This window comes from Dermacentor silvarum, chromosome 7, assembly GCF_013339745.2.
Source record: "Dermacentor silvarum isolate Dsil-2018 chromosome 7, BIME_Dsil_1.4, whole genome shotgun sequence".
Taxonomy (NCBI): Eukaryota; Metazoa; Arthropoda; class Arachnida; order Ixodida; family Ixodidae; genus Dermacentor; species Dermacentor silvarum.
Window position 1 is genome coordinate 121439810 of NC_051160.1, and position 72089 is coordinate 121511898.

At 47.2% G+C, this 72089-nt stretch overlaps 2 protein-coding genes, 1 long non-coding RNA gene and 2 pseudogenes across 3 annotated transcripts in view; 2 read left to right on the forward strand and 3 right to left on the reverse strand.

The window, feature by feature from the left end:
* The window catches only part of LOC119458394 (uncharacterized), a 16028-nt gene extending 2407 nt beyond the window's left edge, over positions 1-13621 (forward strand). The window contains exons 3-4 of the mRNA XM_037720236.2: positions 4632-4790; positions 8848-13621. Of these exons, the coding sequence (XP_037576164.1) occupies positions 4632-4790; positions 8848-9018 (330 nt within the window). The 3' untranslated portion in view covers positions 9019-13621. The remainder of the gene's footprint in view (positions 1-4631; positions 4791-8847) is intronic.
* Positions 13622-22777: 9156 nt separating this feature from the next.
* On the reverse strand, positions 22778-27143 carry LOC125947198 (uncharacterized; annotated as a pseudogene).
* A 455-nt stretch (positions 27144-27598) lies between these two features.
* LOC119458395 (DNA-directed RNA polymerase II subunit RPB4) lies at positions 27599-32263 on the reverse strand. Its single transcript, XM_037720237.2, has 2 exons — positions 31905-32263; positions 27599-27926 (listed from the first exon to the last, which is right to left on the reverse strand). The coding sequence occupies exons 1-2, from the start codon at positions 32085-32087 to the stop codon at positions 27675-27677; spliced, it is 435 nt and encodes a 144-aa protein (XP_037576165.1). The 5' UTR covers positions 32088-32263; the 3' UTR covers positions 27599-27674.
* Positions 32264-32587: 324 nt separating this feature from the next.
* On the forward strand, positions 32588-57372 carry LOC125946956 (uncharacterized). The gene is made up of 3 exons (XR_007468022.1): positions 32588-32825; positions 41121-41277; positions 57257-57372. It is a non-coding gene; the product is annotated as an uncharacterized LOC125946956 (long non-coding RNA).
* Positions 57373-71893: 14521 nt separating this feature from the next.
* Positions 71894-72089, reverse strand: part of LOC125946950 (uncharacterized) — a 1598-nt pseudogene continuing 1402 nt past the window's right edge.

Below are 72089 nucleotides of genomic sequence, written 5' to 3' on the forward strand. Positions count from 1 at the left end.
AAAAAATTATGGTGTTGAGTGAAATGTGGTGCACAACAGAATTAACAAATTGTTTGTGAGAGGTACCCAACAAATGCACGTCTTCGATATTGGTGTTGGAAACGTGCGCATTTCTCCTACGCTTCGCATTTTGACTACTCGTGTCCACTCGTCAGCCATTTTTGGGCACATTTCTCTGCTCTGTGTTGCCAACAAGCCTGTCATAGTAGAACTGAATAATTGAAATGAATGGTTGGTATTAAGTGAACAAAACAAGAGCATCACTTCAATTCATTTTACCTGCTGCGATGACTCGGCGGCTACGGCATAACACTGCTAACATGAACAAGGTTTGCGGCTGCCACATTCCAACACACATTGAATTCATAAAATGCCTTTGTGCCAAGCTTTAGGTTAATGATGCTGAACCGTATTTGGTCAAAATCACTCCAGTGCCCTCCATTGTGGCATCTCCCAAAGTCCTCTGCACTGCTTTGTGGCAATAAATTCCATTGACCCACTGTTTGTTTAAATTAACTGGCTTCGAAAGGCATTTGAAGAAAATTTGCGGCACATCCATCATTTGGAGATGATCAGCTACATCTTATGGAGGGGGTGTAATAGGATGAAATTTTTTATATGTTAATGATGATGATTCAAGGTCGATATATATTGTGGACAACGGCTCGATCCCGCAGTCCACGCCAGCAGGTCCCAGTCTTGGCCGGCCGCACCCAAGGGTGCCCCGCCACTGCTCGCGCGTCCGTCTTCTTCGTCCACAGTTCGCTCTGATGTCGCTAATCATGTCAGCATTCCCACAATATCTAGTATCCCAAGTTGCCGTGAAAGAGGTTCACTTAAGGACGGCAGATGCCCTGTGATCCAAGTTGGTCCGACAGTTGGTTTCGAACTCGGTTCCTTGACCACAGCACCCTGATGTTCTACCCATTCGACCAAGTTGGCATGAAAGAAGTTGGGTGTAGACAGACACGGACAGACATACTCCAAATTGGGTGAAGTTCCTAAAGAGTGCTAATCGCATTAATACTGTGCACCAATCGATACCTTTCAGATATGGATTTACCGGTGCAGGAATTGTAACGACTCAACTACTTAGCTGAGAAGGAAAAATATTCAGAAGGAAGAAACATTTTACCAGTATGACTACTTAGTGCAAGCTGCAACCTTTCCTATCGCCCTGAAGCAGGGTTGCCAGTTCCGCTGATAATGAGCGGATTTTGCTTTTTTCACCGAGTCACTTGTAGATTTTTATAGTCGCTTGTTGCGTTTTTTTTACTCGTTCACGTTTTCCTGCAAATATTGTTATTTTGGTACCTGTCAGGCGCGTTTCTCGTTAAATATATGCGATAGCAGCAGGAGTCGCAAAGTAGGAAACTGTCCCTATCCATTCATCAATGTTGTGACGCCTTGCCTGCAATCGTGGTCATCGTAGTGTTTCCAGTGTTCTGTGTGCAAAATGGCTTTGAAATGGTCGAAGTATGGCAAAATATATTGTAAAGAGTGGGGAGAAGGAAACGCAGCTCAAGGACTGGTTACACCCACTCACCGGAGACGATAAAGCAGCATGCAAGTATCACAAGTGTGAGATTCATGTACTGGTAAGCGTGCGATGAACAGGGTGCAGACTGCACTTGAGACTATTTTAAAAAGTAAATGAGTGCTTTGGTTCATTCTTGCGCATATTGACTTTGTACAAAATAATTCGAGTTATTTGTTTACCTTCCCTTCGTATTTGTGCGATTTTTTTCATACTATTAAACTATTTTCAAGAATGACAATTTGTTCAACTTCTGCTTCTTTTAGGCTTCTTCGCAAAACTCGCGCCGCTTTCTTGGGGCTTCTTTTGGGATGATTATTAACTTGTTTGCTCGGTGGCATCTGGCAACTCTGTCCTGAAGGTGCGGTGTCATCTGTTCCATGCTCCTACCTGTCGGTGTCTAGGCTGAAGCATGTGCACCTGTGCCATATAGAATGTGCACACATTCTTGTAGTCTTGCTGTGCCATTCTTCTCCATCCTGCACACACACACACACATACTAAATGCATGATGAGAAGATTTAATGTTTGGCGGTTGCCTGTATAGCATGAACGAGAAGGGGAAGTGAGGAGCCCAGTTTTTGTTAGGTATCACCATATGAAGCCAAGGAAAAAGCGTGGGACAAGGCGTTTAAAAAGGTGGCAAATAATTTTGCTCGTGGAATGTTTAGTCACCGCCTCTTGTTTTTTCAATGCCAGCCAGATGCGACCGATCCAACCGTTTACCACCCTCTTCGATCGCCCTTTCCTACTCTCCCCGATTGGTTAGCGTTTGCGTTTGCTTTACGGTCGTGGGGTAGAGTACCCTCTGGGTGGCGCCTCCCGACGGAAGTTGGAGGAAGTAACCCTGACAGACGCGTGAAGCGTCTACCGCATCTCCTCGGGAAGTGCAGCGACACGCGCTCAGTGGCTCAGACGCACATGTGACGCAAGCAGTCGTACCCTCTGGGTGTTGGGCTGCTGAGCACAAGGTCGCGGGATCGAATCCTGGCCACGGCGGCCGCATTTCGATGGGGGTGAAATGCGAAAACACCTGTGTACTTAGATTTAGGTGCACGTTAAAGAACCCCAGGTGGTCCAAATTTCCGGAGTCCCTCACTACGGTGTGCCTCATAATCAGATCGTGGTTTTGGCATGTAAAACCCCGTAATTTAATTTTTTTTAACCCTCTGGGTAGCGTCATATCGTGGCAACTCGCTGAACTAAGGCACACCAACGGCTCCTATTGCGGAGCGAGCGATATCACTGGCATTGAAAAAATATAGGAAGCGCTGGTTCAGTGCACAATTCCTTTCTTGTATTAGAGAGAATTGTCCTGTGCATCACAGTTGCTTATGATGTCAAGTGTTGATTTCAGAGTACTATAGAGGTTATGGAATACACCTTTCAAGCTCTCTAGTTGGCCGTACAAGACTGAGCACAAGCTAAAAATTTGATACATGCACGAGTTCTGCACTTACAACTGAACCTTAGGAAAACGTGAGCCTAGCGGGGCCCAAACCGCTCGGAGCTCGTAGGCGAGCAAGTGATTTCTCCCTTGCTTTTACAACCCTCACCATGGGTGCTCTCTCCTCTGCATCATACTTTTTTTTTTTTTAGGAGCCATGTGGGCACTATGTCCATACCAGATGTCAAAATCACACTTTTATTGTTTAAAAGCCCCATCAACTTCCAGTTATCAAGATTCGGCACGTTTTGGTGATATGCGTTTGCTGTTACACATGTAGTGTAAAATGTGCTGCACCAGGCTGAGTCAGCCGATTTTGGATGACAGCCAAGCGAGGCAACAGATCGCTTCAGCTAGCAAACATATCGGAACTGATGTCGTTCGCAGATTGACCAATCAACTGCTTTTGCCTGGGTGGCATCATGACATGTGAAGAAGAGACGAATAGTCTGGAGAGGGGCACAGCATTCTTTTTCTACCAGTGATTGATTGTGCTAGCAGTCTTGGAGATCATGTTATGCCAAGTGCTACCGGCATGTTTTAGCCTGCGGCCCAGATGGGAGAGTAACAATGCGCTCCGAAAAATAATGCTGAAAGAGTTTTTGCTGAATAAGTGAGTTTGCGGCGAGTCCACTGTCAGTGGTTTTGTAGGAAAATTAATAGCCATACTGGATTGTATATGTTAACTATGTTGTCTTTCTGTGCTACTGCGTTGCATTTTCTTTTACATCACTATGGAAATATAGTAACTTTCTTGTCACTTCATGCCAAATGGTTACCAATTACATAAACGGGACATGCTACACCATGGGAGCTGGTGTGACATTTACATCTGTGGCGGCATTCTTGGCTGACGCTTGTAATTTTGTAATTTTGGTGCTTGTGCAATTTTCAGAGCCCACCAAGGCTCGGTGCACAGGAAGAACACCTTGACCAAGAAATGTAAATTTTAGTGACCTCTATGAAGCAGTCCTTTGATAAGGGCCAGCAATTTTTTATGAAAGGTACCAAAAATGTAAGTTTAATAGTAAAAGTACAGTTTACAAATTGATAATAGTGGATCAAAAACATATATCACAGTTTTTTAAACTGCGTCTGTCAGAAGACGAAGTGGACAAATTTGATAAATTTACAGCTTACGCGAGATTGTTACATGCTTTATGGTAGCCTTGCAAAAGTTCTATTTACAAATTAATGGCATATTCCAGAACATTGTATAGTACTACATCGATTTCGTCTGCTCTAGATGTGTTAAGTGCAGCTTACAGAACTGTGATATTGTATTACATTGCTGAGCTAGAGTTATAAACTTGCTAATTGAGTTTTCTGGAGTTTTGCAGTTTTGAGGAATGTTTGTGAAACCATTGATGGCCTAATTTACATCTCTACTTCCTACAGGCGTAAGAGTGTAGCATTTTCTCTTATATGCAACAAACCTCATCAAAATCGGCGCAGTCATTACTGAGAAAACAATTTCTCCGTTCCCTTGTACTATTTAGATAGGAGTTCCGGGCTAATGCTGCCTCTTCTATATTGCAAGCAAGCCCATTTCTGCGCTGTGGAATTTCTCGCTCACTGAGGCACCACCGTACACTGGCGTCGCCGATGCTTCAGGTGTGCTTATTCCTCTTCGTGAACTGCGTGCAGATTCAGAAGCTCGAGGAATCAATCTGCATCGACAAGACCAAGTTGGCTGCTGCAGCCGCGTCGCAGGAGCCCGAGGAACCACCACTCGACGACCAGCATTGTGCCAGCTACCGCCAGGCTGCCGAACGACTCGTCCGGGCCAGCCAATGCCTGATCCAGGCAAGCAGTGTCAGATGTGCTTTCAGTGTTGTGTGCATTTGAAGGGATGCTGCAGAAGCAAAAATAAAAAAAATATATATATATAAAGGGCAACAAACATGGAGGAAGGAAAACAAGACTAGGAGGGAGCACCACGCTAAATTTTGATGTGCAGTCGTAAAAAGTACAACAATGGTAATTGGCGCCAGTTGATTGAACGTCAACATACTCGGGGAAACAGCGCAAACAGCAGGACGACGGGAGAACGGCAACACGGACTCAGACTATGAACTGGTGGTTTATATGAGGAGCGGAAAGATATACAAGAAACAGGCGGGAAGCACAGAAGATAGCCAATGTCAGAAAGAAACACAGCTAAAGCTGTGAGGTGTCTTGCCTTATGCGGTACCTGACGGCTCGCAGCTTTAGTTGTTTCTTGCATTGGATATCACTGGGAAAGTCCTGCAGTGGACGCATGTGCTTTTTTACAAATGAATCACTTACCGTATTTACCCGAATGTAACGTGACCACAAATGTAACGCGAGATGTAAGGAAAAAGAATGTTGCAGTTTCACCCCAAAGGCGAAGCATCAATTGTGATAGAAAATTAGTAGAGCTATACGGAGTAAGGACAGTAGTGTTATCAGCTGTATAAACTTGGACATGCAGCAGCACCAGCAACGTGCAGAACTGTTGTTGACGCCGTCGGCGTTTTACCCGCATTCGCACCGAACGCGCGCTGTGTTGGTGACGGTTGTCCGTGCCTCTGGGGGCGGCTCGGAGGTTTTCAACGAGATCAGAATGGGACACTCGTCGAGCAGCATCGGAAGTCTTTTCCACCTTCTCGCCTCGCAACGTTTTTATATAAATACGCATTTGGTGCCGCAGCTTAATGTCACCTCCCCTCCCTCCCATCTCCCCATGGCCTTTTGCGTGACGGAAGAAGTCGCGTTTGCTCTCTGCCGTGCATTTGCTCCCCGTGAAAGCGAGCATCCCTCGCGCGCTTTCACACGCACATACAGCATACAGCGCGCAGCAAAGATTTCATGGCCGTTGGACTCTATACGGAACCTCACGGTGACGGCGCCGTCGGCAGAAATCCGCTTGGAGTGTTTGTATAATTGCTATCGCAATAAAAAGAAATCGTACCTTTATTCAAAGAATTTAAATTCGGAAACGAGTTGCCTTCAATCATCGTCGTCTGAAGAGGACAGAGCTCTGTTGCTCTGTGTTGCACAGAGCACACAGACCTTAGGTGGTATTCTCGGGCGATCACCTTCGTAGATAGTTTCACTTTCATGAAATTTCACTTGAATCGGCACTGAAAGTATCCCTAACAAGTGTTTCTAGCGCTGCCCTAAGCTCAATATCGGCGCTAAGAGAGCTGTCGGCCGTATACTGGAAGGAGTTTGGTGCCAGGACGAGCCGAGTCTCGTGAAAGCAAAACTATCTCCAAAAGTGATTGCCCGAGAATCTAGTCATCGTGTGTGCCATCGAGCTTGTTTGAAATTTAAGTACTTGAAAGACCGCACAACCACTTCATTCAGGGTCAGTACCAGGACACTACAAGTTCCACAGAACATTTCTGAGTGGCCTCGCAATTAAAGAGGACCTGCCGCTCCTCCCACCATCCACAAATCGTCGACTCGTTGACGTCGAGACATTGATATGCAGTGGACTTTCCCAGCTCCTTGGCCATCAAAATTGCTTGCCTCTCGAAGCGGCCATCATGCCAAATGCGCTGTTACCATAATGTCGCGAATGAACAGAGTCGAACCTCAACAGGCCGTAGGGTATTGCAGCATCATAACCAGTTGCACGCACAGTGAAAACAGCTTCGATTCCAACCAAAAGCAAGTGCTGACTTCGATCGGCTTGTCTACGGATTAGATTGAAACCTACAGTTACAGGTAACCAATGTAACGCTAGTATCGCGGCATTTAGAATATTTGATTTCAATTGGTCGATTTTGCTGTTATTCGAATGTAACGTGAGGTTCAAGTTCAAGCAACGAAAATCGTGAAAAAAAAATTTGCTGTGGCTTCACTCAGTTATGCCTGGGGGTGCGTAGTGAGAGGTATGGTTAATCTTACTGTTTAGCTTTGTTCTCTCTGCGGTTACATCTTTATCATTTAGCTTCGTACGTCTGAGTGTTTGGGTTTGGTTGTTACCACTTGTTAAGTTATGGTTACATTAAAGACTAGACATTTTTAAAGTGTAACACATTTATTTTGAGTCTTCACCTTGTTTCTCAATTGCCACAAAGACGGCCCGGTCGGTGAGGCAGGAGGATAAGGGGTTGTCATCCTGTCATCCTGTGACTTGAACACATTTCTGGTGCTATCCTCATCTGAATCCACTCGCCTGCCCGCTTCGTACTTACGATGCTTCTCGAGATGTGCGGCTCGTTCTTCCTCCGTCTCCTTGGCTCGCTGCCTCCTCTTGGTTTCGTTCCCACGACGAAGCCTGGCTTCTTTCAGTCTCTCCGACTCACTTTAAATCTGCCGACGAATCCTACCGAGCCGCCCCTTCTGTATATACGATGCAATGCCGGCTCCTCCTCTGTTGCAACGCGGTTTCACCATCTCATCCTCTGACAGATAGATGCAAGCGGCGAACACTTGCAGCACAACTGTGGTGGCGGCAGCGCGTTGCCGTGCCGTGGTAACTCGAGCAGACGATGCCAAAAGCCCGGCAAGCGGCCCTGCCAGCTGCGGCGGTTGCTAGGCAATGGCTCGCGGTGCGACCACCGGCCACAGCGAAACAGCAAGAATGCGGCCAATGTAGCTCTCGCTACAAAACACTCACGTTACAATCGAGTAAATATGATAATCTGCCACATTTGGCGCATGACATCACCAGTCTCGCTTATGTGCTTTCCACAACATGTATATCAAATTAACAGTAAAAAAAAAAGGCTGCTGTTTGCTACACCAACATAGTTTTCATTCTGCGGAAACTGGGACTCTAAAATTCATATCGCACAATGCAGAACTGATCAGGATAACTAATTTGTTCCAAAAACCACATCTGACTAGGACAACCTTCCCCTCCCTGGATATTGCACGCTGCTACTAAGCCAGAGGTCTTGGGTTCGATTCCCAAGCAGTCTCAGCTACACTCTGACAGGTGAAGGATACAAATACTGTGGTGTACAGTGCTTTGGGAGCACATTAAAGCTGTATTCATGCGACAGGCTAAATGGCTGATTGTATTCACAAAGGGATGCGGTGTGTCTGTGATGGTGAATCGCACAGCACAGAAGAGCAAAGCAGGCTAGCTGCTTGTGGGGTGATTCGGCACGGCTGAGCAATGCAGCACTCATACCCTGAACGATGCAGTGATTTTATTTGCCATGTTAATCCAACTTTACGAACCCCAAAGTGGTCAATAATCTGCAGCCTTTTACTATGGTCTCTCTCCTAACCCAGCATGCAATTCTAGGAAGAGGAACAATGTAATTGTAACTTGAACTACCTTCCATGCAGTCATCTTTTGTAAATGCAGGCATTTGAAATATTTATAATGCCCTAACTATGATATAAAGCGCAAGGCTAAACGTATACAGGAACTGCAAAAAACACGGACCTACCGTTGTCACCTAATCCTTTCATTCTGGTGCTCTCATTGCACAGTCTTATATAAGTGATAAAATTAGTTGGAAGTCGGCACAGTCCGTGTTGTTTCTCGTTCCTGTCTACGTTTTAACCTTGAGTGTGAGCATATTTAGGATGACCCACCAGCCCGCCTAATCTATTACCTTGCTAACTTTAGTAATAATACTATTATTATCTATTTCAGACAGAAGATTACATGCAGTTCACAGCATTTTGAGTACAATACTTGTGCCATTGAATTGATGTTTGAGGCGAAATGTCCCCTTGCAGGACCTCGTTCCCGTGCATTGCAAAGGCAACGAACAGCAGGGAAGAACATTGCTTGTTTGAATTTCTAAACCCATTCTACCTGTAGTATCCTATAATTGAGCCTTGAACGTAACAAAAAGAAATAGAAACAGGCTGACCCCAATGACAGTGCTGTAGTATTAATTGAAATGTGCCACTGTTACCATTACAGGGGCAGCCTTCTCGTGTTCCCCCTCTGGTGTTGGACGACGAAGACAGGGAGGTCGTCCCAGCGGCCAGGACTTCCCTCGGGGCCCTGCAGCGCAACTTGTTGCATGCAACACTGCTCAATGCCCTCGAAGGCCATGCAAAGAACAGGCCACGAGGCACTCGGTTCAAGTAGAACTGAATTATATAGTATGTGTATTGCAATGAACTTTGTTCCACTTGAGGCTTGTATTAAATTCATGTTTTAGAACTTGTATAAATTATGTATTTTACTTTATTTTTAATGTAAAATTGTATAGGGGAGTATAGATTATAAATTACGAGTGGGGTTGCCATCTATAGGATTGCAGGATCTATAGGACATTGTCAAACTTCTTGTCCCTGCTGCCTGCATTTTCTGTCTACACTTGAAAATTTGAACAGTAAACTGAAACCAGGTCCTTTCGGAAACGGGCGGCCATCTGCGACACCCCGTGCTCTGTCGCTTTAAAGTTGAATTCAAACCAGATCTAATTTCCCGGTGCATGCCAGCAGTTGTCGCTTGCAGTTCATTCGAAGTGGAAGGACATGACAGAATTCAGCAGTGGTCAAATCTCCAGATCGAATCCCATAGTTCAATGCAATGTTTTGGTTGTTCGTTTTGAAAAGGAGTAGATCGAGGCAGCATTTACCATTTGTTTGTCCATTCTTCATATTTCTCATTCGTGTACATAAACATGACGTTATTTTTACGCATTTCACCTAAATTTTAACCTATCACTTCGTATGTACACGAAGTGTCTTATTTACACTTGTACACTGTTGTAAACAAATAAATCTATGCTTATAAACACGTTTTCACTGCTCTGGTGCTTAAAGGGCAACTCCGGCGATTTTTTTACCATGTCAACGTAATGGAATATTTAGGTTCCCGAGACCCTCCTGTGACGTGGCTGATAAAATTGTTCCACAAATTTGAACATAATTTTAAATAAGCAAAAAAGCACAAAACCGAAACCTGACCAAGCAGTCGAGCGAACCTCTTCGTGTGACGTCACGAGTGCACCCCCGGCGGGGAAGGCATGCGACGCATGCCGGTCTCGCCTGCGGGGCGAACGAAACCGGCGAAGAGCAGACGCTCGGCTTATATATGACCGCGCCGGACCTTCGGGTGACATTTTAAGCTGCACCACCTCTTCGGAACAGTGACACCTATGATTCTGACGAATTCAATAGCCACGAATCGCCGTTCGCATTCGACCCACCACCACAAGAGCCAGCGCCTATGTGCAACTTATCGCGCTGCAACGTGAAGACCAAGCGTAACCCTAACCACTGATTTTATACGTGCTGCTTGCTATTTTAGGTGTTTTACCCCTTCTGAGGAAAGCGCTTGGTATCCTAACTAAGTTGTGGAGGACGTCTTTCCGCACTTGTATCCCGCAAGCACGCAGCTGACAGTCCAAAACACCGATCCGGTGCATTTGTTTACATCGGCAGGTACATCGACCGCTCTTCGTTCGCTTTAGATATAATGCTAGCCACTCATCAGTGCCATCAAATAATTTCAGAACATGGCAAAACACGCCGATTTTGTGCATGTAAGCACCATTGCGCGTTGCTTCTGAGTTGCGCTGAGATGAGCGACCACACACCTTTGAAAACAGCGAGCGGGAGGCCGTAGTATGGGAGCGTTCTTATGCTGCCTACTTATCGTTCTTTGTATTCTCTTCATGCACACAATGTATCCCATAAGTAGATACAGACGAGCACTTTGCGCGTATCATCGTTCATTTAGAGAACACATCGTTTTGGAGCGGAAACGCCGATGTAACACCGTTGGCAGCTGTATGAGGCGGTTGTTTACGCTGCGGTATTGAAGGGTTCTCCGCTTGCTGCCAATTCAGGGTATACGAGGCAAACAGTGCACTTTGGAAGCTAAATAATGAGTCAGCACAACAATTATTACGTAAAAATAAACCCATGTTCGTAGTCAGATTTAATTTAGGGATGCGCCGGCGAGTGTGCGACTGGCCGCCTTCGAGAACGGCAACGTGTGGTTGTTGCTAGCATGTCGTGTTGTCGCTTCAAGCTTATTGCGTGTGCACTGTACGAAATGAGGAATAGTTTATTCTAAATCCGTATGGTCAAAACAACTACAGAAGCAGTTTTCATCCTAATGGCTTAATTAGCTTCAGGTCAGTCGCTCAGGTCTGCCAGCAATATAGGCGCACGTACTCGGCAACTGTGTTACAGGCTTAACCTCGGCTGAACGCGATCGGCATCGGCTCAAACTGTGTGCGGATGGTGAGGGCTGAATTCATGCAGCCAACAACGCGACCCCATTTACCGCCGCCCCCATCACTTGCCCGCGTCCACAGGAAACGCAACTTCTCGTGCCAAGCACTAGCTCACGATCGTCGACTCCTCCACGCTTTCGCCGCTGTCATCTGCATGATCCGGCATGCTCTGCGTGGAACATTCCTGATGTCACTCGCAATGTGGCCTGTAACTGAGGAGGAGGTAAGGTAGGGTGTTCGAGGCAGTTAAATAAATTCATTTGTAAAAAAAAATCTGTGCAACTCTCAAACCTGCTTTTTTGAGGACATGACAGAAGTGTGCGGAGTAACGTAGCCAGCGAATTTCGACATACACTGACATCGAAAAATCACCGGAGTTTCCCTTTAACAGGATCCAAGGCCACACCTGCCTTGGCAGAGATGTATGTATGGATATGCTGGGTGTCTCGCATAATTTGTGCCAAAACTAAAAAGTATGCAAGTGCCATGTAGTTGCACAGAACCTAGGTAACATTGCTTGCCATCACTTGCAGCAAGTAGGAAAACACTTTTATGTAGCATGTATGCAGCAACAACAAGCTGGATCTGTAATTTTTCAGGGTGGTCTCCAATTTTCTAATTGACACTTTTGCTCGGAATATATTTATGTGATTGGGCGAAGTACAAAAAATTGTCTGACTTGCTCCAAAGCAATGGCAAACAAATTACCTTGGTTCTGTCCAGCAACATGGCACTTGCATATTTTGATTTTGCTGGAAGTTAATGGGACACATGGTATGTTTATATGCATTCATGTATTTGTACATTTTTGTTTGGCCAGAAAATGAGTGCTTCTACTTATAAGTTATCGCTAATACTATGGCAAGCCCACAATTTCTCATTAGTTTTGACACGTGTTGTTTATCTGTTGAGGTGCATTGCAACAAGTGTGTACACCTAGTGCCAATTTTGTGGATATCGTAATAATTTTGTTGAGCACTACCTGTGTGTTTTGTAAGGTGATGGGAGGCTGATAGCTTTGCGTTCGCACAATGGCTGCCTAATTTGCATCTGTTGCACACCAGTCTCAGATGTTTGACTCGCAGGTTAGAGATTATGCAACTTAAGCAATGAGAGGTGGATTGATGGTGTGAATCCATAGCGGCGTGTGGGAACAGCAAACTAAGGATTACAGAAAAATTATTCACATCCCACACACAGTGGGAATCAATGCTATGCGAAGCATTTTGCAGCTAGCTGGCTCTCCAGCATCCTTTTGCGTTCTGCAATGCACTACCAGATGGACCAACGTGTTTGTGTAAGGCAAATTGCACATGTGACAGCAGCAAGATTGTACGAAGGTGATAGCATGGTGACCGTTTTTGTTTTTTAATCCAGGGAAGAAATGTTGCTTGCTGCATTACAACTGAAATCCCGAATCCACTACAATGTTGTAGAACACCTACGTAGCATTAGTCTGTATGATGAAAGGACTGGGGAATGTACATGGAAGGAGAAAAGAACTAGGATAGAGGCTTTCTGCAACACAATTGAAGCCAAACGAGTTGGCTCGACATGTGATCATCACTTCAGAGGGCATGGTAGGTTTTAGCGCTCCCGGTCCGTCCATGCTCTGCAGACACGGAAGCCGATTTAAAAGTGTGCATTGATGAAAAAATTGTGAAGCAACGCTCAAGTTGAGCGGTTACTTAAATGCTTTACAACTAAAGGCAATGCATACAATTTCGTTTATGTTCGTCCAAGGCAACGTGTAATCTCATGGAATGTATGTTCAAGCACCACAAAGGTCACGACTTGAATTTTGTGCAATTTTTTGTGTTCACGCACTGCACCTCCACGGGCTATTCCGAATCGGAAACGCCAAATCTGGTAGATGTGCAGATTTGACAGATTGTGTTTGTGCAGCAGGTGCCATGCCAGTTCTGCACTGGCAGGAACCAGTTCACAACATGCAGGGTGAATCAAATGGACCCTAAGTAAATCAAGTAACCCGTTAAATAAAGCATTGAAAGAGTTGGTGCACGCTCACGATTATGTTGCGCTGAGAGAACCTTTTCTCTTAACAAAAATAAAAAGTTGGTAGTTTAGCGCTTTGTTCGTCTGCGTCCTTGTTCCCTTCTTTGTAGTCTTTTACCCATGTAAAACTCAGTGCACTGTAATTGTGACAGTTAAATGTGATTCGCCATTTGATTAACCGATCGGTCTGCTTTAGGGATGCCTGCGAGCCAGCATTATATGTTCAGGTTTTATGTAGGAGGTGTTTTTGTTTCGGACAGAGGTGCGCACGCTTGGTCAGCATATAAATGTTAAATGAGCCACTTTGCGGGTATGTTCATGTAACCTCTGTGCATACCGCCATAAATATAACCGCCAAGATAGCAACCGAACCAGCAGCCCGGAAGCCACGTCAAACCAGGGTACGTAGGCAAAAAAGGCACCTCTGTAAAACCTTCTGCAACCAAACATTCGCAGCCAATGTGGTGAGACTCTGGGGGAGGGCAGCTGTATTGTACTATATAAGGAAATAAAAAAAAAAGTTATTCCATGCATTTTGGCAACTGATGTAATGCGAAATATTTTGCAGGTACCTGACTATCCAGCATTGTTTGTGGTTCCGTAAGGTGATACCAGGTAGACCGTGTTTGTGCAAATTGAGTATAGTTGCGTTTGTGGGTCGAGACCGTACGTGTGTGCAACAACAGCAGCATGATAATGACCACATTGAAGATGATCAAATTGCAGCAATGGTATGGTGGCTAGATGGGTAGGTGTGCCGACCGAGCGTAGTTCCCCACTTCTCCGCATCATGACGCAGAAGTGGCGCTGCGGACAGTATAACGGCTGGGCTGCCCGCAACGTCGGCTGCGCTGTGTAGACGAGCAGCGTGTTTGATAGTATCGCTGCCTTTGCTCTAGCTTTGAAGTACGCGTTATACAATGCCGTTTTGTGTAGTGTAAGCAAAGCCAGAATGGGGAATTCGTTACTGTCGTCTACGCAGAAGACACGATATGTTGAAGCAAATTTTCTTGCTTGGCGATTGGTCACATTTATTGGTACAAATGCGGCGCTCCAGCCCATTGCATTAAATACGTAGATGCATTTTTTCCATGCATAAAACAATACTACAGTGGTTTTATACGGTATATGGAAACATGTTTATGTGATATTTAGTAAGTTCTTATGTTTCAGTTTCGAGAAATCTAGCTATTGTGTTTATTGCTGCCTCAGTTAAGGCATTTAAGTTGTTTCGAGACGAATTGTGTTGGTAAGTGCACATGGTTCACTGTTTGGTTCCAACAAAATAAAGCAATACGTCTTGGGCTACATTCAAGAATATGTTTAAAATACAAGAAACGCTCTCATAACTTGAGTCAGCAGATGCACCGACATAAATACCCTAACGCCAGCAAGGTCGCAACGTTGGTCCACCACATCATAACATATTATTCACAGCACACGGCTCCGCTTCAGGTGATTCCTCTTCTCCCTGTTGCTTTCGCGTGCCATGTTCTTGTCCTTGACAAGAAAGTAAAGGAGCGTAATTGAATAGAACTTCACAACATTTTTTGTTAGCTCTTTCTTGTGCCGCTCACAGCCGATCATATTCGGAGGATTCAGCTGCAGAAAGGACGCAAAGTCGGCGATACTGTTCCTTTGTAACTCATTTAAACTGAAGCACAGCTTGAAGGCGTCTTCGAGTGATGCTACGTACCAGTTTTTTTAGTGCTTCAGAAGGGAGCAACAGCCCTGACCTACTCATTCTGTTGAATTCAGTAATGTCCCTGAGCAATCGCAGCACTTGGTTCTTTGCAGGAACTTTCTTGCTACATAGCCTGCTATATAGAATATAAAGTCACTTTTCTTTTCCCTGTAGCAGCGCAGCGCTGCTCGATGTCGCAGGCGCTGAGCACCTCATGTGCGGCTTGCAAATTTCCAATGTCGAGGAGCTCATCGACGTACGCTTTTCGGTGTACGGCTTGCTCATAAACGTCGCCGATACTGAGCAAGCTACTGAGCAGCCCGGGGCGAACATTTCCACTGTCAGACAGCGGAACATATCCGCTGTCTTTCTCACAAATTTAGAGCCCGACTTGCAGTTCGGAGCGAAGCAGTAAGTCTCCTTGGTGGTCTTCTTTGGTGGAGCAATGCCGCCGCTAATCTCGTCGGTCATTTTTCCGACCTGGAACATTCCACATCGCTTAGGAACTTGCAAACAGTACGAGAGACGCGGAGCTCTTCACCTTTGCAACTGACATGAACAGACGACATACAACTATTCCAATACGGGCTTTATTTTTTTTTTTGCTCGCCACCAGCGCCCTGTAGCAGACGACGCGCTCTGCGGAACCGTTCTACTGACTGCAGCGCCAATTTAGCGTCATGATGCGGAGAAGCGGTGAACTACGCTCCAGACGCGCCGGTCGGCACACCTACCCATCTAGCCACCGTAGCAATGGCATGATTTCTAGGCCGGCTGTTCGGCACGAGCTTACGACATGGCAATTGTTGGGTCCTACTTCGGTAGTGGACGAGCGTAAGCGAGAGAAACACGGATCGTGACGTCATTAACAACTATGTGTTATACAATCATCATGTATACCTGTGGCTATGTCATGTGGTGTATGTTAAAATGTTGATTGCATTGTAAAGGGGCGTACTGAACAGTTCAGATGGTAGCGTCTGTTCGCAATCGAAAAGGCAGGTGACGCAGAGCAGGAACAGCTGGTTGCACGAACGGCTCCCACTCGTGCTAAGCACTGGCGATCCGGCTGGCCTACTGGTTGCACTGCAGGCATTGAACAGTCGATCTGGCTGGCCTTGTCCGTGTGCTCTTCTTCTTCATTACAGCCTATGTACTTTGGAAAGAAATGTTAAAACACGATTAACACGGTCGATGCTCATATGAGTGGCCCACTCATAGAAATAGTGCAGCCCAACATGGCGCTCCAAAACACACAGTGTCTTAAGAAGATGAGAAAGTGGCATGGGGCGCAAGCATGGAATGTTTCGAAGAGCTGGCTGGCTTTGGAATCGTGGCCTAATGTGTGATCGTCGCCTAATGGGCTGCTGTGCTCGACAGCAGAGGTTCGATTCCACCATCGGTCACAGATTAATTTCTTTTCGTTAAAGCGAGGCGAGACAGGAACCTACCTACCTACTGCAAGGTGCGAAGAATGAGGCGAAGAATGCTTTGCATTAAAAGCGAGACAGCCAGTGACACCCTTGGAGCTGTTGTTAACTGCTCCAAGTGTCGAGTCGGTGAGCACACAGAGACGTAACCAAGACATTGGGAACAAGCTGCACATTCTCGACAACGGTTGCAGCAAACCAGTACAGCTCGTGTGCGTAATCAATGGTGACAACAGACCTGAGGTGTAGTCCGTATCATTCGTACTTACCTTGATATCAGTCATGTTGGCTTGATGTGATGTTCAGACAGCCGTAAAAGTTTGCAGACCTTGTGCTTGGAGCAAGAGCTGAGCATTTCCACAACCTCGGCATGCAGCCTGGTATTCAGATCTACAGCTTGTATATATAGAAACAACTACACTGTTGTACGTTTTTATATTGGCTGCAGTCACAAATGGCTCGGAAATTCAACGTTCTCTCTGATCCTGTGGTCCGCAAACTATTGAGGCCAACTGTACTAGTGCGTTCTCATTAAATGTTTTCAGAAAACATGTCGGTCTTGCGTGTGGGAAATTGTAACAAGTCCACTTAGTTCTTTAAAAAGCGATGGCTTATTACATCACCTGGGCCAACTTTTGGTGTTTCTTTCGTGGATAACCTTATGCTTATTGACGCGTTTCTCACGCAGAATTTATCTATAGAAAAGAACTGCCCCTACAATCGAGCAAGAAAAATAAGTTTGGATAGGGAGCATGATGCAACAGTTTTGAAGTGCTTTCATAACAGGTGTTAAGGAAGGCTCACGTAGGAAAAAAAGCCCTTACCACGTGTCTCCAGGCCAGAGAGTTTCTTGTTAAAATTACTAGACAGAATCCTGGCACTGCAATGGTTCAGCTATCGTGGGAAGGATTGGTAGCATATGCATTTGCCTAATATTTCTGCTTGTGGCGTTTATTTGTTATGCTTTTATCTTTCGAAATTTCCCCCAAAACATGGTTTTATGAATACAGCAAGGCAATAAGCGTCTGCACACATGCATAACCATTGCAAATTGTTGTATTTTCATTATACAGTATGTTGTTGAAAGTGACCAGTTTGCAAAGCCACCAAGTCGTCTGAAGCCAGAAGGACAGTGTTGGCAAGTCCATCATTCCCATAAGCTTGGCTGAACAACAATGCTTGCAGCTGCAACAGAAACCCATACAGATTTCGTTTGTAGCTGTGTGCTGTGGTTCAGCAACCAGAGAAATGATAGAGTACATGGACTTGCCTAAACCGTCCTTCTAGCTCCGAGTAACATTCTCGAAGCAAATTTTTCATCAGTACTCTGCAACGGTAGGTCTCGTTAACTCCCAATTTCTACCATTCAAGTGTTTTCAGGAGATTAAAAGCCAAAATACTTTTTTTCAATGTTATAAATGTTTAACCATGCTGAATGTTGATACTCGGGTGCCATTTTAACATAGCAATGCAGTGTACGTTGGAAATGTCAAGAAAAATTTGTGCTGAAATACGATAAAATGGCTTCACTTCGAACTTTATTTGCCTAACAGCTCTATAAAGAAATGTTGCGAGGCCAGCATGTAAGATAGTCTAACCAAGAGCAACAGGAGCTACAACGGGCGTATTCAATGAATCCATACCAAATTATTAAAAAATCATGCTCTCATCGGTCTATTCTCAAAAGTCAATGCTCTAAAAGGAGTAAAAAAGTGACAATGGTGTCCGAACAGGTTCGCTTACAACGTCTAGTTACCTGACATCTTGCTTGACATTGCCATCTGCACAGACAAAGAGTGCGTGCGATGTTTTGTTTGGATTTCCTGCTGTTATTGTGGTGTAGAATGGTTTAATAATCTGCAGAAATGATCAGTGTAGGATCAATACAACAAGGTTTTATATTTGCAAAGCTCAAACCTGGTGAGGGGCTCTTTGGAAGAAATCTAGGTTGTGAAAATTATTCCACAGCTTTCCACCTCCTGCGTCACCCTCAATGGGACGCCAATCCCGAAAGGCGATACACTACGAATACTGGGACTCCTCATTCACAAGGACAGACCCGCAGCGGCCAGCCTACCAAGACTACAACACACCCTTTCGCAATTCACGCACCTCGTCAAGAGGATAGCAAGCCAAAGAAGCGGCCTCAAGGAGCACGACACGCCAAGAATAATACAATAACTGCTCACCAGCCGCATCACATACGGCATGCCGTACCTGGAATGCAGAGATAGAAAAGATCAACATCATGATAAGGAAGGCAATCAAAGTCGCCCTGGGACTCCCCCCATGGCTTCTACTACACGTCTCCATAAGATGGGCGTCCACAACACGTGGCAAGAGCTCGCTGAAGCGCACAAGAACAGCCAACTGGAACGACTCAAGCTCACACCCACCGGGAGATCAGTACTCCGACACCTGAAATACAGCGAGACGTACGTCGCAGACACGGACAAGAAAGAACGAATCCCATCGGACGTTCGAGAGTCCCTCTGCATTGCACCCATCCCGTGCAACATGCATCCCATATACTACAAGAGTAGAAGGCAAGCTAGAGCCAACGCCATCAAACGAAAATTCAAGCAAGACCCAGACGCCCGCTACACTGACGCGCCCAAGTATCCGCATCGAAACTCGTACAGTCTCAGCGTCGTAGACTCCCGAGGCCGCGAGTTAGAATCGGCAACCGTCAAGGCACGCAACAAAAGCAGCAATCGCTCTTGCCACCACCACATGCACAGACTCAGTAGTCATTTTCACCGACTCTCAGGCCGCCTATAGAAATTTCTCGAGGGGCCACATCTCGGCTGATGCACTCAAGGTACTAAAACGACGTAGCACTCCGCTCCCGTACACCTGTGTAACATGGGTACCCGGACACGAGGGACGAGAGGGGAACGAAGCGGCCCACACCGCTGCCCACGAGCACGTCAGCCGGGCTCCCCTCGCCCCACACGTTCTCCGACCCGCGGCAGAAGAGGCGGAAGCTGTACCCAACTATTCGGCGATATTGCAACACTACAGGCTCGAGCGCCGCGTGTACGCTCCACCACACCCAAACCTCGGCAAAGAAGAAAGTGTAGTCCTCAGAGGCCTAAAAAGCAATACGTACACTCACGAAACTATAATGCACCGCCTCTACCCCACGCTCCACAGCTACCTCTGCCCACTCTGTAACGTTCCCGACACCCTGGGACACTTGCTCCTGGAATGCCTGTGGCATGGAGACAGCGAAATGCAGCCAGAAATGGATGCTAACTGAGCACCACAAGCAAACGAAGACCACCTATTAGAAACGTGGGAGGCCAAGCTCGCCCTCGGGGACCTGGAAGACCAACGACAACTCGTCGCCAGGGTCAAGAGGGCAGACGAAGCCAGAGGGTTCCTGGACTAAGGAACCTTCCCACCTCAGGGTGCTACCGGGCCTCGCTCGAGACACTGTTTCAACAATAAACGTTTCTTTCTCTCTCTCCACCTATTACCTCATAGCCTGTGGCTGCCTAGTTGCCTAAAATGCCACAAGTTATTGTTGAGTTGCTCGGGCACCCCCCTTGTCGACAGCATATTGTCTAATACGCCAGTCACACGAGGCACTTTTGGTCGTGGTCGAGCCTAATCAGGATCTACCATTGCGATTTGCTCCTTTGTGCAAGCTGCAGAAGGGAGGAGCCAATCGCGACCAAGAAATTCAATCACGATTGGGCTTGATCTCAACTGAAACTGCCCCTTGTCACTGGCATACCCGCAAACTCTCCCGAATTTTTCATAAAGTTTACCAATTTTGGCTATTTCTATAATTTTACTAATCTTGTGTCAAGCCCAACGAAAAATATTATCTGTCTGAGAAAATCTTTTAAAGGTCATTACAGGGCAGTGCAAAATGGAAAAGAAAAGGTGTGTAAAAAAGAAATTGTAATGGTAACCTGTGCTGCCCTCTTGCAGCAGCGCAAGGTGCACATAAACCAGAGGGTATTTGTGTTGAGCAAGGTTATTCAGAAAAGTTTCTTAAGCAGGCGAAATCCATGGACATACAAAATAATCTGGGAGAGAGTGAGCATTACATAACTCATTTAGCTTTTGAAAGCCAACTCTCTCTGAAGCCATCCCATTCACCTTCACTCTCAAAAAAAAAAAAAAAAAGTCGGTCCAACATGTGACCCGGTGCTCAACAAACTTGACCTAGTGTGCTCGGTTCACAGTAGGTTATAATCAATGTGCACCTGTTGGGGTGCTTTGCCAGCTTCTCTGTGCACATTTTCTCCTGACATGTTTGCGCAACTCTGGTCGTTTATTACAACGTAAACATTTGTCGTCTTCGTTGCAATGTGCGAATGCAGCAGCAGCACATTGGTGTCGCAGGTGTTGTCTTTTCAGAGAAGCGTCGCAGAGCACGGCGGAGGAAAGCACTAAATCTTAGTGCGACATGGTCAGGTGTTGGGACGACCTTCCTTGGCTCACGTTTTGCTATGTTGTGCTCCCTCCCAGTTCTTTCCTTCCTCCGTGGTGAAATCGGCAAAAGCATTGTTGCTGACATTAGTCACTCTAATCTAAAAAAAAGGCGGAAGCTTGCACTAGGTCACGCAAAGCTGAAGACACAGCGAAGCTGACTGATTGACTGCATCTCTTGGTTGTAGCAAGGTTATCTTTCTTTCTCTCCCAAAGGAAGTTGTGTTGCAATCGTCAGTACAATGCAATCATATGGTTCCCATAAATGCACGTTCTGCAAGCGTGGATGCACGCTTGCAGCGCAGTGGTTATGACGCTCGCCTTCGGACCGTGGATACCCGGGTTTGGAATCCTGCCTTGCCAATAATGCTCATCTTGTTTTATTTATGTATTTCTCTTGGGCGGCGAGCAGAGACGCACCAGGATGATGTCACGGCGCCATCCTGTAGCGCGCAGCTGGCGGGAGCTATCTGTGTGGCGTTGCCTGGTTGCCATGGCTACGGCGCGACAGTTTCATGCCACACGCACAAATTACGGCTGGCTTAATCAGCTTCGCTGTTAAAACAATGTGTCATTATCAGTAGTACCTGCTTTTTGAGGTTTCTTGCTGCCCGTGTGCCTTGTCTAAAGGTAAACAATCATTAATAAAGCGCCTATGTATACCACAAAGGAGTGTTAAAAAATGCATTCTATACCCTCATCCTCCCTGCTGTGCCATATTCACAGGATTTTTACGAATATTGAAGTTCACAGGTGTGGACTGGGGTACCGCTCTGCCTAGGACTCCTTCAGGTTCACAGAGGCTTAGGCTCGAAGACCACGACACGAGGCAACACAAAAACTGGCTCGAAGTGCGTGGGAAAGTTATCAGTCTTGCTTTTCTTCACCAGTCTTACAAAAAGATCCAGTGACCGCTTTTAATATGTTTAAAACCCCACAGCGATCACTACACAAACACTTGTTACAGGGTGATTCCATGTAAGATCGAACAAAGGATGGCCGGTCGACCTTTTAAATTTAGTTCAAAATTTTACATATTGTTGCCTGATGAGTGGAAAGAAGAGATCCGCAATTGGTTTTGCTGGCAAAAATTTTCTCGAAGCACCGCGAATCAGTAATGACGAAGAGGTGGAGTGCCGCGCTTACCTGCTCTGCTGTTTTGGCCAACTTTGGCTATGAATTACACAAAATATATTAAAGTTAGGTAGCTGAAATTTCTCTAAATAATTATATGCATCTTTTTGCTTGTGTTCAGTTATTTTTGGTTTTTGTGGATAGTGTAGATGTTTTTATAAAAAACCTCAATATCGGCCCAGGAAACGTTTGTTTGTCTACTTTGCAGGTGTTTATCTCAAAAAAGGCTTGTGGTAGAGCGGCAAGAATTCCGCATTGCGTTCTAAGCATACTTATTTACCAAACTGATAAAGCTTATATTTATATCACTTTTCAATAAAGAGATACTACAGGTCTAACTTCAAGAAAACACCGAACAATGGAAATTTCTGATGACAATTAAAAAAAAAACACCATTTTTGATATTACTTAAACTTTGCTCACTTATTCTCCTCTACATCAGCTTTAATAATCATTAAAAACATATTGCATAATTTTGTTCCATTCGTAGTTACAGCCCGTCGAATGGGACCCCTAGGCAAGGCTCAGCGCACCATGCAGGTCTGAAGATTCTATGACATTTATGATCGCATACGACCTTTAAATTTTGGCATGATATTGTATCCAGTCATTTATGCCTTAACGCTGCAAATTAGTTGTGGGACAAACTGTAGTGAATGATTCAGAATCAGTTTTGTACGCGTCGGGTTCCTGGTTGCGCTGCGGCATCGGAGACCACACAGACGTTTTGCGCAATTAACCTCTACGAAAACGCACTCCGAAATCGATACCCAGCTTTGATAACCCAAAAATAGGATAAAATTCAATAAGCAAGCAACTGTATTCCAAATAATCTTTAGCGTAATGAAAAAAATTGTGAAGGTAATGGAGAACCGCCTCATTAAAACAGGATTTGTTTCTGGGCTGCAATCGTTTATTCAAATGATTCGAGAACGCTGATTTCCTTCATTCCTGTACACATAGTTTCTTCCATGCAGACCCGGCTATGCGTGCCACGTACAATTCAGGAGATGCTTCCGTTGACCTGGATAGCTGCCAGGCATGCCAAGACTGAATGCCATGGAAGGCGGGCACTTTCATCCACTCATTCTTCTTTAAGTCGCGGAAGACATCAACTTCTTTTTCTTCAAGATGCATTAGATGCACACCTTTCAGTTTTTCTGTTAAAATTGTTACAAAGTCTTTGGCTGCCCGAATTGCACTTTCAGGGCTTGTTCTCAAGTTGTTGAGCATTGCTTGATGCTTGACGAGTCCTCCAACTCCGTCGCACGCGTTTTTCCCATGTCCAGTTGCTGAGAATATCCATTGGGTATTGGGACAATCGCTCTTTCCGAACTCGTAAAGGCGGTATCTATTTTTGAAATGACTGGCGGCTCCATCACTCACATTTGTCACCTTGGAGTACACCGGCAGGTTATCGTCCACCCATTTTGTCACTTTCTTTAGAGCCAAGCAGGCGTGAGCGGAGTCGTGGTTCAAGTCCTCACTAACAATAGCGAAACTCTCCGTAGATTTTTTCGTTGTTACCACGCATGTAAACACGGATACTTGCTGCTTTTGCCAGTGGTATGCCTGAACTTTGTCAGGAAGCACGACAGTCCAGTTTTCGGCAAAATCAAAGTGGAATACAATCCTCCCACGCTGTGTACATTGCTTTTCGTCGTAGATAGCTTTGCCTTGTGTCTTCCTGATGTGGTTGTGCACGATCCACTTTGCCACTAGAACCCGAAGATGATTCAAAAAAGTATCAGCATCTAAAACCTTTTCACAAGGTCGCCTGCCTCCCACGTCGCTAGCAATATTTCTTCGTCTGGGATATTAAGTTCCTCCACTGTCAGGGACCCGCCTTTTAGACACTGATTGCGTTCGCCTAAAAGGCACTGTGCTGATGACGGAATGCAAATGAATGCTGAGTGAAGGTCATCAGAATTGATTCTGTGGCCAATAATGTTCTCAAGAGCGGCAAGGCAAAGTTTATAGTTGGCGCAAGTGACACAAACGCACACATCATGCTGGGGATAACATTTTACCCAGCACGGTCGCAAGGTGTAGAATTTTGATAGGCCAATGCCAGAATCAGGATGGTCGTCTTTGTAAATGCGGAATGCCTCTCTAATAGATCTGGTCATGAAATGCTTTGTTACTAATACTTTTTCTCCATCGATCGTAACCGACAAGACATCCTTTCTGTTAGGGCTTTGTCTCGAGCATTCCAACTCGTCCTTCGTGTAGTACTCACGTGCCGCAGATACGCACTCAGGGCTCACCTTGTGCCTGGTGAAAGGATCCGGCCGGTACCACACACCGTGATTTTCTTTCAATTTCCTGGACTTGTTTATTTGATACATCGATGCTTCGGGAATAAGCTTCTTAATCTCATGTTTAGCTAGTGTTGATGGCAGGAGAGTCAGAAGTTGATAACGTTCCTGGGGTGTCGTCGACGCTGCATAGGCTTGCCAAAAGCTTTCTGTCCACTGCTCGCAGAAGGAGCACTTTCCTTCGGCTGAATTTCCAGATGCATCACATTGGTTGTAGGCCCGCCGTATCTTGTTGCGAACATTTTCCGCTACCGCCTTCTGCACCTCACTTTGTTTTCTTTTGATGTAAGTAGGCCTGTCCCGACTTCTCACTGCGCCTGGACGTTTCAAAGGGGACACGCAGGTAGTCGCAATGATCTGGTTGACGATGTTGATTTCTGCTTCAGGGGGCATAAAAATGTCATCGCTCAACTGTGTGTTCCGTGAGCATATTTCATTGCAGAAGTAGCGAAAGCACGGGTAGCACAAGTAGTCCTTCTCTTTGACAGTTACTGATGTTTCGGATGTTAAAAGTTGCTCCAAAGCATTAACGTCTATGTCGGTAACTCCGCGAAAATTTCGCTTCTTTGCAATGAGCTTCTTGTGCTTCAAAAGGTAGTCTGCACAATACACTCGCTCAGAGCTATATTTTGCCGCCATGAGACGCACATGAACAGTAAGAGCAAAGCACAAGCACTATCGGTGTCGAATGAAGTGTGAACAGCGGATCGATTCAGGCTATCTCCTGTCAGGCCGTCTGCTGTTCAGGCCGTCTGCTGTTCAGGCTATAGAGTTTCTCACTATATATAGTAAGAAACTCTATGGTTCAGGCAGTCTGCTGCCGTCATCTGAGATAGGCGCGCGCATTTGGTTACCGATAGTTGTGCTTTTGTTTCCCTTGGCATTCTACATCTTGATTTGCCACTGGAGTGCCACGTTAATACTCTCCACCTTTTTCGGTACTACTGACCTTTCAAGAAAAAGAAATCCAATCCTGCCTGCATTCTAAACACTTAGCGGGCAAGAAGTCGGATCTACAACAATTGCCTATCCTTGGGTAAGGGTCTCATTCGACGTGCTGTAACTACGAATGGAACAAAATTATGCAATATGTTTTTAATGATTATGAAAGCTGATGTGGAGGAGAATAAGTGAGCAAAGTTTAAGTAATATCAAAAATGGTGTTTTTTTTAAATTGGCATCAGAAATTTTCATTATTCGGTGTTTTCTTGAAGTTAGACCTGTAGTATCTCTTTATTGAAAAGTGATATAAATATAAGCTTTAGCAGTTTGGTAAATAAGTATGCTTAGAACGCAATGCGGAATTCTTGCCGCTCTACCACAAGCCTTTTTTGAGATAAACACCTGCAAAGTAGACAAACTAACGTTTCCTGGGCCGATTTTGAGGATCTTATAAAAACATCTACACTATCCACAAAAACCAAAAATAACTGAACACAAGCAAAAAGACGCATATAATTATTTAGAGAAATTTCAGCTACCTAACTTTAATGTATTTTGTGTAATTCATAGCCAAAGTTGGCCAAAACAGCAGAGCAGGTAAGCGCAGCACTCCACCTCTTCGTCATTACTGATTCGCGGTGCTTCGAAAAAATTTTTGCCAGCAAAACCAATTGCAGATCTTTTCTTTCCACTCATCAGGCAACAATATGTAAAATTTTGAACTAAATTTAAAAGGTCGACCGGCCATCCTTTGTTCGATCTTACATGGAATCACCCTACAGCTAATGTTTGCTCAAACTGACTTTCAAGTATAGTTGTAGCAACTGGCACAGTGTCTGACTAGAATTCACTGCCTTCAGATCTATTTACAACTGGCAATTTTCTGAACGAGAATGTAGTGTTTTTCACTCAGTTGTCGTCTCTCCCGTAATACTTGTTTTCGTCAGACATGCAGATCTATGTTCATTTTTCTCCCCACGATCCTTCACATTCTTCTGCCTGTGAATATGTCCAGCCAAACGCCTCTATAAAGAACTCCTTGGTACCTCCAAAATCCTCGGTTATACAGGTCACTTCGGCGTAAAGATCGCGCACCGTACCGCTCGCTGTAGCACAGGCTAAGCACGTTCGGCAAAAGAAAATCTTTATTTAGAATAATACCTCTGTCACACGAGCACGCAAAAACTCTTTTACGCAAGCGGTCTTTCACCAAATTGAAAGACTTTTGAATGAAGAGGTGTTGCGCAGCAGACACACGGCGCCGACGATCTCCTTTTAGTGTTCCTTCTGTACACGCTACCGAAAGCGTGGCGCTAGCGTTCGAAACAATATTGGCCAAAAATAACTTATGTATCTCGAAATATAAAGTGAAAACTTATTGTTTACATGTTTTTCAAATAAATTTAACATAAGAAACGTTAATATAAAGATTTATTGTAGTAGTTTAAAGAGCATCATCACGCGACATCCCCAGCCCGTTCGACCTGCTTACGAGAGTACAGAAGAAAATGAGCATTACTGGGTTTACTCCACCTTCTGCGAGACATAAAATTATTTTTTATGATGAACCTAAGCGACAGAAAATTACGCATTTGCTTACTTTCTTTAACATATGATAATTACTAGTGCCCACTGGTTTCGAGGCTACTCCTTTTCGGCCGTAAAGGAGATCGGCGAACTCCTCTTTGAGAAAAGACCGCTTCTGAAAAAGAGATCGCTCCCTGTCGTGTGTCTGCGGGCGAAATTCTTTTTCGGGAGAAGTCTTTTAGCTCAAAAGACTTTCGAGTGCCCGTGTGACAGGGGTATAAATTAAAATGATACTGAGTGGATTAAGTCACCAAGTTTCTTCTGCCCACTTGGTTTGATGGAATGTGCGAATGCTGCCAGTGCCGTGGCAATGAGGTTCACAGCATGCTTAGCGGTGAAATCTGGAAGCGACGCTAGGTACAGCTCGTAAAAAATCTTTCTACAGGCTCTTCACGCCTGCCGGCCTTCGCCTCCATGACATCCTTGATGGCCGTGTTGACAGTGATCAGTTTCGAGGAAATCATCACGTCAGTTGAAATTGTAGGAAGGAGGGGCGTCTGCCATAGCTATTGTGGCGTCTGGACCCTCCCGCACGGTGAATCTTCCTATATGCACAATCTAGGGAGCCTTCGCGGAGCATGAAGGCTCCCTAGCACTGCCATTGTGCGGCAGCCACGAAGGGAAGTGGTGGCAACACTACGTGGATTCGTTGTAAAAGCAACAGATCATCCCTCGGGGTCACATGTATCCCTTCATTGTAGCAGTCTTCACTGCAGAGGCTTTCACAATTCAAATAGTACTTAGCAATTCAGCCGGGACATACGAAATACTTCGTTATACAGGTAATTTTGTTGTAGAGGTGTCTGACCGTGTTATGCGTGAGAAGCCTCTCCTGTCTGGGCCAAAGCTCTGGCACGCAGTATGTATAAATAAATAAATAAATAAATAAATAAATAAATAAATAGATAAATAAACAAACAAAACCGGTCTTATTTATTGGAAATTTACACTGCGCAGACACTTTCGCACGACACCAGACAGTACAACAGGAGGTCTCAGTACTGGAAGCTGCGCTGTGTCTGGATGTCGTCCAGTATCTGCCGCAGCTGGTCGTCCTCGAAGCGCCCTTCGAGGCTGGGCACGAGGGCGCGTGCCTCCTCTGGGTTGTCGGGACACAGGTTGGCCAGCTGAGCCAGCTCGAAGCGGTGCAGCTTCTTCTGGGCCAGCAACTGCCGCACGGCCGTGATGGTCTCCCGGTTCTTGAACCGACTGAACCGCTGGCAGTAGCCCAGCGTCTTCATGAACACCTGCACGCAGCAGAACAACTATTATAGTGGCTAAGCTTGGAGGCACAAAAACAAAATTATGCAGAAAAATTTACTGTAACATTTCCACACACTCCGGGAACCTGAAATGTTATGCAAAGCATTTTGCAGGTAGCTGGCTATCTACCCACGTTTGGAGTGTGGTGTGTGTTACCGGATAGCGCAACACATCCATAGTGTTACGAAACGGTGCAACGTGTCCGTAGGTTGTATTTCGAGCACTGTCAAATTCTACCATGTAGTTGAATTCTACCGTATTGGTGTTTCACATCAATCGAAGAGGCCGTAGCTGGTACTGGGGGCCAATCGGAGGTGACAGTACAGTCGAAACCACTTGTAACCAATACCGATTTTAACAATGAGCAGTCAATGCAGGTAAACTTTGTATGTGTTCCCATGGTAAAATAAAACACTGCAACGATGACATGCCGCGTTATCAGTTATAACAATTAAGTCTGGCTACTGGGTGTGCGCGCCGGAAGAAAAAAGAATGATAAATACTTGTAAAAAAAAAAAAGGCGAGCCACTTCACCACACCAGTCTTTGTGCCACGCACCTCGCAAGGCACGCCTTTGGTGCATCGCAGTGCCGGCCTCGCATGCCCCTGTCCCTTCCACCCTCTCACCGACGTCGCAGTCGTGGAAGGGAGGCGGGAGAGGACTGACGAAGGCGTGCCTGCGTGTGGCACAAAGGCGGGTGGGGTAAACCGGCTGGCTTTCTTTTTTTCCCCCTTGATTTTCAATATTTTTCTTTTCGGCGCAGACATCCAGGAGCCAGATTTAATTTTTATAAGTGATATTGCAGCACGGGATCATCGCAGTAAGCGGTTTATTTTACCATAGAACACATACAAATGTTGACCGTGCATCGGGTGCTCATTCTTACATCCGAGTGTTGTTAAAACCAGTAACGCCGTTAGTGGGTTCGACTGCACTTCTTTTCGTCTAATAATAATGTTTCAGCGTTTGTGCCCCTCTCTTTTTTTTGTGCAACCTGGTTATAACAATTATCCGTTAAAACAATGAGATTTTCTTGGCACTTGAATATTGTTGTTATAGGCGGATTCGATTGTATGGTGAATTCGGCAACATGGCGGAATTTGATAGTCTTCGTCGAGAAGAGCACTCTCTGCAAGGCGAGCAATTGCGTGTGTGACGACACTGACATCTAAATGATTGATGCCAACAGTGACGAGGCTACAGCAACCCAGCAGCGGCCAATCCTGAAGGCGGTGTGATGGGAATCGAGGCGAGACAGGCAGCTACCTGCAATATGCACGGCTCTTTTAGTGCCATCTTTGCGATCTCCAATCACTGCGCATCATGAAAGACTCGGTTGCTGGGCACTGTGACGTCATTTGTTCGCTCTGTTGCGCTCCGTTACCCTCATGCTAATGTATACTAGGGCACTAAGGCGAACCAGGCAGACAGACTGACAGACACTGTAACGCTTCTGGAAGAGGCCAAAAATGCTGACTGCCACCGGAAGGGGCACAACACCTGCTTGCTCTCCAAGAAGGAGATGTCAGAAAGGTAGGTAGGTGAAGGTCGGTATAAAGAAAATCATGACATGGCCAAGAAGTTGCAGCAATGTTTACATGAATTTATTTAAATTCATTTCCAAATCTTGTTGTCTAATTATTCTTGTCAGTTGCCACTGGCTCTCACGCGCATCGCTTGGCACATTTGGCACGCTTTAAGTTACTTCCTTTTTCTCTTCACGTCAGTCCAACTGTTCTCAATGCAGGCGGTCTTCAAGTTGTCTGCTGCGTACTGTGATGTTTGTGCACGTGTCCAGCAGGAACACTGACAGATTTGATGACAGGGCAGTGCTTTTGCACGCACGTTTGTTGCCTGGTGCAAGGCGATGGCGTTTGGTTGACGTGCAATGTGCCGGCCTCATGGGTGTTGTGCTGTTGTTATTCCCTGCCCTCCGTTCACGAAATTGGCATTTGAAGTGCGGTCACCACACCTGTGGAAGAGTAGCGTAGCATGAAGCCTCGAATGCGATAGGTGGCATGAACTTGTGATGGCACGCGTGCGCGTTGCTGAATTTGCTGCTGCGGGACATTGGAGCCAAACTGGTCACTCATGCTTTCCATATTGCGACTGGAAATGTCACACAGTGCAGCAAAAACAAACACTGTTTCCTCACTCGATAGGGACAAGGGAACTAGTAGGGATAGGCTGGATAGGGATGGCACTCGCATAGGCATACCATAATTGGAAGGGCAAGCGGCCTAGTCCGCAAGAGAACTGATGTGTTCGACAGGTGACAGAGTGGAGTGGTGCAAAGCAGTGTTAGTTGCAGCTTACACGGACGTCAGGTAGTCGGTTGCCACCATGAGTTCAGAGGCAAGCATGCGTGTCTCGGGAGGTGTGCCCTGGGGTTGTGCTTGCAGAGGCGAACTGAACGATGGACAGCGGTGGCAGTGTGTGACTGGAGTTGCACGTGCCACAGACTCTTTCAGGAGCAGACGGAGCAGATGGCAGTTTTTTGGAAATAATATGTGCTCTGAAAGTGATGCTGAGCACTCAAACATCACGTGATCAACAGGAAGCACGCATACAATGGTGAACAGCTGGCCTCACGCAATAGACTCATCGTTCAGCAGTTTAATGCTAGCTTCTTTTTTGCCATATTGCAAAAGTATGCACCCACCAAACAGCACCGTGTTACAGCAGTGCATTGTATTTGTCGACGTGGAGCTATTACACAGTGCCATGCTGCATTCGTGCACAAAAATATGACAAAAAGCACTCAGCAGTACAATCACTGTCTGCTAGGCTGTATTCTAAAATGCATCAAAGTCTGCGACGTTTAATAAAGCTTGCACAATGGTGCCTGCTGCCAAGCCACGTGCCACATTGACATGCATCAATACAAGGTGGCATGCTTTTATTTTAAAACTACTGCTACCATGTGCCATGCGGCATACCTCACATATAAAAGAAAAAAGTGACCTGAAGTGGTGACGGTGTTGCCACTGATGTTATTGCGGGCAAACATAACTTGCTCTAAAAAAATCTCCTGGTGTGAATACTCCCGAAGGGATTAACAGCTGGGGAACACTTCCAAACCTTATTCGTCAGAAAAGCACTGCTGCAAAGTGGCGACCACCACAGAACAAACATGCAGCCTTCATCACATACCATGCTACCATGGGTGCCATCACACATTGCTTGCTTTTGCTCTCATTTACACACCTGATACTTTGGCTGCTAATTTTTGTATGGCTGCGAACTCATAAGGATTAGGGCCAGTATATACATTCGACCCCTCTTAATTCGACCTCAGTTAACTCGACATTTTGCTTCATTGAACAGCACTGACAGAAAACCATACACTGCTATGGAAGAAAAACTCGTTTAGTTCAAACTTGAAAGAATGCTGCTTCGGTTAATTCAACCCCCCAACGATTACTTCGACAATCACAAGGCACTGGCGAGACCACCCCACTGATGTGTGTACAATACAATGACTGGCCACAAGTGAAACAACATCACTCAACACGGGCACGGAACTTTGATGCCACCGGCAACAGCTGTTTCCACACTTTCACTTTTACAGAACTTGTTTCCACGGCCTGTTCTTGACGTCACCTTGCTGCTAATATAACTTTTATTTCCCTAATAAAAGGTTTTGAGGGCCTCAGAAACAGAAAATAAATTTTTAGCTTTAACTTGCTTAAAACAATGCTTTACCTTGGTTCAGACGTTACGTAAATGAAAGAGCGAGGTATATTATTTGCCGCCTCCGTCTATGATAACAAATACCGTGGTAATTTCGCTGGCCTCATGCGCTAGCACTGCGAAATTCCCACGACATTGGACGCTCCAGCGAGCGGAGAGCTCACAGGCCGTTTGCGGTGCAGAGCGAACACAACCGCGCAGCGCGTAGTACGATACGCTACAGATACATCGGGAATAAACCACCCCATTCGCAAGTGCGCGCGCTAACCTCAGATAGTTCCTGTTCTTCCTCGGCGCTCTCGTTCTGCTGCTTGCGGTGTTCGAGCAGCATGTGGACTTCGCTGATCAGGAGCGTTTCGGCGTTCTCGAACTCCTTCGGGAACTGCAGCTCCGACGCGTCCTCTTCCACCTGGTCCAGCACGGGTGCCGCGGCCGCCGGAACACCAGCCATACCGTCACACTGTTCGTTCCTTCAACACGCGCACAAAGGTACGTACTACACGACTAGTCGGGGTTTTGCGCGAGTGATTAGAAGAGGGTAACGGCAAGTCGCTCGCCGATTACGCGGTTAACAGTGACACGGTTGCCAAACAGAAGTAGGCGGCCATCTTTGTGAGGGTGCGCTGCTGCTGGAGAGATGAGTGCATGCATGAGGGCAGGTACTAGGGAGTTGGAAAGCACGATCACAAACTGGCAGGACACATGAGACTTCAATTTTAATTTTGAAGTTATAAGGCAACAACGCTTAGGCATAAATTTGTAGTACGTGTCGCAAAAAGCTATTAACTTACTTATATTTTGTGTTTCAGTCACATTGCAAAAAAACGCCGTAGACGACGCGCACAAACATTTGAGTCAACGCCTAATTATTGCTATCTCTCCTGTAGCTTAAAAACAACAAAGTGCCAAAAAAAAAAAAAAATAGTGCGCACAGTTGGTTCTTTCTGGCGCGCAGTCGAATGCGCACGTGTGCGTGATGTGTGGAACTTTCTTTGGCAAACTTTGTGCGGCTTTCCGAGTAGGGTACGTGGTAAAAATTTTGGTCTTTACAGCGACACTGCCGTGTTTCCACTGCAAAGCTAAATGTCGCCACTAGGCTAAAATGTCACCGCGAAGTATTACTGGTACGGCGCCCGTAGGTGCGCTGCCTTGTGGATCGTGGTGGTTTTGGTGCATTGCGGCGTTCGAGGTAAGTAGTAATTCATTATCAGCCTATATTTATGTCCACTGCAGGACGAAGGCCTCTCCTTGTGATCTCCAATTACCCCTGACTTGCGCTAGCTGATTCCAACTTGCGCCTGCAAATTTCTCAACTTCATCACCCCTAGTTTTCTGCCGTTCTCGGTTGCGCTTCCCTTCTCTTGGTATCCATTCTGTAACTCTAATGGTCCACCGGTTACCCATCCTACGCATTTCATGGCCTGCCCAGCTCAATTTTTTCCGCTTAAATTTAACTAGAATATCGGCTATCCCCATTTGTTATCTGATCCACACCGCTCTCCTCCCGTCTCTTGACTTTAGGCCTTATATTTTTCGTTCCCTCGCTTTTTGTACGGTCCTTCACTTTTTCTCCAGCTTCTTTGTTAACCCCCATATGTTAGCACCGGTAGAATGCAATGATTGTACACTTTTCTTTTCAACGACAGTGGTAATCTCCCAGTCAGGATTTGGTAATGCCTGTCGTATGCACTCCAGCCCAATTTTGTTCTTCTATTCATTTCTTTATCATGATCAGGGTCCCCTGTGAGTAATGACCTAGATAAACGTACTCCTTTATGATACAAATGCGTATGGCTCAGTGAATGTGAACCATGTTGGCCCGCGAAGCGCAGCCACTGAAGAAACAGGCCAAGCACACCTAGTCTTGATGAACGCGCATGCGTCTGAACGCCGACTACCGCGGCCACTTATCACTTGCCCGCTAGGCATGGAGCAGCAGCCACACAAAACGGCAGCGCTGCTTGGGGGCGCTGCATTCCGGCAACTTCAACATTGTATCACTCCTCCCCTCTTAATATACATGCTACGGGGAGTACTTGATCACACGTTTTCGAGTTCTTGTGCTACGCCGCAACCTTGGAGCGCAAGGTGCAGTCGTGACAGGGTTGTCCACGGCACAGCTACTTCAAGATACACTTCCAGGCGATTGTTCCTCATGTAGCACGTCAGGTGCAGCTGGGAGATGCATGTCTGGTTCTTTCTCATGAAGCACATCCGGGAGAGCTGGAGAATGGATGGGTAGCTGCTCCAGTTGAGGAAAAGGTTCTGCGCCAGCTGGACGAAATAGCGCTGTCTGCGCAAGGCACAAGTGGTCATTGTGTCGGTTCCATGTCGAACCGTCTTGATAAAGGACATGGGCCGACGGTGGATTGACATCCAAAACACTGGCAGGTACCCATGGTGCACCTGTGCGGAAGTTTCTCGCATACACTTTATCTCCTGGTTGGAGTAATGGTGCCTGCCTGACCCTCTGTCAGCTTTAAACTTGTTTCAGTTGTTTTAAGAGCACCGATGCTTGTAGACTAGGCCGCAAGACATCCAACGGAGTCTTGAACACTCTCCCTATTAGGAGCTCACTTGGTGGCCGACCAGTTACTTCATGTGGGGTTGTCCGATAATGAAAGAAGAACCTGGAAATCTGTGTTTTGAAATTGCCAGGGCCAGACGTCTTAAATTTGTTCTTTAAGGTCTGTACCACTCGTTCTGCACCGTTCGAGGCAGGGTGATACGGTAGTACAAGCATGCGGCGTCAAATACTGTCATATTTTGTAAACAGCCATTCCATCATTTGTTCTAATCGGTTTTCCCACTTCTAAAGAATTCCGGGAATTAAAAACTACGGGTGACTGCGCTTCTGATATCTCCACAATTTACTGTGATAAGTCTCTAATTCAGAAAGATTGGTTCGCGACGCATTATGGGGAAAACAAACACAATGCCATTTTCGGAATGAGTGAGTACTTATCTTGGTGCTTTAATAGATGCGATTTTAAACTCAGAATTGCGCTGGGTAGAGTTTGCAAATATTACATAACATACATATTGTTGCTGTTATGAAGATCATTTTATTTTTGCACAATAAATGAAGTTCGTGCAATTTCATTCAAATAATAATTATGGTACACTTACTCTAAGACACAATAATGACACAAAAAAGTTACTCGTACATAGGAGAATATCAGTCAAGATGAAAGGGAGCGCGGCAACATTGCTACCACTTGTAAAATTATGCTGTGCGAGAATAGTACTAATGAAATCATGCCTGTCAAACGAAGACTAGTGCACTCAACAAAGCCGTGGTGACACTTTTTATGCAGAAAAGTTGCAAATGCAAGATCAACTCGAAGTCTCAAACTTTAACAGCATGTAGCAGCCACCTATCTTTAGAACATTCATCCCACTTTAGTATTTGCTGTAAACGCTCAAGAATCAACATGATGGCAGTGCAAACGGGAAATCCCCCCAAAACTCAACAGCATAGTTAAAAGTAGTGATTATACATTTCACTATCTGCAGCTCGGGGAGCGAAACACGCTTGTAATTACGGCTGTGCCATCCCACTCTCCAGCAGCAATTCGGTATGTATATTGAATTTCATTGAACTTATAGAATACACGAAGATCACAAAAGCAATGCAAATCATTGTTGATGTACGCCCAGAAGGTATATTCATGCCCTTCATCAATATTGATAATCACAGAGGGCATGCAAAAATACTTAGGCAACAAAAGCTTTGTCGCAGATAAAAATACAAAAATGTCAGTTCATGTACTAGATTATAGAAACAATACTAAAACAAAATTCATGACTAGGGAACTAGAATTAGAGCTTGGTAGATTTAGGCAGTTGTTCTAACGCTGCCATTGTTGGTAAATCAACACAGTTCATTGACGATGGACCGACAGAAAGTAATAATTAAATGTATTGGTTAGTACAGGTCCCTCGCATTCTATGACATTTCTAGTAATTGTCACTGATTCCTGCACATTTCCAAATATAGAATTTAGACAGAGTTTTAGAATAAGGGCCCCAAATAGCTTTGCGGGTGTTAGCGTTGAGGCATGCAGGAGTGAAGAGTTTTAGAATAGGGCTTTGCGTTTGCGAATAGCGTCTTGCGCTTGCAGCGCCACTACGGCATCAACGAAACACTATTATAAATATTAAAATAAAGTATACCATTTTATGATAAGAGTAATTTTGACTTGTGTTTTTGCATTTAATTACAATTTAGAGGTTATTCTATTAGCAGCAAGCGATTTGTTGTGCCTAATTTTGAGTAACCAACGTTACGTGCCTTCACCAGCGAAGCTAATCCACGTTAGGCCTACGAGCCATGACATCGACATTCGAATCCGGAATCAGCGGCGTCTAATGACTCATTCTTCATTACACACGTTAGTTGAGAGGAAGCGATAACCGTAGTCACTTCTCCTAAGTAATGAACTTCACACCTTACCACGAATCGAGCCCAGTTGGGTGCTGTTAGAGCCGTCGCTTCGATGGGTGCCGCCATGTTTGCTGACGCAAAGCTTTTGGGGCTCCCGCTAAATCACTGAAATAGCGTGCCCAACGCAAAACCCAAACACAGTTTGCGTCTCGCGCATGCGCAGTGGCTTCGACGCAATTTTTTGGGGCCCCAAAACGTTTGGGGCCCCTGTTCTAAAACTCCATTTCCATGTGTGTTTTGAGCTGATGCTAGCTGGAGAGAGTAAACAGACTGTGGTAATGCTGTTTTTTAGCAGCATAAATATTGTTACGGATGAGGAATGGATTTATTTACAGTGAAAAGCGGAGACAAGACATGGGATGGTCCGAAACAACCGATCAGCCCAAAAAACCTTGCGCCGCTTCTACTTCCTCTTCTATGCTGCTCCTGTGTGGTGTTACAATTTCCTCTGGGGCAGACGAAGCTCACCGAGCGAGTCAGAGTGCGCGATGATGGTACGGGTTTCAATCGTGCAACGTGCACAACTTGCGTCTTGCCCGAACGGCGGTTATCAGCTGTTACTTTAGCGACGACATAGGTCACTTCACTGAAGCATTTGAGAATGACGAACGGGCCTGAATACTTGGAGAGGAGCTTTTGGGAAAGTCCCCTTTTCCGAACCGGTGTCCACAACCACACGAAATCACCGGTGGCGAATGTGACGGGCGAATGCTGTGCGTCGTAGCGAGCCTTGGCATGGGCATGCGACGATAGCGTTCTGAGCCGGGTGAGTCGACGTGTTTCTTCGGCACGACACAATATCTGCGCGACAGAAGCATCTTCGTTAAGTGAAAAAGGAAGTATGGTGTCGAGGAAACTTTGAGGAAACAACGCCGAGTCGCTGGTTGTGCTCGTGGAATGTGCGGCCGAAAATAATCACGTCATCTAAATAACACATACAGATCTCCTGATTGAGACTGCGGAGGACAGAGTCCATAAATCGCTCAAAAGTTGCTGGGGCATTACATAAACCAAATGGCATGATGTTAAATTCAAATAGTTCGTCAGGCGTAACAAAAGCGGTCTTTTCTCTGTCAGACGGGTGCATCGGTATCTGCCAATACCCGGACCGAAGGTCAACCGACGAAAAGTACGAGGCGGAGTGGAGACAGTCAACAGCATCGTCAATGCGCGGTAAGGGATACACGTCTTTCTTTGGTGACGGCATTGAGGCGGCGGTGGTCGACACAAAATCTCCATGAGTTGTCTTTCTTCTTCACTAGTATAACAGGAGCGGCCGAGGACTTCAAGACTTCTGCATAACGCCTTTCTGCAGCATGTCATCGACCTGTTCGGCGATCACTTTTCCTTCCGTGGGAGATATGCGATAGGGTTTCTGACGTATCGGAGTCGCTTGCCCTGTGTCACCCTGTGTCGGTGGTGCATGGGGGATTCCGGCAACATCCGAGACCGCTCGCGTTGAGCAAAATCAAAGACTGACGTGTAGCAGGCAAGCACTTGTAGGAGTACATCTTGCTCGGAAGACGACTTGTTAATCATGCATCGCAAGTCATCCGAAATGTTGGGCAATGGTCGACTGACGTCTGAAGCCACTGCAACTATTGGTACGTCAATTGCGGCTTGCTCTTCATATGTTCCCAATTTATGGCCGGTGGGCAGTGCAACAGGCTCCGTAGAAGCGTTCACAGTCCACAAGAATGTATGCCCGTCGATGGCTTGAACAACAGAGCGAGGGACCAACACATTCTTCTTAAGTGCGTTGTTGTGGTCTGGCTCGACAAGACCGCTGCATGATCCCATCCGGACACGTGAAGAGCACACGGGAACAAACATGGCTGTCTGACCAGGCAGGAACACGTCTTGAGACAGCGAAAACCTGTCGGCTTGATCAGTCTGCAAATCATCAAGTATGGCGATTGGCAACACGCTCCGTAGTAAAATCCCTCCAGTCCCGCAGTCAGCATAACTTTCTGTCCTAAGCGATCTTTGAAGCGCAGGCTCATAATAGAAATAGCGGCACCAGTATCGACAAGAGCAGCAGTATTTACACCGTCTATACACACACACACACCTTGTTCTTCAAGCATAACAACAGACGGAGGAATTGGCGAGTCTGACCGTCCCGCGACTGCACCTCCATCAGCCGCACCAGCTAGTTTCCCAGCTGTGACGGGGAAGGCGACCGATGACGGCGTGGGGATGGCGAACGGCGCAGTCGGGTCGGCAGCGGTGTAAGGTTGCGCTCGGAGACAGGGGACTCATCGCGCGACTGGTACGACCACTGTTGCCGCAGAGGTTGAACTTCAAATGGCGCGGGCTTGTCTTCGTGCACACGAGCTGAGTACGCCGAAAAACGTGGCGCTCGCTGCAGGCGGCGGCAACAATAGCACGCAATATGTCCACGGAAACCGCAGGCATAGCAGACAGGTAGGTCCCGATTGAAAGTAAATGGAGCAGGTAGGCGTGGTTCCGGGTATGATTCCACAGGAGCTGGTCGTGGCATCGAGTATTCTGCTGCAACACGTTGTGGTGTTGGGTAGTAGTCCATTATACCACGTCGGACAGGTGAGGGCTGACGGCGACTGAGATTTGCCGACGGGAAGCTGGTGTTGGTGAAATGTGGTTCCTCAGATGGGGGGCGGTCGGCGCACGCTGCGATGTTCTCGCGACCAGGATGGTGGTGTGTCGGGAATGCCTTCGTCAAACGCGCACTGATAAGCAGCGTCTGCTCCCTGAAGTCGCGCTAGCTCCTCTTGAACCACTCGACGCACGATCGAGGCGATGTCCTCGCAGGCAGCGACGTCCATACTGGCAACGGTGGTGACGTTGTCCAAGCGTCCGAACTTGGGTAAGATCCTCTGGGTCTTCAAAGCTTCGAACGCGCGACACTACTGCCTGAATTCAGACGTGGTGTTCAGGTTTTCTTTCGTGATTAGGAAATTGTATACGTCTTCAGCAATGCCTTTTAACAGATGTCCTACTTTGTCTTCATCGGACATCTTCGCGATTACAATTCCACACAGCTTCAATATTTATTCAATATACGTTGTACAGGTTTCGACAGGCAATTGGGCTCTGCGCGAAAGCGTGTGTTCTGCTTTCTTCTTTTTGGAATTCGAATCACCAAATCAGGCTTTCAATTCATGGATAAATGTCTCCCAAGAGGTCAGCACGCGTTCATTATTGTCAAACCAAAGTAGTGCGGTGCCGGCGAGAAAAAAATGCAATGTTCACAAGCTGCGCTTGTGTGCTCCACCCGTTATGGCAGCTTACTCTTTCGTAATGCCTTAGCCAGTCATCCACGTCTTCATCTGCTTTACCTGAGAATATGCGGGGTTCCGGCGTCCAGTAGCTGGGTGGTCTTGGTCGCTGACTGACTTGATCGATGCCCTCTTCGTTGGTGCTCGTTGACCGGCCTGCTTGGGCAGTGGCCATGCTTGTTGGCTCTGATGGTAGTCCGGCCAAACGTCTGCTTCTTCGAAGATCTTGGAGGACTGGGTTGTCCAGGGCGTTCAATACCCAGCACGTCCACCACCTGTTACGGATGAGGAATGGATTTATTTACAGTGAAAAGCGGAGACAAGACATGGGATGGTCCAAAACAACCGATTAGCCCAAAAAAACCTCGCGCCGCTTCTACTTCCTCTTCTATGCTGCTCCTGTGTGGCGTTACAATATCTTTAGTAAGAGTGTTTTGAAACGTTTTAAAGACATTTAGATCATCAGGGCATTTTGTAATGATAAAATTGTTTTATAGCCTGTCCCTCTCCGTTTAACAATTTGTGCATCATCCACCACTTGAGGGCTCTCAGTGGTCGCTTGTAGGCTTTACATGGAAAAGAGTCATTATATATGTCCAAGAACTTTTCAAATAACTTATATGCTGAATTAGGGTTCGTCTCAGTGAAAACTTCACTCCACTCTATGTTGTATAGGCGATTTCAAAAATTAGATGAGGCCATATTACTAAATTTTGGTAAGTGGGCTGTACTTTTGTATTTTTCGCCTGAAAATTGTGTTTGACAGACAAAAAAATTGGCAGATGGTCTCTGACAGCCTAACCTATCACATCGGATGGTAGTTTAGATGTGTGACTGTTCATGATGACGAGATCAAACAGTGTGTTTGAGCTGTAATACGAGTAAGCATGTTTGACATGGTGACATGGGTGGACATTCAGCAGCGTTAAAAATTCGGTGCTCACTTTACTATTCCACAGGAGATTAACATTGAAGTCACCACCAAGGATAACACTGTATTTGCGTTCATTCATGTGTTCAAGAAATGTATCCAAGAGGGAAGAAAAATTACTAGAATCACCAGAAGGTGGGCGATAACAGACCACAATTACATAGGAACGAGACCTTATTGAAAGAATTTCACGATGAGGTGTAGTCCAGGAAAATCTATCTAGCACCTCACAGTCTATATCCTTTCGGAACAGCATGGACGTCCTCACCGCGTCTAAATTCACAGTTCAAGAAATAACACTCATATTTATGCACATATAAATATATCCGCTTCAGAACAATACCATAACCCGCCACGGTTGCTCAGTGGCTATAGTGTTGGGCTGCTGAGCACGAGGACGCGGGATCGAATCCCGGCCACGGCGGCCGCATTTCGATGGGGGCGAAATGCGAAAACACCTGTGTACTTAGATTTAGGTGCACGTTAAAGAACCCCAGTTGGTCCACATTTCCAGAGCCCCCCACTACAGCGTGCCTCATAATCAGATCGTGGTTTTGGCACGTAAAACCCCATAATTAAATTAAATTAATAAGAAAAATTCAGAACAATACCAGGTTTTGGTAACATAACGTGAAGTGGTATGGACACAGAGTCAAGACAACATTCCAACTCGTCATATTTGTTTCGGGCAGACTGTAGATTTGTCATGATTCAGTTGCGGTGGGGCCGGTGATGTGTACCGAAGAGCTGAAGGGAAAAATGAAGAAGTTGTGTAGATGACTGTTGCTGTTTTCGATCGGTGCTTGGGGCTTCATACCCTGTGTGCTGAGCAGTTGCACTGTGCAGGTGCCACCAGTACTGCAAGGATTACGCAATGTTCCACACTTCTCGGGGCACCCGGCGAGAAGTTTCTGTCGCAAGCATCTACGACGTGCTTACTTGCAAGTCCTGGAAGACTAAAGCAACATGCTGCCTGGCGCCTGTGTTCGACGCAACGGCAAAGGTGAGTGGTCGACGACTTCGCAAGCTTTCCACTTCCATTCTAGGGCACACTGGGTTGTGTACACTTCGAATGAAAAACGCCCCGAGTGTTATACTGAGACACATAATTACTGCGGTAGTTGACTGTGATGCTTAGGTCATTTGGGTCTTTCATTGATACGTGTGGATGTATGCTTGTACCCTGTCTGCTGTCGTAAAGTAGTTTTCTGTGTGTATTGTCTTCCCCGCTGCACGTCTGAGACCCTGGGCCTACCCTTCCTATCGCAAGATTACCATGAATACAATTGAAAATTATCCGTGATTGCACGGAATTATTCTTTAGCTTTGTTATATCTATCGGCATAGGATTGAATTGGAACATTTTTAAAAGAAAAACTAGTTAGTTATAATTAAAATGGTGTGTGCTTCATGTGGTGACAAGTTTCTTCAGGTCCTCAAAATGACGAATGACAACTACATGGCTTCCTTCCTCTCGCCTGACAAGAACCCGGTCGTTAGCATGCCAAGCAAACTCATTTCCGTTAACAGCGGCCCTGTCTCCATTGCAGCGAAGTAGGGTTTGTTTTTGTGACGTCAAATTCTCAGGAATAGAGGTAGATGACTTAAGACTCGAGGCCCCTTAAGCAATTAGTCATGAATCGATTGGCGTGAAAATCCTACTATGATGCTGGGTTCTTTGCTTGGCCTACAAGGTAGCCGGTGAGTAGCATCAACAACTGTCTCATTCAGAGCGAGAAGGCCGGCAGTGTTGGCCACATCGTTAAGCTTTGCCACAACATTTTCTTTAAGGGTCGTGGAATTTCGGAATTCGTGTTGCGCTTTCTACTGTGGGCCTCTGTCTCATTAATCGAGGTGTTCAGCTGTTGAACCTCACTGGTATCGCAGCATTTCTTTTCTAGTTTCTGCACTTGCTTCCTAAGACAGGTTATTTCCTTGTCCTGTTCTTCTTGATTGAACAATACAAGATTGTATTTTGTGGACTTTATTTCTATCGGTGCCTTTATCTCATTTTACTTGAGATGGCAAGCCAGCGAGGGCATCCGACTTTTTGGCAATAGCTACGAGATTGTCCGTATTATCTTAGCTTTGATCACGAAAATAGGTTGATAGGTAATTGTAACGTGTCGTAGTTCAAGTAATATGACTGATTACAACAGATTGTGTCGGGAACGCACACAAGTTTATTTTTGCTACATCGCAGCCATCTTGGAGCTCCCCTTGTAGGTGATGAGAACGTCAAACTTTCCGAGTAGCGGTAAAGGAGAATTTGCACCATAAGCAAATACTTTCTTAGACATCTTGGACAGCTCAAATGATTTTTTAAGCTATTCGAACCATTGACAGACACTGTAGCGCCAGTGTCAATGGTAAAACGGGCGGTCTCGCCATTGAGTTTGTGATCCACCTGGGGAGACGCTGTAACTGCGTGACAGTGAGAGAAAGTCATGAAAATGTGTTCGTCACTGTCAGGGCTGCTTTCCCGTATTACTTCTGCTGATGAGGTCGCGAGGTGCGCTTGGAGTTCACTGCAAGTGTAGACGCTGAGTTTTCTTTATACTGCTGACATTCTTGCTCGAGCACGGAGATGTTGTGCTCGACCTCTTCAAACAACCTGCCTTGTTTGAGAATTCCTTGCAAGTCGAGGTCATGCTGCATGACATACCGGCGTAGACGTGTTGACACTGTAGACAGTAGGATTTGATTCTTGATTTCGGTGTCGGCATCGGCGAAAGCACAGTGCCTAACAAGCTGTCGTAGTCTGGCGTAGAACGCGTCGAGTGATTCGTTTTCCATTTGCTTGACGGAAGCGGTAAATATCGAAGGTAGTGTTCACTCGGGGTGCAAAATAGCCATCGAGCTTCTTGCATGCTGTGGTGTAGAGAGGCGTTGCGTTGCTGGAGCCACCGGTGCTTGAAACGGTAGACGCAGTTGCGGCTGCGGGAGGATCAGGTAGCGAACAGTAAATGTCATAAACTTCTTCACCCACATAGTGTAGTAGTACGGTACCAGGACAAGCAGAAAACACAACACACTGTAGAATACCAAAATACTGCAACGTTTATTGCTCCAGTCGATTCAAGTGGTAGCGGGCTAGTTACGACCGCGACGTTTGCCAGGGTCGATTGTGAGGCGAACAATGGCAGGGTGCAGGCGCGGATCCAGGGGGGATGTCCGGATGTCCTGACCCCCCCCTCAGATTTCTGCATCGCCCCCTCGCTGACCGGGGGATGACTCTGTCGCAAAAAATATGGCCACCAGCATTCTTCAAAAGTATTTTTCGCGAGTACCAGTGGTAGCAGCCATGTAGAAGTAAAGCTAGCTCGCTCACAAGCTTAGTTGTATTCCGTAGGGGTGTGGTGTCCCGAAGTTGCCGTAGTTATTTTTTCTCATGAACACCTTGGACCTCCTGGGACTGGCCGTGCCCTACTCGTCCCGTCGGTGGCATCGAATGAACGAGGGGACGTCCCTTTTGCCAAGCACGCCGACGTGCGCGCGAGCGCCTTCGCGCCTGATTAACTTAGTTCCCCCTCGGGGTGTCATCGGTTGCCTCATTGGCTGTCATCGGTTCCCCGACCAACCTGCTTAATGAAAGAGATCTCTTGCTGAAGTGTTCACATATAAATAATAACACTAAACTAAGAACTACGCATAGGCAACTTTTTTTAACTGTAGTTAAACTTTTTTTAACTGATCACAGTTACGCGTTGACAATATCCAGCACGAGCACAGTCCCGTTCGTACGCTACAAGTTTTTCATTGAAACTTCGCAGTTTTATTGTCGTACATTAAGCATAGGAGGCTCAAACCCGCCTGATCCGTTTGGCTGAGTGGGCGTTCTCGCGGAGCGGGGCAAAGCCTTGAGCCGCGTCTGCGAAGGGGGGAGCGTGACGTCAGCGGCCAACGCCAGCGCGCGGGCCTAGGATGGCGTCGCGTGGTTAGAGAAACGGGAGCAGATGCGCTCCTTGTGTAAAAGGATGACGTCGAGTGGGAAACAAAACATGAAGACACTGGCTCGCGCTCTCGGCTAACACGCCACATCGTTGTTCTTGTAGGTGGCGTCGTGAGTCTTCATACGCGGTGATTCGCATATCGTAAACACCCAGCGTAGTGGTTGCCGCGTTGGAGCGGGGCGAACGCTCCTCTAGTCAACACAACACCTCGACTCAAGAGGAAAGATAGCACCGCCATCCCTCCAAAGAAGTGGTCACTGAGCTTCATGATCATGCACGGGAATTCTTTAGAATTGTCGCGTCTTTATCAGTCGAGAGGCGGCGCTGTGCTTAACAAGGAGGAGCGGAGGAAGAGCTTCGAGTCGAGGGCTGTTTGAGTATAGGGCAGTTAGTGCTCCAAATCAAACGAAGGTGTATCAGCCGAAGACGAAGAATCTTCTTAAGGAAATCAAGGTGTCCCAACAGAACTCCAAAAACAGACGCCTGCTTACGCATTTATAACGAACCTGCAACAGATCGTCCCAAATTTTATTTTAAGAAACAATGCAGGGTAGATGTACCGGGTGTTCAAAATTAAACTTTATGGTTTTCTTAAAATTAGGCACTGGGAGGCACGTGTAGACCATCTGCGCAAATAAGTTATGTGGCCAGGGGGACACAAAGGGAGATGATAATTATCGCTGTTACCAGCCGAATTAACTAAAATTGAATAATTAACTTTTTATTGTCTGCAGTAAGTGTGTGTGTTTGTATTCAAAAGTTAGAGGCCGTCGTGTTTCTACACAGTTTTACTTGGAAGAATTTTTCTAGTATGTCTGTGCTCCGAGATATCCAACTCCAAATTTTAATTGTCGTTCGCATGATTACGCATGCAACTTGCAAGAGAGTGAGGATCGGTGCAAAGCTCCTCCCTGATGTGACGCGGCTGTTGCGTGCGGCGTTTAGCCTGACAACGGGGCGGAGGCATTGGCAAAGATAACTGTCCTCCTTCCCCTCACGGCTGGTGAAATGAAAAAAATCGAGGAGCCCGTAAGCGCTGTCGTAACACGCAACCGCGCAGCCTGTAAAGATGGCGGCAGCTGCCATGCCGAGATAATTGGCGCGAGCGGAGAAGCCGGAGGGCAGTGCGTGTGCGTAATGGTGACTAGATGACCGGGAATGGTCCTTGCCTGGGCTACGCAAATAAAGTGACTGCTGATTTTTAATGGCGTTTTTCACTGGTCGATCTGGAGCAGGATTTTTTGCTCCACGGCTGCGAATCCGAATTTCACTGGTCGATCTGGAGCGGGTTCGCGCTTTTCACTGGTCGTTTCGGATCAAATCGCTCCGCGCCGGATCGCTCTCACTTGCTCCGCTGCCGAGGCGCGGATTCGGGCGGAAATAGGACGAAAGGATACGTCACTTCCGCTTGGTGGGGGACGGTGATCTTGGTGGCCATTAAAACATGCAGAGCGGAAGTTGATTTTTGTGATGTGTGTGCGCAGACTTCCGGTACGATCCAGCGCGGAGCATTTTCGCTCTTCGCTGGCAGATTAGGGTTGGTGAATTGCGAGCGCTCGCTCCAGGATTTCGGCGGCCGCTCCAGATCGACCAGTGAAAAACGCCATAAGTATTCTAAGTTTTATTGAAATCAAGAGCAACAACTGCACCATCAACAGCAGCAACCTTTTAGCTACGCTAACGAATATTTCATACTGCCGCTTTTCATTTCATTTCATTTATTTTACCCTCAGGGCCAATTGGCATTACAGAGGGGAGTGGGTTGTTATACAGAAAAATAGTTGAACAAAAAAAAAAACTGTCAGTACAGTTAATTCATACAAATGAAACTCGTAATTATACAATGCACACAGAAATAAGTGAACAAAAAAAGTAATCAGTACAGTTCGTACAAATAAAGGTCGCAGTTATACAATGTTAGCTAATGCATCATGGAACATGTGATTATCGTTAATACTAACAATGTCAGCGGGAAGTTCGTTCCATTATTTTGACGTACGAGGCAAAAATGAGTTCAAGAAGGTCTTTGTGTTGCATGATGGAATACCTACTTTGTGATGATGATCGATGCGGCGAGATATGTACTGTGGGCGAAGGAGTAGTTGGTCGTGTAGGAAAGAATGGTGATACAACTTGTGAAACAGTGTTAAACGAGAAACTTTTCTGCGAGATGCTAAAGAAGGAAGTGCTAGGGAAGTTTTCATGGCGGAGATGCTCGCAGTTCTGTCATAATTACATAATATAAAACGAACGGAGTTATTCTGGACGAGTTCAATGGAGGTTACAAGATTGTCATAGCTTGGGTCCCACACGGCTGTAGCATATTCCAGTTTAGGGCGTGTTAGTGTCTTAAAAATCTGCAACTTTAAGCCACATGGGGCCGTAGAAAAGTTACGACGTAAATAGCCAAGCATGCGGTTAGCATTGTTAATAATCTACTCAATATGTAGCGACCAAGTTAGATTAGTCGTGATGTGAACTCCTAGGTACTTGTAATAGTTAACAGGATCCAAAGGAATGTTATTAAGATAATAAAGAGGAGAGCTAGTGGAAGTTCTAGATACACGCATGACTTTGCACTTTTTAATATTTAGGTCCATTAACCATTTTGCGCACCAGTTAGATATAGCTCGAAGCTCAGATTGCAATACCTTAGTGTCGTCATCGTTAGTAATTTCGCGAAAAATGACACAGTCATCAGCAAAGAGGTGAATGTTAGATGATATAACTGATGAGAGGTCATTAATATAAATGAGAAATAACAGGGGCCCTAAGACAGAACCTTGCGGAACGCCGGAATGAACTTCGCAAAAAGAAGAAGTATGGCCGTTTGCAGCAACACATTGTAATCTCTTAGTGAGGAAACACGCAATCCATTTAAAGACGTTACTGTCAAGATTTAGTTGGTGCAGTTTGTAAAGTAACACTCTATGGCAAACCTTATCAAACGCTTTTGAAAAGTCGAGGAAAATGCAGTCGGCAAGCGATGATTGATCAAGAATCTGATGTAAATGATGCGTAAAGGATATTAACTGTGTTTCACATGAATAAGTTTTCGGGAAGCCATGCTGTGCTGACGTGAAAAATGAATTAGATTCTAAAAAATTGACTAGGTTTGTAAATATTATGTGCTCGAGCAGTTTGCAACAAATACTAGTTAAAGAAATAGGGTGGTAATTAGTTGAGCAGTTTTTATTACCAGATTTATGCAGTGGAACGACCTTCCCAATTTTCCATTGTCTAGGAAGTGTAGACATATCCAGTGACTATTGGAAAATTTTTGTTAGTATAATGGAACTGTGAGCACTAGTATTTTTCAAAAATTTTGTGTTAATACCATCATAGCCAGGAGAAGAATCATTCTTAAGTGCTTCAATCAGTCGTACGACGCCAAGTGGTTCAACAATCATTGGTGACATAGGTAAATAATTGTGTGAGCTCACAGTAGGTAATTCATTATGGCTATCCACAGAAAAATGTTTAATGAAAGATTCATTAAGAACAGTGGCGCAATGGTTTTCACTAATCTGGTTACCGGATGAGTCAATCAAGGAAATATGGTTGTCAGATGGTGGGTTAATGACTCGCCAAAAATTTTTTGCGTTAGTTTCTAACATAGACAGCAAAACGTTAGTAAGAAAGTTATCTTTAGCGGATTTGAGCGCACCTATGTAGATGGCCGATGCAGATTTGTAAGCAGCCCGGCTGGGGTGGTTAGTAGGCAAACATCTGGCAGCTCGATAGAACCGTTTCTTTCGGTTAGATAGACGTTTGATATAAGTATTGTGCCGTGGCGCATGTGCGTTTGACGTGATAAAGCGATTAGGGATATATTTATTTGTTAGACGTTCGACTTCATTTACAAACACATCCCAGTTCGACTGCACTGAACGGGTATCAAAATTGCTTAAAAAGATGTCTAAAAAATGTGCTAGTTCACTGTTAATCATGTCAAAATTGGCTTTCTTGTAGTCCCGTATCCTTTTCATTTTTTTTTTGTTTGCCTTAGGAAAGGGTGCATTCAATGAAAACGAAAGTAATGAATGATCACTGATGCCTGGCGCATAGGTGATAGCGGTAGCGAAATCTGGTCGAGTCGTTAGTAGTAGATCAAGAATGCTAGTACTGTTATTTGATGTCCTGGCCGGCAACGTTGCTAGTTGCGTTAGAGAAAAAACTGAACATCTAGTTTGGTGTTGTCATGCACAAATCTCATGACAACACTTCACCCATCAAGATTGAATGCCCTAAAAATGTTCAAAATGCCTCCCTTCCACATCAACACAAAGCATAAACCGCTCTCGCGTCGACTCGATAACTCTGCGCAGTACGACAATTGAAATTTGGAGTCGGATATCTCGGAGCATGGACACGCTAGAATAATTCTTCCGGCTGATACTGTGTAGAAACACAACTGCCTCTAAGTTTTCAATACAAACATACCCACTTACTGCAGTCGATAAAAAGTAATTGTTCAATTTTAGTTAATTGGGCTGCTCACAGTGATAATTATCACCTCACTTTGTGCCCACCTGGCCACTTATTTGCACATGTGGTCATCGCATGCCTCCCAGTGCCTAATTTTAAGAAAACCATAAAGCTTTGAACACCCTGTATTATCAGGCACAGCCGCCAAGCACATGGCTGTATTGAGTAACGTCCCTTTCCTATAAGCTCGGAGAAACCGATACCTGGCTTCGCTATAGGTCTTCCTCTTTCTGGGGTTTCACGTGCAAAAACCAGTTCTGATTATGAGGCATGCCATAGTGGAAGGCTCCGCATTAATCTTGACCACCTGGGTTTCTTTAACGTGCACTACAACGCAAGCACACGGGCGTTTTTGCATTTCGCCTCCATCGAAATGCGGCCGCCGCGGCCGGGATTCGATCCCGTGATCTCGTGCTCAGCAGCGCAACGCCTTAACTGACTGAGCCACCACGGCGGGCTACAGGTGTTGCGCTAACCGTATAAAACGCGGGTTCATCGTGAGCAGAAACGGTGCATTTCCGTAAATAAGAAAGGCTACTATCATCATCATCATCATTGACAGAAGCTGACCCCCCCCCTCAGAAAAAACCTGGATCCGCCCCTGGCAGGGTGTGATAAAGGATTGGAACGAGATGTTTAACTGGGGTCCTTCCTTCGCTGTGGCTCGCAATGGGCAGGAGCGGCAAGCTAAAGCATAGATGGCTAACTCTGTGTGGTCTGTCTCCCAGTATGTTTTCATACTTGAATATTCCAGTCCCGAATAATGTGCAGTCAACTGGAGCTTTGCCATCAAACATCGTTTCTTCTGCCCAGATGTGCATCAAGATTTTTCTGTATTGTGCCAAAATGTCTTGCTCTCCTTCCAAGACGTGGCGGAAAGGAAGATGCTGAAATAGAAAGCGTCCCATTTGGTGACACCACTTTTGACGGGTGAAGGGCACTGATGCCTTGAAAGAGCTGCTGGTTGTCAGGAAGGCGGTTCTCCACTTCCTGCAGCAAGGCATATAAAAAATCCTGGCAGCGCAGCTTTATATTTTGTGCTGACACTTCATCTGTGGTTGATTCGTCACTCTTGCAGCAACGAGCAAGCTCATTGCTGAAACGTGCACCAGTCGGTCATGGCTATGGAAAGCCATTGCCCCTGTTTGTTGGTGATTCTCGACTTTAATGTTCCGTGGTGCACGTCAAGCTCTCTATCCATTTTTTCTTGGTCAGCATTAAGAGATTGAAAAAGTGCATTAATTATTTCAAATTTGAGAATAGGAGACAATATAAAAAATAAAGGTAGTTCACATCGACGTGCTGCATGTGGTAAAGCATACAATCTTTATACCTCGCTTCCTCTGTACTCTCTTGCATGGCACACTTGAAGTAAGCCTCAAGTTCTTCCCAGTTTTCAAGAAGTCCTTTAATAATGCGCCCTCAAACAAGCCGTGTGGCGAATGCCTTCGTGAAAGGCAAATTCAACTGACTTTTTTCATTCTCATTCTCCTCTCTAAGAGCTGCAAAAAATTTTATGTAGTTCTTACGTCACAGTGTGCTGTGCGAAAACCAGCCTGGAATTTCAGCCGGCAGATAGCCCAAATTAGAAGGCAAAACTTCAAATGCTTTCTGTACACCCAGCGCTAAGGAGTGGCACACACATTTGTTTAGAACAAAATTGGAAGATCCTTTTTTGATCCGCAACCATACACTATTGTGTTCCCCCACCATAACAACTGCTCCGTCACAGGCTTTGCCAATTCAATCGGTAAATGCCAAACCGTGCTCTGAAGACATTCAGTGAGGGCTTCACTGAGGGCCTGTACCGCTGGGTAGAATCCCAAGAAAGCAGTTAAAATTTCGCGAGATTTCTCGCTGAAATATTGTATACAGACTGCAACCAGCTTTTCGACAGCCACGTCAGTGCTCTCATCTACCATGAGCAAAAATTTTTGTTCCTTTCATGGCTGAAATAAGTTCATCTCTGAGAGAAGGTGAATCACCGAGTTTATCAAAGCAGTGCACTTCGTGTGAAGAAGATGGAGGTTCTCGAGGGTGCTGCCACTGCCATTCATTTTAATCACTTGGCTAAGGTGATCAATAGCTGCAGTTCAGCAGTAGCAGCATGTTGCCACAGCTAGTTGCAGCTCAGCGTGCTTCAATTTGTCCGGCACACCTTGATTTTTTTTCCCGAAAGTTCAGCACTTGGGAAGTTGATGCCACCTTTAATATTTCCTTAAGTTGTGCCACTTGTGCATGCCTTGTCTGCGTGCTGCGGTGTGGCTTCAGACATTTCTGGCAGAGCTTGCAGAAGGGAAGCCTTGGAGTTTCCCGACGCCACACTTATCAGCCATGGAAATTCCTTCTCCCACGATTCCAAATACTTCCTGCTGCCGTTGTATGACTTTCTTGCTCTTTTAACACATTTATGTGCATCACCACCTCCATCGGAATCACTGTCGCTCTTCTCTTTTCTGCGCTCACTTTGACGGTTCATTATGCACTTTCTTTAGCCTAGAAAAGAATGAAAGGAATATAAAAATAAATAATAACATAGCGTACAACACGACATATAATTAGTGCAAAAGACAAGACGTAGTGACAACAAAGTACATGCAGCCTGTGATGCGCTTCTAATTACCACGTGCTATGCGAGGTATCTATTCATACTCTATAAGGAATGGAATTCATCTGTGTACCAAGTGTCGGTGGTGCTCTCGTGGCATTTCGTGGGTCGCACCAACGAGTACACAACCATGCAAAGAATTCGGCGAAGCAGAAAGTGGACTGTGCAAGTTGGGATAGGAGAACAAGTGTGACTCACACAGCATGCATTTCTCTAGAGGTGTATACCCTCCTGAGACCCGAGACATGACGTAGTAAAAACCAGTATTTTTTTTTAACTAATTGAATTTATCAGCGTACAGAGATAATTCTGATGTCATTCTTTATTTTCTATGACGTTGCGTTCAAAAGTTATCAGATGTGCAATATATTGCACACTGGGACTAAGCTGTCAAAAAAACCCGTGGAACATGATGTCATAGACACACGCTTTTATTGACCCCTCTGGTCTCATTTCTTGTGAAATGCTTTGAAGCAGTTGCGGCCAGCTGTCAAGCACAAGAATAGGTTACACTTGCAGCATCTTAACTTTGTCCTTTCACAGCAGCCGGGGTTCCGACACCTGCTTGCGGACTTTTGGTCCACGATCTCCGGCATGTGTGACGCACTCAGTGTGCGCACGGATGGTGAGGGAAGTGGCACAACTGCTGGCTTTCGCAGTTGCATAGCCTCGCAATCACTTTCAGTTGAGGAAAACCCCTTGTCAGAGGCAAGCAGAAAATGGGCGAGCTCGAGCTTGAAGTCTAGCAGTTGCATGATGTTTTTTCTCTGGGTGCCCAGCTCTTGATGGTCTTGCTTGTAAAGCAGCCAAGAGTTCACGACTCCGACATCCATCATGAAGATGAGGGTACGAATCGTCCACTTCTTTGTGCGCATGGTAGTGGGGTAGAAGCTCAACATTCTGTCACAGAGATCAACACCCCCCATGTAAGTGTTGTACTCTGCGACAACTGCTGGTCTCTTCACAACAACTTTCTTTCGCTCTTGCTTTGAAAATCGTGTGCAGTCATCCACAGGCTCCATGCCCACGTGGGTGGAGGCCAACACGATTGGTTTGTTGTCATACCAGTTCGTGATGCATATGTTAGAGACAGTGCTGACACACTGTGACATTGCCCCACGACCTTCCGCACGCATTTCCCGGTCTCCTTTGAGTTTCAGCCCTTTCGGAAGATGTGATTTCATGATTGTCCCTGTCCCCCTGATATTCTTTTCAGCCAATGACTCAAGAAGATGTGTGCCTGTAAAATATCGGTCGAAATACAGCGAGCTTCCACACGGCAAAGTCTCTGCAAGCTTCAGCACAACAGCAGCACCGATTCCATGTTGTTTCTTTTGTGCGAGGCTCCCTTTCCCCTGAAAGATTTCAAAATCTAGGACAAGGCCTTGAGGGCTTGCCAAGATGAAGTTTTTCAGGCCTGTCGGGTTGGGCTTCCCAGGAACGAACTGCTTGACTGGGCACTTACCGGTGAATGGAATAATTTGCTCGTCAACGCAGATGTTTGGTGAGCATGGCAGTTTGAGGCAAGCGTTTCTGATGATGTTAAGGAGAGGACGGACTTTCCATAGCCGATCGGCTTCTTTCTCTCCATCGGAAACGGCGAGGTCGTCGACGACCTTCAGGTTCGATCGCATCAGAAAGAAACGATCCCTCGTTATTTTGTCGGCTACGGCGGCGACACGCGTTCCTTGGCTCCAATACATTCTCGCTCGAGGATAACCTAAGCAGCTCATGAGCAATGTCGCTCCAAGGAACACCTTCATTTCCCCAGGAGATGAGTTCAATGACCGTCCTGTGCGCTGGAGGTACGACACTTCTGTCATTTCGTGGAGAAGTTCAAAAGCCTGGTCATCTATGTACCTTGTGTAGTACTGATTTGCGTACCAGCCATCTCTTTCGCCGGCAGCGGACGACGGTACCTCGGGTAGGTCGGGAAGGACGGATGCGTAGACTTGCTTCCGAGGCCACCTTTCGCGAGAATGCATGACTGGGTTAGAAACACCGTCATCGCCGTCATCGACATCGGTGTCCGAATCGTAGTGGCAATCCTGCTCCTCTTCATCTGCAATAATTATAACGGTGTATCAACGAGACAGAAGTGGGGTGCAGTAGAATTTTAAAGATCGAGGTCCACAAAATTTTACCTAGAATTCCGTCGCACTGCTCATTCGCTTTGGCACCGTCCGGGGAATCTTCCGAGTCTGACAAGTCCAAGTCGGATTTGTCCCCATTTGCCGCAATCCTCTCAAGAATTTCGAGGGCAGAGGCATCGGCAGCATCTAAAGCGATGTTTTATTATTTATTTGTAACAAATAGACCCCTAATTTCAATAGAGAGAAAGAGCAAAACAAGATAAAGAGTTCTGCCAAATGTAGTCGCAAAGAGTCAACATTGTCCTGACGTGCAACCTGTTGCACATTGAATTTACGAGTGAAATGATGAAGAAAAGAGAAAAGTGCAGGCAAAAATAACGATAGTGAATGAGACCTTCGTCTTTCATGAGCTCGTAAAACGATATTCAAGAGCATCAGCGCATTTTTAAATACATGAAAACGATTTACCTTGCCGCCGTCGATAGAAAGCCTCTGGACTGAAAGACGCCATTTTTGTTTGTTAGCATGAGCGCCACCCAGTGCCTACAGTTGCATAAAATACCAACAGATGGCACTACCAGTCCCTACTGTAGCTTGTAGACTGTTTCGGTTTCGCTTTTAGCTCATTTTGTTTACGGAGCGCTGAAATCTGAATGTGCAATACGTTGCACGCAGGGTCTTTAGAGGATACATAACCAAGTGTTTAAAGTTTATGTGGGAAAGAAATTTCCACCACCTGTGGGATGCAGATGAAAGGCTAACAATGCGGTGTTTATTTTATTTATTTCTTTACAATACCCCTAAGGGCCTTCATGCGAGGGTATTACATAGGGGGGGGGGGGGAGACAAACTCGTGCATGCAAAATACAACACTAGCGCTCGAAATACAACTATTCATACATTGATTACAGTGCAAACGTGAAGTATATACAAGAAATAAAACTATGTGAAATAAACAGACACACAAGGAACATAAATAGATAGGAACAGGGTGTATATGCAGAAAGTCGTGAAATCACAAGAAACTTTATCCACAATATGTTAATGTGTGCATTAATTAATGCTGTTAATTCGAGTAATTTAAGTGACAAGCCATTTCCCAAGATTTGCCACCATTTTTCACCATATTTCGTCTGGTGTAGCTGTTCTGGTACCTCAACACCAGTAGCCCCCAAATTTCACCAGATTTTCGCAATCTGGTGCTGAATTTCACCATTTGGCAACACTGTCACAGTCTTCTCCCTTCTCCGGCATTTGCCAGTCGCACCAATTTCAGCGCCCCCTACCGTCTTCTTTGCTAGGTCCAATGGTCGCGGGGCTTCGCGGGCACATGGTGGTCTGTGACCGGTGTGAAGGAGGCATGTCGCCCCGCTGGGAAGCTGCCTGGCCTTCCTGCGCGGGGAAACCGTGCAATGCGCGCCTGCTATACCTGTGTCTCCTGGCGCGCCTTTAGATGTGTGGAATTATTGGTTTCTGTAATTCCCACATCCTTCCCACCTTAAGACTGACAGTGACCTGGTTTCAAGGTACCTGTTGCTTCTTGCTACCTTACAGGTCCAGTAGGTCGACCTTCAGGGTTTCTTCCTCCTCAAGGTTAATGGCCTCCATCCGTGGTTCTGGGAGTTTCGGGCCTAGCACGAGAGCCGCGAACACCGGATCCTGCTCTATTTGCACCCGCAATTCAGCTGCGTATTGGTGGGGGAACCGTACCTCCCCTCCTGGCCCTTGCGCCAATAAACAGCAATAAAAAAAAACCGTACCTCCCCTCGAGCCTTCACCCTATCCCGGTGCAGCCACGAGGCCTCATGCCGGGCGATGTTCACCACAAGGCTGCTACAGGCCCCGCAGTATTTTGCCCAGGGATTTGTTGGCTGGGGTGAGCTGCCCCAAAGTCTTGGAGGGTGCACCCTCTGAAAATTCGGGGCATGTTCAAGGCGAGGGCGCTGGGCAACTGCATCTGCTCGTGCCAGGGCGCCACATTCGCGTACACTCTGGACAGTTGGTCCTCCACCTAGCTGGTCCACGTTGAAATGTGGCAGGATGAGCATGCTGCGTGGCTCCTGTGCGGGTCGTGGGCTGGGACACTCCGTTCGGCGATTCCAGGGGCGTTCGCTCACTGTCATCACGGTTCCGGGATTCGTCCGCTGAGCTGCTGCCAAGGACGGCTGGACCACGCTGTTCGTAGCGCGTACCCGGGGATGCCTACAGCTATACCGGCCCGCTAGCCGCCTCCGGGTCCCCACCATCTTGATAGCGGTCTTTCAGATGTCGGGTGCTGGCGACCGAAGGCAGGGTGCGTAGAGCTGGTCTTCATCGTCGGCGCACATATCAGCAGTCTGCTCTACTTGCGTCTTCTGGCGCGCCGTTGGACATGTGGAATTATCGGTTTCCATAATTCCTACACACTCTAGCTGCTGTATAGTGTCACTAACACACCAAATATGTCTGGAGCTATAGGCACCGGGCAGCCGTCGTAAGGCGCCAGCTGCACGCCAGCGATGTGCTGGCGAACAGGGCCGCGAATGGCAGCTGCCGGAGCACTGGCATGTGAAGCAGACGACAGGACGAAGGCGCTCGGTGCTTCTAGTGATGTCGGACTGTGGGTGTTAAGGGCTGATGTACCGGAAAACGTGTTACTGTGCGTCTGCTTTTGAGAAAGGTCGTCACTTGTACGAGGCAGATCACATTCGTGGCATCAGGTAGTATATAAAGCAGAAAACGAGCGCAAATTGCCATTGTCAATGGATTGTCATTACATTGTCAATGGAACTCACTGCGGCAAACTGAGATGTGGAACTCCAGTAGTTATATTCCAGATCTTATTCTGCTGTGCCCGTTAACATTGTCGCATATTTAATCATGTAAATAGGCGAAGAACACAAAAATTATGGACAAAAAAAAAAGAGACCTACGTCTCCCTTTATCTGTTTCTTGAGCTGCTTCGCCGATCGCACATGCATCAGTAAGTTTTCGTTCTCTGTCCTTTGTAATTCTTTTTCTCTTTTCAATGCTTCACCATTCTTAATGTCTTATAAACTAGCCCAGTCTTCAGTCATGGTCCATTTCGCACAGCTTAGCGTTACGAGAGCCGTCGGTGGTGAACACCGTCAGAACACTGTCGGTGGTGAACACGTCGCTGCGTTTGCGGTAGTCGTCGATGCACAGCAAACGGTCATGTTCCGGACACAACCAGAGTTCAAGACTGATACACTGATGAGATGGCAAACTTGTCGACTACAAATCAAAGTGTTTGCCCTCGGTGCCCAAGCTCTGGAGCCGTTACACCTGCGGAGGCAAAGGCAGGCAATTCACATGGGACAAGAAGCTCTTGTATATAAATGGCTCTTTTATTAATGTTAGAACAACTAGGCCATAGCAAAGCAGTGTCGGAAACGTACGTACAGTGCTCAGCGATTGAAGCGCTGCAACTGCCGACATTTTTTTTTTAATCCGCAGGTGAGCGCTAGGTGATCTCCTTGGGACCAAATGCAGTCACAATGTGCCACAAAGATTCTCACTTTCGCTGTATATCATGATGCATCAGGTTGGTGTCCCCAGTGCTACAGTCGGTGCAAAATGCGCCGGCGACCCTGCACTTCGAGTATCGTGTTTCAGTTGCTGAGCACTGTATATTGCCTACAGACCGCACATATACAGTATTTCCACTTGAAAAAAGCGATGAGAAACGATTGAATTGAATGGCCTAACCAGCTTCAGTCAAGTTTTGGTCTGAAACTGTTAGTGACCCAAAAATGCATTATGTTTGATCAGATTTGGTTTCACGTGGTATTTCGGTAACGCAAAACAGAAAAAAATGACGGAAAATACTAATCAACGTAGCTTGCGGCAGCGCCTGCTGTGCCTGGCTCGGCCGTCACATGTTCGCGGCACCGCCGCGTGAAGGCGCCACGGGTCCAAACTCATCCCATGCCCAGTGCCTATACCTGGCAATTTGGGTACACTCATATGACACAGGAGGTAGGAAATATAAAAAATGCATACCAGTGGAATAAAATGTGCATGCAAGTGGAATATTATATAGTAGGATTTTCATGCAGATTACAAAAATTAAAATCGATATAAACGCACCTGAAGACTGGGCCAAAATGCCAGCAATGCACCTCTGTACATAGTGCATACGTGCTGGCTTCAAACAAAAGTGCACCACTCACGCTGCTGTCACACAGCTGCTCTGCAGAGATTGTGCTATTGTGGGCTCTAGATGGCCAGGCTGAATTTCTTCACTATTGTGGGCTTGACTGTGATGTCTTTTCTTTGTGCACTCTTATTTTCACCTTCAGTGACCATTTTAGTTCACTTTCTTGAACGGGGTCAGTGAACAGAAAAGTCGCTGTGATGATTGTAGACCTGTCTGCACCATGGTGGGCTTTACTGCTTGATGTATTGCTACCCCATGCCTTGCACACTGTCAAAGTGTGGGGGTAGCGTTACCCGCAATCTCCGAAATGGACGGGATGGGGCGACAAACAAACCAAACCCATATCCACTTAAAGGGGGAGGCTACCCTGGAGACCGAACTTTTTTATTTTTTAGGATATCCGGATGAAACTTTCAGGGCATGTTCATACCACCAAAGTAATAGGAACTGCAAAGTTTCATGAAGCTGTGTTTAGCTGCAGAGTTATTGAGGTCAAACTAGGCGGTTCATGTGTATGCCCGAGGAAGAGCCTGGAGAAATCCCAGGACATTGTAGGAAGCTGATATTCACTGTGATGATCCCTTGGTAGATATCCCAGAGGGCTACTACGCACATTTTTAAAATTTCCCCTCCAAAAAGTTTTAACACAACTTTGAATTTGATGTAGCCAGTAATGACCACATTCATCAAAAATTAATTGATTATAATTTAACTTCACGGGCTTCCAAAAAAAAAGCTTGTTACACCCTGGCAAAGTCATTCAGGAACAGAATAAGAAAGACAGCACGCAAATCTGATGAGCGGTTCTTGAGATATCGCCTTCCTCAGCACCACTACTGGCGAAAACATCGATTCTGAGAAAACGCCTTGAAAGTTGAACACATGTGTTTTTATTAGAAAGCTCCTGAGGAGTAGCTTGAAGTGTCCTTGTGCACTCTTTTCTTGTTCTGTCTTACTTCCATCTTCTCTTGGTGTCCGTTTGGTGTTTTTTTTTTTCAGGCGTAGGGGAGCATCTTTTTCAAGAGCTCACTAGATGGCTAGGTGTCCTTGCTGGAGTCCAACAGAGACTAAAGTCACTTCAGTTGCTTTACACCAGCCGGCATTGTAGCGCAGCATCTCTTCATGCAGTGCTGTTTCTACGGCAATGACCCCGACACATTCTGAGTCTTCGCTCCCATGCAGCGCTGGAGAAGAGACTCCTGTGAAAGCTGTTGGTAGACAGGCAGCATAGCTGCAGCAACGTAGTCTGGAAGGTTGCGATTGTGCTTGGGGGTTGGCTCAACCTTTGCCTCTGCAGCTTTATGGTGGCATCACAATTCAGCTCCCTCTGGGAAAAGTTCATGGTGAGGGTCGTAGTCAGTTGATGTGACGTGGCGATATGTTGCCATCACTGCATGCTGCATTGCTGCCACGTCACTAGAGTTGGCCTCCACCTCCATGCTTCCAGATTTTGCATCTGTGTTCTTCTGGCAGATGGGGTGCTGTAGCCAGCTGTCATATGCTGCATCTCCAGGTTTGGGCCCTGTTTGGCACCCAAGGCAGTGGTTGGAGAGAACTATGGCATCCAAGATGAGATCTGTATGGAAGTCAATTATAGATCCTACTCCAATGTGAGATGTGTGCCTACGCTTGTGCCACATTCCATTGTACACCTTGGTCATGTCTTTGCAATAGCTGGGGTCCATTTGCTTATACGCGGTAATCACTGCTGTGGCAGAATTAGCATAAAACGTATCCAAGGCTTGGTCCTCTGACTCCCTGAACATCTCTTTAAGATGCTATTGAAATGTATTGTGGTGCAGACCTCTGTAAGAGATGTTGGTTGCAGCTCAAAAATCATTGAGAACTGTTTGCCCCTTTCGTATTTGCTTCATAGCCATCATGGCGAGGACATTGACTTCGAAAGCCTGCGAGTCCTTTTTACAGGTTGATGTCCACGACTTCTCACTGGTGCCACAAGAGGGCACACGATCTCGAGTTTTGTCGCCAGTCTAAGCTTGGTACTCTCTCGCACAGTCCAACCACCTTTCAAGCAATGTTTGCAGACTGTGCAGCTGAGCAGCCTGGTAAAAACGTCCACCTGAATGAGACAAAAATGTTCGCTCTCACTTGTCGGTGTAACTGCAGGTGTATGAGCCGGCTCCATTAGTTGAAATTTCTTCCAGCTACAGCAGGCAGATAGGCGGGCTGGCAGGGGGAAGTCCGACTGGCAGGGTGGCAGCAGTGAGGGCGGCCGGGGGGGGGGGGCGAAGTGGTCAGCTAGTAACTCCGCCAGTGCCGCCTCACTGATACCCAGCGAAATAGCCACCGCGAGTACGAGGTGACGGTTTACCCTCCTGCCGGTCAGAGACTTTAGGAGGCGCCAGGCCAGGGCGCCCGTAGAGCGGTCCTCGATGGTGGCGCAGAGGCTCCCCCAGCTCTGGTTCCTTCTGCGCCTGGCCTGTCGTCTGCAACGGGCGTCCGCACTCCTGTACTCTGTCCAGTGCTCTGCGTTGCCCGTCCGGATTGCTTGGCGCTCCACGCGGCGCCTGGACGCACGGAGGTTGAGCAGGAGATCCGGGGCAGGGGTGTCCGGTTGAGCAGAGCACTGGACTGTGGCTGCCTGGGTGCACTCCATGATGGCACTCAGGAAGTCACAGCCATCGTCCAGCTCACTGCAGCGCTTCCTGAACAGGGACCAGTCTGTGACGTGGTATGTCTGTGACCTCGGCCTTCTCCCACACCCGGGGGTGATCAAGATCGGGAAGTGATCAGAGCCCCAAGTGTCGGGAGTTGTAGCCCAGTCGTAGGAGCACTGCTCGGTGGTGAGGGAAAGGTCGATGGCTGTGCTTACCCCACGGTGGACGTAGGTGGGTCCTCCGTTGAGTACCATCAGGCCAGCACGGCTGATGGCGTTGCAGAGGTCCCTGCCTCGGCGGGTGCACCTGCGGCTGCCCCAGTCGGTGTGGTGGGCATTGAAGTCACCGCATAGGACTGCTTGCCCGCCGAGGCGTGTTGCAAGCTGCGCCAGGCTGGAGGGGTCCCACTGTTGCCCAGGACGAACGTAGACGCTTGCCACTGTCGTGTCCTGCCTGTCAAGGCGTACCGTGACAGTGCAGCACTCCATGGCGCCGCCTACGACGTCAGAGACTGGGATCAGTGTGTGGGCCAGGCTGCTGCGGACGTAGATAGCCGTCCTCGGCTTCCCCTTCTTGTGGGCACCCTCCAGGCAGGGTGCGTCCTTGCAGCTCTGCGTCGAGCAGGTGGTGCCGCCGGAGTAGCCTGTGTAGCCAGGAAGCCGCAGGTCCTCGGCCACAGCGTACACCTCCTGCAGTGCGAGGACGTCGAAATCACACTGCAGGAGGTGCGCACAGCTCTGCGTGCCGCCGTCGCAGCGAGTTGGAGTTCCATTGGAGAACACTCGGGCGGCGGCGGCCTTTCCCTGCTGTGGCTGGTGCAGGATCAGCCATGCTGGTTGACTGTTGTCGGGATTGCCACTGCCTGCAGGCAGATGCCCAGCAGCGGATGGTCTGCTGGCAGCATGGAGCTGACTGCCTGCATCGTCAAGAGGAGGTTGGCCACCAGCTGGTCCACCGTGGACTGGGCCAGGGGGGAAGCAGATGTGGGGGCCACCGGAGACTCGGGCAACTGGCGGCGGGGGGGCTCGTGGGGCTGGTACCGGGCGTTCGCATGGGGGCGGGGGCACCCTTCACCACGCTCGCGAATGATCGCACTGGGGGTGTCAAGGTCTGCTCCGCCTCGCGCTCCTCACGAACCGCGGCTCTGACCGCGCGCCTGGAGAGCGCTATGGTGGAGGAGGCCATGATGGTGGCGACCCGGCGTTCCTGCTGCCACATGGGGCAGGCGGGGGTGTCTGCTGTGTGGGGCCCACTGCAGTTCACGCAGCGAACCGTCTGGCATGGGGAGCCTGCAGCGTGGCTGTTGCCGCAGGAGATGAAACCCATCGGCCACCTGCAGGACTCCAGCACGTGACCGAAACGGCCGCACTGCCGACACTGCAGCGCATGGGGCCTGGCTGGCGTCACCCTGAACCCGAGCTTGAAGAGGCTCACGTGTTCAGGGGGGACCAGCCCCGCGAAGCGGATCGTGACGGTGTTGCCCTGCCTGGCTGCAGACACCACCGGGATGTTAGATGGCCCTCAGGAGGTCCTCGTCTGTAGGCTCCCCGTCCACACCATGCAAGAAGCCGGTGCTTCTCCCGCGCTCAGCAAGCAGCCGGGCAGTCAGCGCGATGCCGTGGAGCTCGGTGACAGCCATCAGCTCCTCCAGGCACGCCTGGGTGGTGGTGTCGGCGGCCACGATGTTGCGCTTGTGGTTCACCTTTACCACCGCAACACCGGGGCGCGCCGAAAGTGCCGCTGCGAGCTCGAGGCGCGGCACACCACGAAAGGCTCCACCGGGCGCCGAGGGGCTTTTTCTTTGCCCCGGAGTTGAAAAAAAAAATAAAATGGGGCAAACCCGCACCACCAGAGAGGTATGGCAGGTATAAGGCCAGTAGGAAATAAATGAAAAGGGGTTACCGAAGCAAGCCAAATGGAAATTTAAAGAAAGCCAATTAAAAATAAAAAAGGTCTCGGAGACAAAGCACATTTTGCGTGGTTTTGCGCGTGCAGTGGGGATGACGATGTCGATGCCGAATTCTACGGGGCCGTAGCCTACGCTCTACGCGGTCGTTCGGGTCGCCTCTGTAGTTAGCATTGGCCACTGCAGCGCCACCTGTTGGCGGACTATGTCTCCAACCATTCGGAAGAGGTCAGGGCCTGCACTGTGGCTGAGTGGTTGCCATGGGGTCATTGCAGGATGGGTGGTGCCTGGTGCGGTACCCATGTCATTGGAACTGAACTCGCCCTCGGTGGACACGGTGGAGTGCTCAGGGTTGGCAGATGTGGCGAGTTCATCATGTAGGCGGGCTGGGAGCGCTCGTAGAGGGTTCGCCGGAGAGGGGCCTGGACCTCGCTCCTGGTTTCCCTCGGGTGCACATTGTGGGTCCCGTTTGCTGTCCCAGGAGGGTCCGGGGGCGAGGATTGTTGCTTCAGGGCGGGCAAGGGCACATTTGGGCCTGTCTTACGCCGTGGTGTGTGACTGGGCTTGCCTCTGATCCTTTGGGGCTCCTGCAGTCCTAAAAAAGGACGTGTTGCCTGGGATAGCTGGGTCGCAACATGGTGCGTTGTGGCTGCCAGGTAATGAATACCGTCCTGGGCTAACCGTCCTTCCCCTGCTAGCATGCCGGAGAGGTCAACAAACGTTGCCTTTAGCGTTCGACACAGTTTTCCGAGCTCAGTGTTGAGAAGCATTGCTCTTGCCCGCATTGCCTTGCCTCTTGTTTCGACTTCGGGGATGGAGCAAATCATCAGTCTCTTCGCATATGGGGCCACGGTCTCCCGGATAGTCTGGGCAATATCGCCAGGTTGTGCTCCTCTAAGTACGTCATGCATCCCCTCATGTAAGACTACGAGTCCCGCGTCGTGGATTTCTCCATCTTTTTGCCGCCGGAGCAGATGCTGCAACTTGTCAGCCGCCAGCTTGCGCTGGAACCTTAGGTCCACGAGCACCCTACTTCCCCATACTCGTCGGAGCGCATCCCGCAATACGCGGAGCATTGCTATCCCCGATGACTAGGACTTCGGGTGCGGAGTTGGAAGTAGCCTTTTGCTTCTCCGGTGTCGGTCAGCGTTGTGGGTGCTGGTGCGACATCGGCCGTCAGCTCCGACCCCGTTGGTTCCGGCATCGGTCCTGTGTCCTGGCTTCCCAGTCCTCCCAACACCGCTTGTGCCACGAGCTTGTTGGTTAATATCATTCGCATCGCCGGGAGCATGGCCAGAGGTGTCCTCGCTCAGCCCTGCATCCTCGTCACTCTGCATGACAACCTCAGCGGCGTTAGGCTGCTCTTGCGGTGGTTGTGGTGACTGGATATTGCAGAACTCTACTTTCGGCTGATGAACTTCCAGCTCGGACCTCCACTGGATGAGTCTGCGATGCAGTCGATGCACTCATGTCAGCCTGGGAAGAACAGCTGTGGGCGGCAACCTTGTGGGGTTCCTGGGGTGGTAGCTTCTTGGTGGAGGCATCACTTGCTGGAGCAGGTTTGGCATGGAGTACATGTAGTTGCTCCTTCATCGCCTGGACGACTCCTCGAAGCAACTCCATATCCTTCTCCGATGCGCGCAGTTTGCCTCGAGCGTCTCCACCGCGTTGCAAAAGTTGCATACAAAGGGAGTGGCATCTGCCGCATCTGTGCATGGGAAGTCCGTCTCATCAAAGTAGGCCCATCTCAGACACATGTCACACCGCACCATCGGTTCCTCTCACTCCTTCCTCCTCGCCCGCTTCGCCATTGCCGTGGGGGACGGGCGAGTGAATGGACGGAAGGGAGAATGGAGTTTAGTCGGGACCGGTGCCGCGGGGGCCGGCGGGAAGAGGCGGCGGCGGTGGATAGCAGCGCTGGATGGATGGCCCCCGGCAGCCGACAGGACTAGTAACGCCAGCTCTTGGTGTCCTTTCAAAGGCTATGCTCTGACGCTTGGTTGCTTTGCTCACAGGTGTCGCCACATGTCCATTGTCACCGACGCTGAATCCAAACCAGCGTGGCAGCGACGTTAGGCTTAGTTCAGCCCGTTCAGCGGCGATTGCATACGCCGAGCGTTTCGTTGCCACAGTACCGTGTTCTTCATCCGATCCCTCCCCGGGTTCACACGATGGTCAGCGTCGATGTCGTGGCAGCCGTGGAAGCTGGAGCTGGAGCCGGACGTGCATCAGACACGGACGGGGTGTCTGATGAGAACGCCAGACAGGTGCTGCCATCTGTCGGCATTCTCATCCAGGGAGGGAGCTGACGGTTCGCCAGGCGTCCGAGGGGCGGCGCTCGCGGGGAGCAGGGGGAGCCGTCGCAGCCGGCGGATCGGCGGGAGCGCCATCTTGAGCCGTGGGCGGAGACGAGGAGGTGGCCGTCTCTCCTGGGTGTTGGGAGATAGCGCCGTCGTCGTCCTTCCTCTCCGTGCAGGGTGGGATGGTTGGCGCAACGCCTCCTAAATAATGGCCTGTACACGCTCGAGCCGCCCATAGCCGCAAGCCGCACCGCACACAGGCGGTTGCAGCAACCGGGCACAAAATTCGATTCAGGCTGGGAACGCTCGAGCGGTGCGATACGCATGCGCCCTCTGGCGGGCAAAACAGATAACCAGCAACTGGCAACAGCGCGGTCGCAGCGTTTGTGTGCTGGCGACCAGCAAAAGTTTGGCCCTAGCCAGGATTTTGTTATTACGTTTGTTTTCTTATTAGTTAATTTTCTGATTAGTTAGCTCGAGCGGTTCGCATGTAGTACCGGCATCCACACACCGATTTGGGGATGCGACGTCTGTTGAGAGCTAGCAGTCGAGAGGCGGGCATAGATGTTCCAAGTCAGCAACTATCGTCAACAGCAGACGACATTGGCATATTTTTGTCGACGTGGGTTCAAGCTTCCGTGTCACGGCGAAAACGCGACTCTTGCACTGTCACATTCTGTTCTGCAACTGCATGTGTTGCGTTGGCGCGGTGACCCACCTTTCAACACTGTGCAGTGATCTTACCTGTGCCTTTTTTTTTTTCGTTTTCTTTTTTTTTAAATTCATTGCTACCACATAATGTAACAACATACATCGCTATGTACTCGGTTGTGTGCGGCACGATGGCACTTTTTTTGTAGATGTGCTAGCGAAAGCTTGCAAGACCGCGCGTGCATGTGAACACACTCGTTTTTAGGCAATGAACTAGGGATTTGTCGCAGCAACAGCGTAGCAGGTACGCTGAAGCGCCGCAGTGTAATACAGGGTGTTCATTTTTAAGATTTAGAGATTTTTTAGAAATCGTCTGTGGCAGGTAGCATAATTCTTATCATTGAGCTGGGTTATTCGATGAGGCGGACATTAGTAACATGAGAAATCAAAACCCAGATTGAGCTAATTAACAAAATTGACTAATGAACTTCTTAGTTAATTACTTTGACACATATTGCAATTTACGAATTGGAGCCGGTGAGCTTGTCAGGCGTATCCACTTAAGACGAATTTCCAGAATGACGCCAGTTTGGAGATATGCGCCATCAAACTCGGTGTAAAAATGCATTGTTGTACCACTTATTTTTCGTCCTACACTTTGGGAAATAGTATCTCGAAAATGAGACTTCATTAAGCACCACTGTGGCTTGGGTGCCTCTTTGTGCATTGTACAAGGAGTAAAGGTGGGCGAATGTAAATGTTTTTGAATATGAATTGAATAAAATATTATGTATCAAATATTCAATAGCCATACAACGACACATGTACCTGTAGTAGCAATATTTATTTCCATATAATTAAACTAGGTACCACACCTTAACTCGTGCAAGAAGAGAGCTAGATATTGGGGACAAAGGATAAGTTTTAAATGCAGGACTACTAATTGTTACGTGAAAAAAAAATCGACAAATAGTCTCAACAACTTTAGAGCCTGGCTGCAAAGAAGCTTTCCAACAAAGAATGGCTGCTGAATGGCTAGCTTTCAAAACGTGCAATATATTGTTCCCAAGAAAACATCAAAGTTGCAGAAAAAAAAAGAAAAGCTGATGAAGGGCCTACGTGTCGTAGACATATGTAAAACTGCTCGTTGCAAGGAAAACAGCACAGACTTATAGCATAAAAGATCAGTCTGCTAGATCAAGAGATGTGTGGTCACCTTTCGTGCGAAAAAACGCTTATGGGGAAGTTTTGTTGCCAATATGACTGAAAGATACTTTCGTCAACGTGCTTTGCCTTTAGGGAGGCTACATACACTTGTTCACATGCAAGTACCTGCCGCGTATTCATTGTTAAAGAAGTTCCGTTAATATAATGACACGAGAGCCTCCTCTGATCAGGAAAAAATAAGAGTTGTGTGGTCATATATAGATAACATTTAGAATGTCAAGGTACCCTTTTCCACATTATGCAAGTACTCATGAAAGACAAGACTGCAAGAAACAGCATAAAACTAATGCAAAATCCATAACTGATTATGTATATCATATTTCCATTTAATGTGGCAAAGTATTTCACAGGGCAGATAGGATGTGACATGTGATTCAGAGATACGTCATTGTATTGGGGCACAAGTATTGTACAACTGATAATTTTGGGAATAAAGAAATAACAAGCATTGATTCCCAGTATGTCACCATGCCATTTGTATCTTAAAAGGGACTATCATTTATATGTCAAACTTGCACCATCATGTTTATGTGACCATACATGTGTACCCCATCTGTAATGAACCGTTGCTTTAAGTTATGACCACTGTCATGTCATTACTGTACATTAATTGTGGTTTTGCACAATACACCTAGAACACTTTTGAGCGGCATTGCAGTACTTTTTCTTGTATGTGCACACCGGCTTTCTGTCACAACACCCACTTCGCGTCCATGATAAATGCTGCAGTCAAGCAAAATAGTTTCAGACTAAGGTACCTAAACTGCTTTCATTCCAGAAAACCCCAACCAAGGTTTAGGTTCTTGAGGGCACAAGTTACTTGCGTCCTTTGATCTAAGGCTGTTTTCTGCATGCAATGAATTTTAGGATTTCTGCTGTGCAAATCAATGTTAACCTGATAAAAGGGATGGCGAGCCATAACTTGCATTTTTGATACTAGTTACTACTGGGGCCAGATTAACCTATGGGCTAAGGGGGCTGCAGCTCCAGGCCAGGGGGCCCTGTGAGAAAAATGTTTGCTTGAATTAAACTTTATTTCTTGCGTACAGTACAGGGTAAAACATAATGTGAACAAATACATTGGGATCCCTAGCTTGAGGCTAGTTGCGATCCATAACAAAACTATGTAGAGGAAGCAAAGCAATTAATTTAGCACAGACACATGTACTTAAACTCAGCAATAATATGCACTTTACATTAGAAGAATTAGAGAATACAATACAAAGAATCTTCGAAATGCAAATGGTATCATTGAACATCTACAAGTAAAGGAAAATGCACCAGAAAAATAAAAGGGAAGCGGTGAATGTATTAATAAACATACGAAAGAAGATCACGAAAATGCAGTTTTAATTATCTCTGAAAATTAGCTGCATTTCTAACTTCTGTGGGGCTGAACGTTCCTCTCGACTACTCCAACACTTCAAGTTCTCCGTTTACCACACACGTGACAGGCCTTTGGAACCAGAAAATTTTGTTTTAGTGCACTGCGTGTACAGCGTCCTGATTCGGTAAAGTTGGTAGCAGAGAGTGGGTAGTCAGTAACGATGCTATTATTAACCATTACAAGAGTTTAAAAATTTAGTAATGAAGTAAACGGTAAAATGTGTACACGTTGAAAGAGCGGTGTTGTGTTAGCATTGTAATGTGAGGAAGTCATAAAGCGGACAGCCCTCTTTCGAAGTTTTATAGTTGGCTCAATGTATGAATGGCCCCGAGATGTAACACAGTACCACAGATGGCTATGGAACAAGCTGAAATAAATTTCTCGAAGGGTTTCTGCATCAAAACAATTTCAGCACTTGAGCAGAATATAACAAGCCTTGCTGAGATTTTTGCAAAGCTTGTCAATGTGAGGTTTACGTAGAAATGAGTCATCTAATTTGTACAACCCCTTGATGAGCCCCTCAGCAATTTAAGAGGATTGTTCGCCAGGGCCCTGTGGAAAGTTTTAGTTATACTATAAAAGTTGTAAAGTGTCTTCCAAGGAGTATTCTACCACCAGAATTCTTTAAAACGATGTAATAGGAGCCGAAATAGAAGCAAAGAATGTGTAGTACAAGTAGGTGACCTGCTCTTCGTGTACAGAGGCATTCTTTACTCGACCAGCGTGCAAAGGACCTTTCTCTCTTGTCTACTCCCATATAAGAAACACTCCATTTTTTTTTTGTAAAACACCTGATGCACCTTTCTTGATCATGACAATGGCATAATACATCCATGTTATATTGACAAGTCGAACTTCAATGAGTTTGTTGACATGATGGCAGATAATTAATGTAAGGAGATGGATCGTTGCGAAGGTGCATGAAGCTAAATATTGTTCCCTCGTCAATTCCACGCCTTACGTCTGTCCTGTTGCCTAGCTTTCTGTTGTCCTTTGGCGAGGCTACATGGTGACGTTCACAAAAGATTCACAGATGTTAGGCCCTTCTCGCATGCCCATCATGTACTATGAATTACTGTGGCGGTTAGCACTGGTAACATTAGTAGCCACACTAACCGTGATTACGCAGCAACATGGCACCACCCATGCAGCCCAGACCACCCACTTCAATCCAATCCCAATTTGCACTTTTACTAGCTGTAGGCCCTGACAGCAAGAAATAAATGGCAAAATCCATCACTGCCTAGTCTCATCTCACACTGAGGACAAAGCATTAGGTATTTTTTGTTGTTATTGAGATCAGCTGTTTGTTTTGACACTGCTAGGACTACACAGGCAGTAAAAGTGGTTTGACTTCTATTTAGCAGATGGCACCACAGCAGTAGCGATGGTGATGCATTGACGATGCAGAATGCTACGAAGGTTTCATTGTTCACTGCATCATTAATTTCCTACTCTGCTCTAGTATGGTATGTAATGATAGTGGTGAGCAAACGCGAAATATGCGCTGAGCAGATAGCACGGTGCATGTGAACATTCATCAGGGGGTTCGCTTTTACTAAAACTGGCTAAGGAGGCTGCATTGAACTGCTCAGATAGCGTGTCGATGAAGCGAAGCCCCACAGTAGCATTCATGGAAACGCAGCTTATATAGTTACAACATAGGAACATTTGTTGCATCACTGCACCAACAGTGGCGGATGTATCGAAAGGATGGCAAGCAGACGCTGAGCAGCTGACGCAGCACGGATGAACACATCTTGAGGGGCATTCAACTTTCCTATTGGCTAAGAAGCCCTGTAGCTGCCTCAGTGGTGCAAGGACCTACTGAGATGCAGTATAACTCGCAAAGCACATTGTTCAGCATGAAAGGTTGGGCAGTGGCAGAGCAGGTGCGTTGCTGTGTCGTCACATCCGCAAAAAATAGCATGAGGCATATTTGCATTGTTTACATTACAGCACATGACACCTAGCACAAAATTAATAATTGCAATACATGGAGCAGTGATATAACTTTTAAGCTGTTCCCTAGCCTGCCCTCATCGTAAAGACTAAAATGTGCAGAGACAACACTGCAAACAAATAAAACATGTACAAAGCAAGGAAAGCTGGTTTGATACAATACCTATACTGAGATGCAAAGAGCACGAACGACCAGCAGTGCTTCTGCAGTGTTTACTTCAGAGCACATGCATAAAAAGCACCCTAAATAGCTTGTAGTGTGTGTCCAACTCAGCAGCTGCTTAGCTACAAGAAAGTTCGGCTAAGGAGAAAGAGGTTTCATTATTTTTTAATATATGTGTACAAGTACGGTTTGTTCCCGCCTCCTTGAATTTCGGCATCCTTGAATTTTGGGTCTAATGTTCTGTACAAACCGTTCTGTATGCACGGTTCACTTCAGAGCATATGCACATCGCACAAAACTGAACACTTATACGCCTAGTACCACTGCGACACATTGCACGTATACGTAACAGTACCCTTCACTTCGTAAAGAACCCCAGCACTCAAACGTTCTGTACATGTTCACGATCACCAAGGCGCATCGCAGCCCCCAAAACAGCTCACATGAAGCCAGGCACGAACAGCACATTACGAATGGCTGCGATGACGCGACAATAAAGCTCATCGCTACAGGCCGTATCGTCACTTCTTAAAAAACAAAACACAGCACTGCACAATGCACATACACGTACGCGCTTCGCAGCGATGAAGTGCGCGCACACAACACCTAGGCACACCATACGCTGAGGTGGGCGATCGCACTTGTTTTCATCCTGGCGTGTACTGAATGCATGTACAAGCTTGTGTCATGCTTAGTATGCGCGTGTATGTACTGCGGGTACTGCACACGCGAAATACGGCCCAACACACACGAAATCGCCTGTTTCATTGCTTCCGAACTTCGCGTAAACACATTTCCGTCTGTTGCCGTTGACGATCGCACGCACTGAAGAGGTCAGGCAGGGTACAGCGGATTGCTGCGTTCGACGACTATCTCTGCGAGTGCTCGATAACTCTTCCAATGATCCCAAAAAACCCACAAAAAACAAACTGACAAACTGCCACAGCAGCCTAGGCCTCGCGCTTCGCTTCGAACCAGCGCCATGTTTGTGCGGTCGCCGCATACATGCTGCATGCTGGAAAAAGTTCGCGACCCTCCTCTCGTGTCGTCAGAGCGGCCATTTTAAGCGGACGGCGCGAGGGCGGTGCGGCTTGCGGCGATGGGCGGCTCGACCGTGTACAGGGGACGTATTCTGAAACGTTCGCCTAGGTGAAATTTCTTTTTTCGCTTTCAGGCGTGCGCCGATTGGCTGTTTTAGCAAAATTGGATGAGCTGATTATTCTTTATAGGAGGAGTTGGTCGGCGGCTGCTTGCGCCGGGCGACGGTACCTCCTCGCTTTCCGCTTCGCGGGAGCGTTTACGCGAGGAGGAAGAGTCCATTGCCTGCTCGTCGTCTGATGTGGGCAGCGGTAGAGTGTACTAGAATATGGTCAATTATCTATACACTCTAGCAGCGGGGTGCTGGCCATGTCAGCAATGGCGGCGTCTTGCGCCGTGGGGAGAAGGCTCGCCTGGGGGGAAGGCACCGCCGGCGCCACGTGTGCCGCGGTGATGTCGGGTGCGGCCGCGGGTTGGGCAGCCGCGGCTGCTTGGGTGGTGGGGGTGGCTTGTTTTCGTATTCACTCGTCGACGATTTCGGCGGCACGTACCTCCAGTTCCCCTCGCTCACGCGACGCCTGCAGCGTCACCGGCACAAGAGTCGCGAGGGATGCACTCGCGCTGCGACGATGACCCGCGCGCGGCGGGCGCTCTCCGGGCCTGCGGAAGCCCTCCATGGTGCACGGCGCGACGAGCAACACGCGAACCGCGCGTCACAGGAGCCGACCGCTCGGATCGCGAGCACACAGCACGCGCGTCGCGCGCACAGCACTGTCCTCGCGATGCGCGCACGGAACGGCACAGCCGGGGACGTGGCACGGGTGTCGGGCTGGGGCACGACACTGGCAGTGCACAAGTGGACTGGGCGTACCCGTCACACGGGAAAATTCTGCAAGGGACTCACGATGAAGCGCGGCAGGTCAGCACATCACCGACGATGATGAGCCACGCGGCTCGTGCACGCACGTCCGCACGGGAGGAGTTGGGCGCGACTGGCGAGGCGAGCTCGGCGGAGCGAGAAGCAGCGCAACCTCTCCCTTCGACAGTCAGGTGATGGTGGTGATGGTGATGGTGGTCCTGCCCTTTGTATCGGGTCGCCGTAGTTGGCTCTGTCCAAACTGGCGTGACCACATAAAAAAATAAAAAGGAAAGAAAGGAAAAGAAAACCACTGAAACACGCCTTCCGTGAACTTCAGAAACAAAAAAGAAATGTTCGCACAGTCATCGGCGCAGCGCTCCATGCTGCCACCAAAACTCGAGGC

Coding starts and splice junctions, on each gene's coding strand:
- LOC119458395 (XM_037720237.2), bottom strand. CDS start 32,087: ATGGCTGGTGTTCCGGCGGCCGCGGCACCCGTGCTGGACCAGGTGGAA. Junction 27,927..31,904: donor AAGAACAGGAACTATCTGAG/GTTAGCGCGCGC, acceptor TGCTGCGTGCAG/GTGTTCATGAAGACGCTGGG.